Genomic DNA, 52,034 nt, shown 5'->3' on the forward strand with positions numbered 1-52,034 from the left:
ATTTAAAGTTGAGTTGATTTGCAATACATAAAGGAATAATGTTGATTGAACAATTATTATGATCCAATTATTACAATTCAATTAACGATGACAACTTATTATGATTCAATATTGAATCTTCAAGTCCTCGTATGATATTAGTTAGAGATTGTCATATTATTTTAAAAGAATATATTAGTGACTCATGTAGTTAAAAGATGATCCAATATGATAGTTGTTAGACAAAATTGTAATATAAAGGTGGGTGCATTTTGGTTGTTTGAAGAAATTATGAATATCCTTCAAAAAAGGAAATTAGGAATAAAAAAATGAAATAAATTCCTCCACTACTACAAAATATAGATTTAACATCGCACGATTAACATCGCTTTTTAAAAAAACCAATGTTAAGAAAAGTACGGTGGTATTTTTGTAAATAAGTCGAGTTAGTTAACATCGGTTTTGACAAAACCGATGTTAACATAATATAGTTAACATCGGTTTTTTAAAAACCGATGTTAACCAATTGATGTTAGTATCGGTTTTCTTTATAAAAGCGATGTTGGGTTAAAGATAAATCAAAACCCATCCAGAAGGTTCTCCCCCCGCGCGCGCTAGCTCAGTCTCATAAACACAAAAGCTTATTTCTCCCTCATCGCGAAGACACAAAAGGTCACTCTGGTCTCCTCCACACCATCGTTGTTGTTGGGGTTCGTGACCGCTGGGGTCCGTTGGAGTCTGACTTCAACATTCAACACTAACAGGAACAATCCATAGTTTCTCAGTCAGGTAATTAGTTTCTTGAAATGAGCTTTGTTAAGTTAAACCCTATATTATATGGTTGTTTTTCACCACCCTCATACTCCATAGTTAACCCCCATGCTTCAGACTACCTTACTGTAGTTAGGGTTTGTGTTTGTGGCAAGTAAACTTCAAATGGTTGTAACTTTTGATAGAAATGTCCGTTTGAGACCTATAATATGTCAAAACGCTCGAAATCGAAGGAGGAATCCCTAGGCAAATACCCAAAAGGTATTTGGTCAACTTATTTTTCCAAAAAATGCCTCTAAGTAGCTCAAAAATAGGATTTAAGATTCAACCACCCATTTTCCCAAAAGTTTCAAGTTTCAACTTATTTTCTCTTCTTTGCCTTTTGGTTGCTTCTTTGTGGCAGATTTAGTTGCAAGGCGTAGGGAATACCTCTAACTCTACCTTGGTGGTTTGCTTTCTTCTAGGCTATCTATTCATCAATTGCACTCTTCAAGTTTGAGGTAACCAGCAATTTTGTTCTATTCTTTTAGTGTGACTGATAAGCTATCAATGTTGTGTTGTTCTATTCTTTTAGTGTGACTGATAAGCTATATTATTAATAGAAACATCATGTATTAGATATATTCTATTCTGGATGATAAGCAAATCCTAATGTTGAATGATCTTGGTCCAAATGACTACATAAATCAATATGAATTAGAGCAATATACTACTGACATAGTACATAAACAAGTCATATAATCATTAGGCAAAATTAATCAGCCTTCATTCGAAGAAAGAAAAAAAATAGAAATCAACATAGAGACTTGGAACCATAATACCTTCTTTTCCAGGTTATAAACTGATGAGGACATGACCAAGAGCAAGGGCAAGGATCCACTTGAAGGACTTGGAGGACCTATGACAAGGGCTAGAGCAAGGAAAGCCAAGGAAGCTCTTCAACAAGTGTTGTCCATACTATTTGAATACAAGCCCAAGTTTCAAGGAGAAAAGTCCAAGGTTGTGAGTTGTATCATGGCCCAAATGGAGGAGGACTAAATGACACCACTTTGTCTCAATTTTTAGAGTGTTTAGTTTGTCTAAATAATGGCCCAATCCTTGTAAAGTTGGCTGACCAAAAATATGTTTTGGGTTAATCAATTAAAAGGGCTTTAGTTAGGTTTAGTTCAAGTTGTAATAAGGGCCCAATTGGCAACCTAGGCATCAGCCTTTTGGGAGATCAAATGGTGGCTGACTTGTTGGCTGTTGGGGGTGACTTTTGGTTGCCACAATTTCAGTTACACTCAGCCATTAAGTTTTTTTTAATTCCCTAGGTTAATGGCATTAAGTTATTTTAATTCTAGGTTAGTGGGTCATTACTAAAATCTGCTGTAAAGCTTCTATATAAGCTGAACCATCTTATCAATAAACACAAGTTGAGTTTTATTCAGAAAATTAGAGTTTATCTCTTTTATCTTAGTGAGAGTGATTCTCCTAAATTCTTGAGTGATTCAAGAACACCCTGGCTGTATCAAAGGACTTTCACAACCTTTGTGTGTTGCCCTCACTGGAAAGAGTGATTTTTTCCTTCCTTTCATCTTCACCCTTGTTCTTTCAAACCACAATTCCAGAAAATCCACCTCTGCCCAGAATTATCTCGTGGCCATAACTCCCATTTTACGCACTCAAATTAAGTGATTCTTGAGCCTAAATTGACTTTCAAAATGAGACCTTTCACCTCGTTTTGGAATCACCTCATTTGGAGCCCTGTAGCTTCAGTTATTGCCATTTCTATATTTCTGTCCAGCCACCACTTAACCTACATTTTACCATCCCATTCATCCATTTTATGCCAAGAACCACCTTATTAAGACCCACGAAATTAACCACCTTATTTTCCATCCTTTCCTTAATCAATTTCCGCATTTTCCATCAAGGTTTAATCCTAGACGATCCTAAGTCAGCCCTTGTGCCATGAGGGTTCATATCATAAACACCTTGTTTGTCTTAGCTGCCTAACACACTCCTTAAGTGCATTGTCTAGATGGGTGACTCTATCTTCAAGTGTTGAATTTCTGAGAGTCGGTGCCTGGACTTGCTTCTTTAAACTTGTCCCTTCATTTTCGGCATTCTCCCAGCCTGTAAGTTTATTGAAATTTTGCAGTTAAGAGACAATCTAAACTTGTCACTTACATTCACAACTGCTGCAGATAGATTTTCTGACATATTCCTCAATCCATCAATTACATCTCCATCCTTAATTATACTATCCTTTGCTCTGCTCCATTTTCATCTTCCTCCAATAAACCATCACGTCCAAGGTCTGTTGTATGTGAGGTGACTTCAGCTGATTGTGCACTGATAAATGACATGTCATTAATATCTTCAGTGATGGCCACAACTTCTGAGGTAACTTTAGGGGACTAGTTATGTCCAATAGGAGATTCATTCAATGCCTGATACTGCAGAGACAAGAAAAACTAGACTTATCATAAACTAGAAGAATAAACCAACAAAATAACAAAGAGATCAACTTATCGCCTACTGAATGTTTTCATTTATATTATCTAGAAAATCCTCATAATTTTCTTCACTATCCAAAGAACCAAAACAAATTGTTTTCAATGTTTCTAAAACCAAAATTCTCAAGCCTTTGTATCTAATGGCAAGGTAACTTACCCACTTGATATGTAAGAACATCATGGTAGTTTATGGCAAGGTAACTTACCCATTTGAGTGTATAAGAAATCTTTTCGCTTAGACCAAATCTGTGAGCAATTTATGAGCATGAGTTTGTTTATACTCGTTTGTATTTAACAACAATGCAGCTAGGAATAAAAGCAACCACAATGTATATTGCTTCTTTTGACATTGTAGAGTACGACATTAAAACTGTTAAAACTAGGTGGAACTGGTTAAACCAAAGTTGTGTACACGTGCATGCAGTGGTCTTGACACTGAAATAAATGTAATGTACCAGCTGCCATAAACATGGTTTCTGCTTATGTAAAAACTGCAAATTAAACATGACCTTCCTGTTCAATGTCTGTGCTTCTGATTCACACACTCAAGTATCTAAACCTACCTTTTATTTAGAGGTTACATTTTAGGGAGAAACTCTTTTTTTTATTAGTATTTATAGTACCATATGAACAATAAAATTCCTTGTTTTATAGCTATTGATTATTACTTGTTGAGATCCATTGAAATTTTTACAAAAACAACTTCAATCGATAATTGCGTCTTATCGATTTGTGTTGTTGTTGTTGATATTTTTGTCATTAAAGACAACTGATATATGATATACAAACTATGTTCATTATGAGTGAACCTTAGATTCCCATTTGAGACTGAATGTAATGATTCTTGCGGACAATTTGCATTAATCATTGTATTCAATCTTGAATTGTCCATTTGGACAGTTTGGGGAGACTAATATTTTTATGGTAGATTTATGCATTAAGGTTAACATTATTTTGTTTAATTTGATGAAATTTCGGTACAATGCATTTCAAGTTGTTCTCTAAGTGCATACTTGATTATCGGGAGATTAATTTCACCGATTTCATGTCGTGTACTTGGAGACCAATGCGAAATACTGCCAAAATTTTGTCAAATTTAACAAAATAGAATTAACCCTGACATACGAAACTACCATAAAAGACGGTCTTCCTGAATGGGATAGGGTCACACCTGCAACAAAAAAGTGAGATTTTCATGCATCGGACAACTCACCAAGTATGACAGAGTTATAACTTAGATGGATCGAAGTTGGATGAATGAAAGTCGCATCAGCCCAAAATATGAGGAAGGCGTTGAGTAGTTCTTACAATTTGCTTCAGAAAAAGGTCGACCAGATGAAGATGGAAAATATTATTGCCCTTGCATCAATTGTTTGAACAGTATAAGACAAATACTAGATGACATACGAGAACATCTATTGTGTGATGGAATTAAGAGGAATTATACGACATGGATATGGCATGGTGAAATGACAGACATGCAGGGTAAGCCCCAATCCGAACCGTTTGTAGAAATGGGATATCGCTTGGAGGACATGATTCGTGACCTTGGACAAGAGTCTTTTCAGTAAGCACATGCCCCTGTGTATGAAGGATTGCAAAGTGACTCAAAGAAGCCTTTGTATTCGGGGTGCAAGAACTCCCTAACACTATTGTCGGCTGTCTTAAGTCTGGTTAATGTCAAGGCCAGATTTGGGTGGAGCGACAAAAGCTTCACTTCACTGCTTCAAGTAGTGCACGATCTGCTTCCAGAGGAAAATACGTTGCCTAAAAGCTACTATTCGGCCAAGAAGATACTGTGTCTGATGGGTATGGAGTATCAGAAGATTCATGCTTGCCCAAATGACTGCATACTGTACAAGCATGAATTCGAAGAAATGTCCAAATGCCCTAGGTGTGGGGCATCATGGTACAAAGTGAAGGATGATGAGGACGACAGTTCAGATGAAAACTCAAAGAAGGGCCCTCCAGCGAAGGTGTTGTGGTATCTTCCAATCATTCCAAGATTTAAGCGTCTCTTTGCTAATGAAGACGATGCTTAAGACCTTACCTAGCATGCAAATAGGAGAAACTCTGATGGAATGGTCCGTCATCCAGCTGACTGCTCGCAATGGAAGAAGATTGATGGTTTGTATCTGGATTTTGGGAAAGAGGCAAGAAATCTTAGGCTTGGACTAAGATTTGCCTCCTTGGTTATGCATGAAGCGAAAATACATGATGTTGTCTATGATGATATCTGGCCCAAGACAGCCAGGAAATGACATTGATGTTTACCTAAGTTCGTTGAATGAAGACCTGAGAAATTTGTGGGATGAGGGGGTTTTAGTGTTTGATAGGTTTCACAAGGAGACTTTTGAAATGCGTGCAATGCTTTTTTGTACCATTAATGACTTTCCAGCATTTGGGAATCTCAGCGGTTACAATGTTAAGGGTCATCATGCAAGCCCCATTTGTGAAAAAGACACAAGCTACATACAACTGAGACATGGTAGAAAAACATTGTACACTAGCCATCGCTGTTTTCTACAACCTCATCACCCTTACAGGCAACTGAAAAAAGCATTTAATGGAAGTCAGGAGCACGAAACTGCGCCAATACCGTTGACTGGTGAGCAGGTCTTCCAGTGGGTAGAACACCTGAATACTATTTTTGGAAAGACTCAAAAGATGGATAAAAGTAAGACTTGCATATGGAAGAAGAGGTCTATTTTCTTTGATCTTCTTTACTGGTCTGACCTTGACATTAGACATTGTATTGATGTTATGCATGTGGAGAAAAATGTATGTGACAGTGTCATTGGGACGTTCCTTAACATTCAATGCGAGATGAAAGATGGTCTAAATACCCGTCAAGATCTAGCTGGCATGGGTATATATTGCAGTTGCATCCAAGGTCTGATGGTAAAAAAATATACTTGCCTCTAGCTTGTCATACTTTGTCCAGAAAGCAAAAGATCAGTTTTTGCCAATGTCTGCACTGGGTTAAAGTCCCACAAGGATACTCTTCAAATATTAAGAGTCTTGTGCAGTTGAAGGAGCTTAAGCTGGCAGGGTTAAAGTCTCATGATTATCACGTGTTGATGCAACAATTATTAGTCGTGACCATACAAGACATTTTGCCTAACAAAGTCAGGTTAGCCATGACTCACCTGTGCTTTTTCTTCAATGTCATATGTAGCAAAGTCCTTGATCCTGTCAAGTTTGATGACCTGGAAAACGAGGCTACAATTATACTATGCCACTTCGAGATGTATTTTACTCCTGCTTTCTTTGACATCATGGTCCACTTAATTGTTCACTTGGTCAGAGAAATCAAATGTTGTGGTCTTGTTTATCTGCGCTGGATGTACCTAGTTGAGCGCTATATGAAGATCTTAAAAGGGTATACTAAGAATCTACATCGTCAGGAAGCATCTATTGTTTAAACGTACATCCCAGAAAAAGCCATTGAATTTTGTTCAGAGTACATTGAAAAGGCTAAACCTGTTGGGCTTCCTGAGTCTCGCCATGACGATAGAGTGGGTGGTAAGGGTTCAAAAGGACTGCATGTTATCACTCCAAGTCTAAAAGATTTGTTACAAGCTCACTTGTATGTGTTGAACAACAGTAATGAAGTTTTGCCATACATACTTCAGCATAAAGGTTTAGTCAAACAAAGTCAACCAAAAATGTCAAAGAACTGGGTCTTGAAAATGCATAACAAGACTTTCTCTGATTAGTTTAAAGATACAATCTTTGCTGATGAAAATGCTTCTGAAACATTAAGAAAGCTAGCTGATGGGCCTAAAAGAAATGCTATAACTAAGCAAGGATACGACATAAACAAGTATTGCTTTTACACAAAAGCACAAGACGACAAAAGTACAATGCAAAACAGCGGGGTCACCCTAAGGGCTGAATTTCAACACTTTGCAAGTGTACATGATGACAATCCCTGTGTAGCTTCCATCCCTTACTTTGGGTTCATTGATGAAATATGGGAGCTTAAATATGGCTACGATCATTGGCCACTAGACCACCTGGGGCAGATAGACCAGTGGTCAACGTCGATCCTGCTACCGGCAAGGCCAACGGTCCCTACAAGAAGAAATTAAGAACATATTTGGGGATTGTCGCTTATGATAAGGTCGACGTGACATACGAGACCTGGAAGGAAGTCCCTGCAGCTCAGAAGGATTTGATATGGGAGGATATTCAGGTATTTTAGTTTTCTTCTTTGATTTTCTTTAGTAGCCAAAATTTATAATTTACTTACAATAAAACCTAATTTATTATTTGTCAGACGGAATTTGAAATCCCTGAAGCTTCTGACAGTAGGCTAAAAAAGAAAATTCTTCATACTGTCGGCGAGCGGTGGAGGCAGTTTAAATCTGACTTGACCAGGAAATGGGCACTTGCAACCGACAAGGACGGTGTGGACAACACTGTCTGTGAAAAATACGGAAATAGCAAGGAGAAATGGGCCCAGTTTTGTCAGACCCGCAGAGACCCCTCGTGGGAGGTATGTAGTTTGTCATTTTAGTTGTTTTCCAGAAAAAATCACTTCTTATAATTCATTGTAGTAATCATTTTCATTAATATTCGATTTTTGCATGATGTGTGGAAAAAAGTACAGGCCATTCAGAAGCAAAACACTGTCCCCCACGTGTTGTCTCGTGGGGGTTATGAATATTTAGAAGAAAAGTTCATGGTTGAGAAGACAAAGAAAAGACTGGAGGAAGCTGCCCAGTCTGGAAGCACTGAGGGGGTCATTGACCCTCTATCTCCCATCAGATGCCACGTGAAGTGGAAGATGACCCGCACAAAGAAAACTGGGCAGATGACGTCTGAGGCAACAAAGGAAATAGATGAGAAGATTGTAATTCATTTCCAATTAAGAATTATAATTATCTTTGTGTATTCTATGGATGCCTTGGACAAATATATATGTTATGTACATGATTCTTTGGAGGAGCAGACGTCACAGGGATCGTTCATCCCACAAGGACGTCAGGATGTCCTGACTGCTACCATTGGGTGACCAGAGCATCCTGACCGTGTTCGTGCTGCTGGAGTCGATGTCACCATAAAGCAATATTTCGGACCGGCTCCACGAACATCACGCAATTCTTCCTCCATGCCTCCTGAAGACATACAGCAGCTAACCCAACAAATCAGGGACCAACTGGAGGAGTCGATCACAGAAAAAGTGACTCGGCAGGTAATGGCATCTTTCAGCCTGATGCAGTCCCAGTTTCAGTCTCAGATGCAATTACAAGGACTTACACTACCTCCGGAGCGAGAAGTTGGTCCCTCAGGTGCTCGTGTCAGCACAAAGGAGAGTTGTGTTGATCCCTCAGGGAACGATCCAGAGACGGGTGACTCAAAAAAATGCGGGTTGTACATTGAAGAAAATCCTTCCCGCCTGGTTGCCCAAGGAAGACTTTATGAGGGATCCACAACGGTTCACAACATCCCTTTGTTGCATGGCCAAGTGAAGGTTGGTGTTGAAGAGGTTAAAGATGCAAATGCTCTCATTCCTATACCCACTAACGAGGTTATTTTAGTGGGGTAGACACTTAACACCTTCCTTGCTTGGCCGACACATCTTGTGAAGCATTTATCAGAACATGTATTTTACTCTAATTATATGTTTCTTTTTTTCAATTGATTTGTTCACTGTAATCAAAACTTGTTAATTAACTATGTTTGATCAACAGGCAGCTGTGTCTCCAGCAAAACCTCCAAAAAGCCTGGATCATGAGGTCGATGATCCCCTGTATCTGATGACATTGACCATCCCACAACTGTTTTTGAAGCCTCTCCAGGTTATGTGGGATGCTTCCCTGTTCGGGATGTTTAATTCAGACTTCCCCTAGAACATAAAGCATGAAGATCTATCTGAAATAGCACACGGTGGTCAATGTCTCAGCATATCTGTTATACAGTTGTGGATTCTGTAAGTCAATTTAGATTACTGTTAATTACCAAAGTAATTATTTTAAATTCATACATAATTAACTTTGTCTTAACAACACAAGCATCTGACTGAGACAAGTATGCGAGCGGGGAATTTCGATGTGTATGGATTCCTCGAGCCATAGTCCATTCAGAGATCTGGGCAATCACAATTTGAATCAGAAAGTTACATCAAGAGTTGGATGTAGAGTTCAAAACGTGATGTCTACCTTGGAGCCTACCTGAATGGGTAAGTCAAACACAACAACTGAATTTAAATAATCTATACCACTACAATAACCCATATTTGTCTCCACTGCAGCGAACACTGACAAATGGTTGTCATTTTGCCTAAGGAAAACCTAGTTGTCTGGTTTTGTTCTTTACATAACAGGCCAGACAACTACCTTAAGGGAATAATTAACAGGTCAGTGTTGTTTTCAATACATTTGCATTAGCATAACTCAACAACATTAATATTTTAATGTTTCTCGTATTCAACAGTGCTTTGAAAGGACTTGATGATACTCCACAACCTAAATCCAAGGCTGCTGCTAGGTGGATTGTTGTTAAGGTACGTGATTTAAATAAAACTTCTACTTATATATACTGCTTATGTGTGTGTACACTAATTGTAGTTAACGTTTAATTAATATCCAAATTTCATTATGTATTTAGTGTAATAGACAAAAAGGAAGCACTGAGTGCGGCTATTACGTCATGCACTGGATGTCCACGATAATCTCAGGAACTTTCAGGAATAATTAGGAAACGGTAATTGTTTATTTCAAACAAAGTTGATTTTCTTATCATTGTTATTACATTATTAATTTATCTTTTATTTGATCATGCAATATTTTAATGATGTTAAACCATTGGAAACAGAGAGATTCAAGGCGTTTCGCATCCAGTGGAAACAGTATTATCTAAAAGTTAGAAATCAAACATAGAATGTTAGGGAACTATGTAACTTTAGGTTACTTCATTAGTTTACCGTACTTTGCATTACATTTTTTACAATTGTTGTTTCATTTTAATAGTTTACTGGCTAGTTTTTTGCTAAAACCTATTTGCAAGCAGAATGCAAATCATATATGTTGTGTGGTCTGATTTTAAATTTACAGGTTAAATTTTGGCTTTTTTGTAAAAACAAAAACAGTATTTAAAAAAAATCCTGAAAACAACATCGGTTATTTGGAAAAACCGATGTTAACGTATGTTAACATCAATTTTTTTGGAAAAAACCGATGTTAATCATTAAAATCGATTTTCTGTAAAAAAAAACCCGATGTTAACGTACGTTAACATCGATTTTTCCAAATAACCGATGTTAACTATCAACATTAGCACATACGTTAACATCGATTTTTCACAAAAACCGATGTTAACTGTCAACATTAACACATACGTGAATATCGGTTTTTCCAAATAACCGATGTTAACTGTCAACATTAACACATACGTTAACATCGATTTTCTGTAAAAAAAAAAAACCGATGTTAAATTATGTTAACATCGGTTTTTCCAAAATATCGATGTTAACTGTCAACATTAATACATTTTTTTGGGTGTAATTCTTATTATCAACATCGGTTATTTAAATAACCGATGTTGTAAATTTAACATTAATATTGATTTTTTGGAACCAATGTTAACGACAATACATTCAACATCAGTTAAAAACCGATGTAGAAAGTCATAAATAATCGATGTAGAAAGCATATTTTCTTATAGTGCTCCCATCTCCTTCTAAAATGGTAATCTAGAGTATTGTCATATTTTACTTTAGACAATTTATATAAAGAATAGGATAATAATATTTATACATCTTATTATCTTACAACTAACTTTTGTCCTATTTTTATTTCTCTTTTTCTCTACTTTTTTCATCAAATTACATATTATATTTATCATTCTCTCTTTCTATTTTTTTTTTCCATTTTCTCTCTATCTATTTCCTTCATTTGTGCCAATCCACCTCAAAATAAGGAGGAGGTTTATAATTTTCCTAAACAATATGTGAAAGAATATGAAAAGACGCTCAAATGCTTCTTGTTGACTCAGTAGTGTTTCTTATATAACCATCAAAGAAACCAAAAAGAAGACAGAATGGAGAAGAGCATAGTGACGGATCCAAGACCTTAAATTAGTGGGTGCAAATTATAAAAAATAAAATTAGTGAGTTTAATTATATAAATAAAATAAAATATAAAAATATAAGATTTTATTTACAAATTTGATAAATTTTAAAAAAATGAGGGGGTGCAAATGCACACCCTCACATGACTGTAGGTCCGCCAATGGAAGAGCACATTAAAGAAATTATGAAAGAATAAAAAGAATAAAAAAGAAGTGTGTGTTTATTTTGATTAAAGTTTGCATATTTTAAGTTTGAATGAATTTTATTTTTAAAACCATTTTGCAAACATTTTAAATTGATTTTCACGATAAGAAAACTTAATTTACATTCAGATCCAATTGAAAATTAAATAAGATTTTTATTTTGCTTTTAAATTCTACTTTTAAACATACTTTAGAGGACTAACCCATAGAGTTAACACTAATGTAAGATTTTATTATATTTATATACGAAAAAGTGATTTATTTAACATAAAAGTTCATGATTAATCTTATCGTATACAAAATATCTTTAAATTAACGACAGTCTAATACCGCGAAGGGAATGAATTTTTGATCTAGTGATTTAGGAGAAAACATGTCATAATCGATTCAAGGAAAAAAAAGGCATACTTTAGAGGGCTTTTAAGTGAAAATCAAACATGCCCTTAATAACCTAAATATCGAAATGCTGACATCATAAAAAATATGGAAATGCTAAAGTCAAATATGGAAATGCTAAAGTCCAAAATCATACGACATGCCATCAAAGAAAGAAAATCGTATGACAGATAGATGAATTGATTGATTGATGTGCATGAGAAGTCTAAGCTATGATAATTTTATTGATAGATCATAGAAGTGAAGGCAATGAAAGTACGGTAGTAGAAGTTGAATGATTTTAGTGTCTCTTAAGTACGGAGTAGATGGCGAACTTGACATGACACGCTATGCTTACCAAATTATGCTATGAGATCTTATGTCTCGTAAAAAGTTTAAGGAGCAATTTTCAGATAATATTTTTTTTGGAAAACAATAAACTTGGAAAAGAAATACAAAATAGATACAAAGAAATAAATAAAAATAATAATAAATGCAATAAATAATTTTATAGGGAATTAAGAGAGATTAAAAATAAGGTGAAAGAAAAATTAAATATATATTTATAATAAAAAATATACTTACAACTTTTGTAATTAATAAAAATATAATAATAAAATATAAAATGAATGGTGAGTAAAGAAAAATAACGAATTGTGCTTTTTTTAATAAAAGCATATTTTGAAAACAATATAATTAAAAAAAAAACAGGTTTAAATGATGAGGTCCTTGTGGGCTCTTGGCATCTTTTTTAAGACAAGTAGCCACTGAAGCCGTAAAATTTGTCTTTTGGTACGTAATAGTTGATAGAGCTGTACGTGACATTAAACTTGCCAAATTATATATTCAGAAAAATCAAAACATCTTTGGCAAAAGATAAAGTTAGGATAGAGTAATATAAAAGTAGGGATAATCTTTATTATGTGAGTTAGTTTTGAGAGTAGGGTTAAATTTAAACTAAAATGATATCAAACTCTAGGTGTTCGACACTTAATATTGATTTGAGATTAAGTGTGATTGGGTGATTGGTCTGTATTTAGCGGTTGGCTAACTTTGGCTAGGTGCCTAGTGGTGCTTTTTTTTACTCATGACTAAGTTTGACTATATTAAAAAAGATGATATACTATGTTATTTACGTATCAATTTCAAAAGTATTAGATAAGAAAGAGTGTATTGAAAAAATCTATGTCTTGATAATATTATAAAATGTATTTTCTGTTGTCATTCTAAGATGAAAAACCATCTTAGAAGACTTTTCATTGTTTTTAATTAATATTTAATTTGTGACTCCTCCTCTTCCACTCCTCAATCATTTTCGCTCTCTGAGTCTCAGTCTCCCCCTCTCCCTCTTCAACTCCTCTCTAGGGTTTCCAAAATGGAGCAGTCGCGCCAGCCACTACCACTTCCACCCGATGACGGCAGCGACGGACGGTACCAACCGGCAAAACCATGATGCAGTCTCGACATTTCTATTGGGCCAGAGAGGGTTCAGGTCGCGGCCTGAGTCCGCGAACTCGAGGAAGGCCCAGTGGAAGGAGTGCAGGGCGGGGTCCTCACAGCGTGTGTTGAGCCGCGTCACCGAGTTGGCCACGACTCAGAGGGACTCGGTGCAATCGAGTCTAAGGAGGAACGACTCGTCGTTGGAGATGATCTTCCACACGCCCTTGAGGTTCACCGTGTCGTTTTGGACGCGCACGATGGTGGCGTCGGAGAGTGAGTAACAGAGGTGGAGGAGCTTTGACATCACACCGTCGATCTCAAATGCCAGAACGTTGACATTCTGCTTCGCTTTGAAAGAAGGTTTCTTCTTCAGGAGCTTCGGCGGAATCAAGTCGATGCTATTTGATATGGCGGTTTTGACCTTCACGAGGAGTGTCTTGAGGTCCATGGTTGAGGTTTGAAGAGAAACTTGTTGGGTTATTTAAGCTATAGAGCGAAGTGATGAAGGAGTGAGGGCACCATGTGTTTGAGAAAATGTGTATGTTTACAACACAAAACAGCCTAAGCAGATCCACGAGATTAAGGATTTCCTTTTGATGGCGCAGAGGAAGGATGCGAGGTCGGTGAAAATCAAGAGGGATTTTCTGTCTCTTTCCCGGGAAAATTTAAATGCTAACTAGCTCACGTCCTTTCTCGTTCAACTTGATTTTCGATTCTATTTTTGTCCAATTTGTTGAGAATTTTCCGAAAATTTGATTAATGTTCTTCCCTCGATGAACATTTTTCGTTCCTTTCTCGTTTAACTTCATTGATTTCAGATCACATCTTTGCGTTCAATTACTTAACGTTACTAGCATTTGCAACATTTCTCTTCAATTAGGTAAAAAGATGAATATGAAGAACATGAAGGTTCTGAATGTTCTAGGTGGCGCGGGGATCTCTGTGCTGCTGAAGCTTGGGATTGTTGGTGGGATTGGTTTGTATGCAGCTGCTAACAGTCTCTACAATGTTGACGGAGGTCACTGAGTCATTGTTTTCAACCGTCTAGTTGGTGTCAAAGACAAGGTTATTATATGAAGAAAAAAAATTGAAAATGTTTTGCTATTTACTACACTGCAGTGCTTTGGTTATGATTGTGGTGTTATGCTTGATGTTTTTCATAAGAGCTATTTACCTTCTCAGTCAATTTGTTATCACTTATAAGTGTCTAGACATTGTTTAAGTTCTGTTCTGGTATTGGGAGTAAAATTGATATGTTGGTTAACGTGCAGGTCTATCCTGAAGGAACTCACTTCATAATTTTGTGGTTTGAGAGGCTGGTTATCTATGATGTCTGTGCACGACCCCATATAGTTGAAAGTACATTTGGGAGTCGTGATCTACAGATGGTAAATAATACATGTTGCTAGGATTTGCATGTAGTCACAGAGAAATGGTTTTGGTATCAAATTCGTAGAACCCTAAAAAAGAATTCTGACCTTAATCATATTGTATTCTTGGAAATGAAATTGATTTGAGCATCTTTGTGTCTTTCCTCTTGATTTGCAGGACTTTTTGCATTAGTTTCTCTACTTTGTCCCTTAATTCCTTTTTTGATGGTCTGCTTGTGTGGACATTATCTTGTCCTTCTGTTACATACATCATTGTTACTGGGCCAAACTTTAGCTAACTAAGTAATATTCTCAACTGAGATTTGTCCCTAATATGAAATGATGTAAATAGATTTACATCTATCTCAATTTTAATATCAGCTTAGTAGCTTTAGAACCTGATAGATGCCCCTAATCTGAAATGATGTAAGCAGATTTACATCACCTCTCATTTGGTGTTTTAAATTAATTTATTTCTGAATTTTGAAGCTGTTAGACATCTAATATTTGGCTTTGAAGTATAAATATCTTATGCAAATGCTTCATTAGTATCAAATACATGTGATTTTTTATATTTGCTTAGTGATTTCTCAAGTGACAAGTGCTCATTCTTTATGCTGCTATAATTGCTGCAGTGTTGTCTCAAGGAAGCAATAATATATCAAGTCAATCTTTATCATAGTGGCCTACTTCTAACCATGACACCTAAACTAACTGTTAAAAGCAAGAATCTAAAACTGCACCATAACAAGAGCAACCTTCATCTGAGGTGGAACTGAAGCAATGCAGATCTCTTGCGGAACAACTACAACATGTTGCTTCTCAGGACATAAAAAATCCTAATTTATCATAGAAACAATCTCAAGATGAATGTCACCAAGCACCAATTGTACAAGTTTCCCTCCACAATTCTCGAGCTATCGGAATTCAGATTTCTAGAAAAGATCCAGTCCTTAATAACCTATATGGTATTTCTAATAAAACTTAATCCACTTGGTGCTACGTTCTGCAGAAGGGATTAAAAAAGAGTATGCCACTGCCAGGAGGAAGGTAAGTCATTTCACCTTTTGTTTTCTTTTATCATTTTACATGCCATTTATTTCAATATGATTTATTAAATTTATTCTGATTGCTATTTTTGGATACAGGTTGTTGATAGATGTGATCCAGAGAAAAAAAGCTTATTCTAGAATGTTCAAATAGAGTTTTTGCAATAATGGTACATGTGGCTGAAAAATCAGATATTTGTGTGTGTGTGTGTGGGGGGGGGGGGGGGCATGTCAATTACATAGTGAACAATTTCTGATTTTTCTGTCAGTAGTTATGAAAACATCAGATATAGTGTATGTTTTTGAATTTATGCTTTCTAGATTGTGAAGTTTTGATAGTTTCATATCATCATACTTCTTTTCTTTTGTCAAACTCTTTGATCATCAACGGTTAACTGGTGATTTTTTTGTAAAAGAGCAGGCAGATTGAGACTTCCCAACTCACTTTCCCTAATTTTCTTTGCCTTTATCGTCCATAATTAGAAGTGTTTATTACAACAAGTTAATCTCAAGACAGAACAAATAAGTAAAATTCAACTTTTGTTGATTTGAATTTAAGTGATATTAGCTTTATTAAAAATTTAAAGATTGCATTTTGGTGTTTGCAACTTAATTGTTGCTTTAAATATGTGGAGTCATCCACCTGATTCCCTTAATTTCCATAAAGACATTTTCTCATGTTATACAAAATGGATGACTTTTTCTTTATAGTTTTCATATTATTACTTCCTGATTTTTTGGACTGTTGTAGTTTTCCCCCTTTGGACTTGGGTAATGATTCTTCAACAGAGGATTCGGGTGAAGCACTTGTTATTTTAGTTGTCACTTCCTCTTCAACAATTATGTCTTGGCCTTTTGCGTTCCTTGCTGTGTACAGTTGCCCCATTGTGTTTCTTTTGTTCATGCTCCATGATCTATTGGAGTAAATCTTCTTCAATCTTGATAACACTAACTCATGGGTAGCCTCAGCTGCAAGTTTTTGCTCCATGGAAACAGAAACACAGGAAGAGTGGTTCTTCCATAGATTGAAAGCTGGACGCCCAATTCCTATCCCCAGCTCAGGACTACAGATAACCCAACTTGGTCATGTTAAGGTATGAAACTTCCAATGTTACTCTTCTTTAGCTGGATCATATTCATTTTTCTACCAGAGTAATGTATCATATTCATGCCTACTATGCTCCATCTTGTAATTTGAGTATTTAGAGGCAAAAATATTTTGATTCAAAGCTATCTTTCTTCTTTTCTTGCTGTTACTTCTTAATCAGCAGGAAGTTTTAATTGCTTGCCTTCTTGGAAGCTTTTGAAGATTAATAAATGATTTCCTATGAATGGAATAGTAAGTACATTTGTTGAATATTGTGATTTTGGCTAAAATATTCTTCAATTATGACAGGATTTGGCAAAAGCTTTTATCCAAGTTCTTGGTAATGAGAAGGCTAGCAAGGAAGTATTCAACATCTCCGGAGAGAAGTATGTCACGTTTGACGGATTAGCAAGAGCATGTGCTAAGGTAAGTCACTCTTGCCTTGTCATATTTAAGGTGACCAATAGAGAGCAGTGGGAAAATGCCTTAATAAGTGAACTTAATGATGTGATTATTCATTTACTATTTTCATTGCTGAATTTTGACCAGGATTTATAAAGTAAGTCTCATACGAGTTTGCATATTTTTTTTTTTGAATCAAAAAAGAGGAATATACTAATTCAAAAAATCAGATAAGTACATGGCGATCTCATGAGATCCAGCCAGCATCCTTCGACAAAAAAAACCCAAGCCCTATAGCATCAAAGTTATTATGTGCTTTCTAAGCTTATTGTTATACCATCCCCTGTATACTATGTTATCTATGATATTATCAACTATATTTCTATTCACATTATTCTTGAAAACTTCATCATTTCTATATAACCACACCTCGTAAAGAGTTTCAGTGAGTGCTAGTTTCAGGAGTTTAGCTTTCCACCCTTTCTTTCCAGTTTCTCGAATAGCCCACTTGAGTTCTACATCCCAAGTTTTAGGTTCATGAGTAACTTCAATCCATTTAAGAATCTGCTCCCATATGGATTTTGTAATTTTGCAGTCAAAAAACAGATGGGCAATAGATTCCTCAGACTCCTTACATAAACTACATTGATTTTCTTTGATCATTCCAAATCTTTTCAGCCTATCTTTTGTGGCCATTCTACCATGACACGTCAACCATAAATTCACTATAGCTCGAGGCCTTGCAATGTTATGGTTCAGCAGAAATCTCCACGGTACCCGATCAGATTTATCCATCAGCAGGTTATACATGGTTTTCATCGAGAATTTATCCCTCTGCATCTGATTATTTCATTCCTGGTTCAGCCTGACTTTCTCTCTTTGATCCAAAATATTGTTGAACATCCAAGACCAATGACTCCGGCTATCAACCTGCATAATACTCTTTTTTTTAATACATATGTATCCACTTAACCCAAAGATTATCCGATTTTCTGCACAGATTCCACAAACATTTCATCATGGTTACCTGATTCCAAACAGTCAAGTTTATAATATCCAGTCCTCCTTGACATTTCGGTCTGCACACAGTCTCCCAGGCCACCGGACTTTTCTTCTTCGCCTCACTACAGCCAGTCCAAATGAAAGATCTGCAGATTGCTTCAATTTTCTTCAACACGAATTTTGGAATTGGAAAACACAACATCCAATATTGTGTTATAGAGAAAGAAATACTTTTTACTAATTGTATTCTCCCTGCATGACTGAGTAATCTCGCTGTCCAGTGCCTGGTTCTACACACAATCTTCTCAACAAGAGGCAAATAATGGGTGATGGTGAGCTTTTTACTTGTTAAGGGAACCCCCAGGTACCTAATAGGAAATTGCCCCTCTTTAAAATTTGTAGTCCTCTTAATAACTCCTTTGGTTTCATCATCAATACCACCAACAAAAATCTTACATTTCGTCGGATTAATTACCAAACCTGTAGCATCTGAAAAGTTTTGAACAGTGTCAAGCATCATGTCCACAGATTTAGAATCTCCCCTACAAAATAAGAGAACATCATCAGCAAATGTCAAGTGTGTTATGCCCATTTTTTCACATTTCGCATGATGGTTAAAATTGGGGTTCTGCTGCATTTTGTCAAACATCCTATTAAAGTATTCCATCATGATCACAAATAGCAAAGGAGATATAGGATCCCCTTGCTTGATACCTCGACACGCCTGCATATCTTCTGTCATCTGCCCATTAATATTGAAGCTATAGGAAACTGTTTTCACTGTAGTCATAATCCAGTTTGTGAAAGTCCTAGGCAAGCCTATCTCTTGCATAACATCCTCCAGGGCCCTCCAATCCACCATATTGTATGCTTTTTGCAGATCCAATTGCATCATGCATCTCGGTGTACCATTTTTCCTAGTGTAACCCCTGATTAACTCATACGCAAGCATAATATGGTTGTGGATGTTCTGTCCCGGCACAAACACGGACTGATTACGACTAATAACATCTTGTAGAACTCCCCCCAACCTAGCTGTTAGGATTTTGGAAATAATTTTGTAGAAAGTGGTGCAACCCGCGATAGGTCTATAATCCTTCACACATTTAGCATCATCATTCTTGGGTATCAAAGTAACTATAGTTTTGTTGAACGGTTTGTATAGTCTATTATGATAAAAAAAACTCCAACAAACTTTGAAAAATTTTGCGCCATATCCATCTTCACCGGGGGCTTTCAAGTCCCCTATACCATGAAGAGCATCTTCAATTTCTTTAACAGACACTTTGCTCACTAAATGTTTTCTCTGCTCCATGTTTACTTGTCTACCCTTCCTCATTACTCCAATATCAATATGGTTCAAGCTGTGGTTGGCTTTTCCCATGAGATTGCCATAGAACTCAAGAACCTCCTGTTCAATTTATGCCTGAGTTGATAAAATTGTACCATCACTTGTTTGTACCATTCTCATACTTTTGGTTTTACTTTTAGTCTTCACATACGCATGAAAAAAAGCACTGTTATCATCACCCATTTTCAGCCAGTCAAGTTTCGCTTTCTGCATCATATAATTATCTTCCATGGAGTTCCATCTAATAACATCCTCTGTTAGCTATTTAACCACCTCCATCTTTTGACTGTCAAACCTGCAATTGATTAACTCATTCTGTGCGTTGTGAAGCTTTTGTCTAGCCTTCACGATTTTCTGCTTGATATCATTGGCATGTTTATTAAAATCTTTCAACACTTGTTTCAATCTTTTCAGTTTGTGCCATAAAACACCCATTGGACTACCTTTTGCAGGTTGCTTCCAGCTTTCCTGAACTACTTCCTTAAATCCTGCAATATCAACCATATAATTATTGAATTTGAAAGAACCGTGCGTCCTCCTAGCATGATCAGCATTCAGATACAACAAGGAATGATCCGAAACATTGGGGGGAAGGACATTCAACACCTTATCCGTATTTTCTTGAAACCAAAGGACATTAGCTAGGACTCTGTCAATGCGGGAATATATTGGATCAGCACTGCGCTTATTCGACCAGGTGAAGAAATCACCAATACTATCCATCTCACTTAGACCGGTAACATCCATCATATTTTGCAGATCAACAAATTCCGCTTTGGTAACCATCTTTCCACCAATTCTGTCTTGGGCCTTGGCCACGTTGTTATAGTCACCCACCACACACCAAGCCCCTTGATGAGTCTCATGAATTTTCTCAATATCTTTCCATAAAATTTTCCTTCTATCCAATGCATTACTTGCATAAATAGCAGTTAGCCAAAACTTGAAATTTCCAGTTACATCATAAACACCACAGTGTATAAGTTGGCTAGCCCTACTAGCACATTTCACATCCACCCTATTTAAGTCCCAATGGATCCAAAGCCTACCATTTTCATGACAAGTATAGTTATCAAGATAATTCCCATTTAGGCGAAGTTTCTCTCTAACTTTAGTAGCTTTATTTTCTTTAACTCTTGTTTCGATCAAAATTGCAATTTCTGGCTGAAGCTCTAGGAGACGGGAGCTTATCTCCCTTAGCTTTCCAGCCTTGTTAAGCCCCCTTACATTCCATGAAGCAATCATGGTCCCCGATCGAAGGCTTGGGGGCCATTCAAAACCTCTAACACCATAAATCCATTGGTACAATGCACTGTATTTGAGGACTCAGCATATGTAATAGATTTACCTCTATCCTTTGAAGCTTTGCTCACTTTAGTCCACGTCTCTTCATCATCTTCAGTAGTTCTAATCCATGTCTTTCCTTCATCTCCATTAGCTTTACTCGTTGTTGTTTCTTTCCTTGGTGTAGAGACCTCAACAGGGATTTCGTGTTTTCTCTCCTGTTGAGGCTTAGGCTGCCATTTTTTCTTCTTGACCCCATTTCCACATTGATGCCCTATCTTCTGACATTTATCACAGAACTTGGGCCTCCATTCATACTCAATGGGTTGCATCATTTTCCGACCATCTTTATCTTTGATAGCAATTTCTTCCACCAATTTTCTAGTAATGTCGACCTCCACTAACATCCTGGCATAGGAAACTCTGAGTTTGTGGGTAGTGAATTCATCAGTAACCATGGGTGTACCAATGGCACTGCCAATTTTGTTAAGGCTTCGTTCGCCCTAAAGATACAACGGGAGCTTGGGAAGTTTTATCCATATCCGTATGGTTCGTAGCATGTCCTGCTTCAGACTAAAATCAGGTCTCCACTCTTTGAGTACCACCGGCATGCTTCTTATTGTATAGGGACCCTTCATCACCACCACTTCCATATTGTCATGTGATTTGAATCTTAGCAGGAAGTACCCATCATCGTGATAATACAAGTCTGGCAGCTGCACAAAATTCCAGTTTCTCTCCATGAAATTCTTAATCGTATTCATACTGAGGTCACCCCCTAGCACAAATAGGATTAGGGCATTTTCCCAATATCTAATTTTAGATTCGATGTCCTCATCCTCAATCTCGATTTCAATTTGTCCCTCTACCATTTTCGGTGCCACATAAGACATCATCCTTCCTTTTGCTGGATTTCGATTCTCACTTATCACGTCAACCCATAATCTTTTTGCCTCTTGATTTCCTTTCGGATCATCTTTAGGGGCTTCCACCTCTTTGGATCTCTCCTCAATCAGCTTTTCCCCATCCAGTTTGTTCTCATCTTCAGTCTCATCATGCTTCCCTGTTTCCATCTCCGATTGTGGTTCAGGCGAATTCTGATTCTTCATTGACGAAGGCACCGTGGATTTCGGACGCCCTCGCCCCCGCTACGAGTTTGCATATTATTATTGTCATTCATGAACAAAAAGCAAAAAAATAAAAAAAAATTAATAATTCTACATCGGTTATTAGGACAATCGATGTAGGATTGCTAGATATTCTACATCGGTTATTAGGAAAACCGATGTAGAATGCTTTACCATGGGGTAGCATTCTACGACGTTTCATGGTCATAATCGATGTAGAATGTTGGACATTCTACATCGGTTATTAAGACAACCGATGTAGAAATCTGACATTCTAAGACGGGTTTAGAGAACAACCCGTCTTAGAATGGACAAAATTCTACATCGGTTCGACGCCACAACTGGTGTAGAATGGTCAGAATTCTAAGACGATCGATCAACCGATGTAAAAAGATGTAGGTGTTTCAACGACACCGGTTACAATGACGCGTGATAACTGATGTAGAAAGGCTATTTTGTAGTAGTGTGACTTTATTAGAAATAAAGTCAGGATAGAATAATATACAAGTGAGAAGAATCCTCGTCCTATAAATTAAGTTTTGAGGTTGAATTAAATCTAAACACACTTTAAGAATATATATGAAAATTGTTAAATATTTTTCCATTTTAAGATGGATAGGCATAGGAAAGATAGTCCTAAAAGGAAAAAGAAAATAGAGAGAAAATAAAAAAATATATATAATAGTAAAAGAGAACAAGACCCATGGGCCTTGGCAAATTTCATTATTTCCTAAGCCAAGTAGCCATTGAAAGCCATAAAGGAATCTCATAGGAAAAAAGTTTTTAATTTTCAAGCAACCTAAAATTAGAAATATCAGTTTTCTGGGAGTTCTTGCTATATTAGAGCTTGATTTATCTGCTTTGTAGTTCTTTTTCTTGTTGTCTTTTTTTCCTATTCTACCAAAAAAATAGAAATATCAGTTTCTTATATTTAGTATGTAACTAGTTAAGTATTGTGTGTCTAAGACGAGTATTAAATTCACATTTTTAATTTATAGGAATAATTTTTTATATTATTTTTAATTTTTAATATATTATTAATTATTTAGTTTAAACAAAAAAAGTTAATTACCAAATTTCTTTTTAATAAATGTATGGTAGTATATATATATATATATATATATATATATATATATACCAATAAATATTTAAATATATTTTTATATACGTACTTGTTCTAAAAAATTATTATCATTGAGATGTTATCTTAGGTAGAATTTCCTTCATTTTGACAATGTCTTGTATGTTTTCTTTTAATTTTTGTTTAAAAAAAGTTGATATAGTTCATTTTTTATTTTATTTTGTATCAATGTTATTAGTGTAGAGTATCTAATGACTTTATCATCGACTAATCTTTATAAAAAAATTGCATTTGCCCACATGACAAAAGAACAATTTATTAGAAATAGTAATAAAAATTAATAGAATGATTTGGACATATTATAAATATGATGTAGTTTAATGTACTTTTTATTCGATCAAGTATTAATAATATAGATAATAATTTATAAATTGATACATATAGGGTTTATTTAATTTTTAAAATAAATTATACTAATTAGAATACTTAAATTAAATTTTTAAAATTTCAAATAAATTTATTGACTAATATGTGTAATACTTGTCATGTATACGATTTTTTAAATAATAATATAAACTTTTTAATAAATGTTTTCTTACTAATAATAATTGATTGATTATATTTTATTCAAAAAGTATTATAAACCTAAATCAATAATAATAAAAGAATTTATTCAAAAGAATAATTATAAATATAAAAGAAATACCCAAAAGAATAATATATATATATATATATATATATATAAAAGAAATATAATAATTTATTGTGAACATAAATATTGTAAAATAATTTATATTTAACATAATAGTATTATTTAATAATTCGTACTAGAGATTATGTGCAAAAATCAAGGTAGTAATATTAATTGACAATTTATCCTTATCCATTACTATTTGTCATATTAATAATTAATAACTAATAATAGTATCTAATATAATTTTAATAATTGATTATCATGAATATCATTATAATAAATAAATACTGTAATTATTAAATAGTAAAATATCAAGTAAGATAATAAATATAAATCATGAACATAAATTCTATTATTATTATTATTTTGAAATGTTCACATCAAAATTTTACGGATCATAATTTTGTTAATTATGTATTAAAATATACATTATTATTATTATTATTATTATTATTATTATTATTATTATTATTATTATTATTATTATTATTATTATTCATTAGTAAGAATCAGAATATATACTTGTAGTTTCAATTTTGAATGTTTTAATCTTAAAGAAGTGATTGGTAAACATTACTACTATAATTTAGTTTGAATCAAAATATATTCTTGTATTATTAGGTTGAATATTCAAATCCTAAAGATCATGCAAATTATAAATTTTTTAATTCATTAATCTTTTTAGACTGTTCAGTAATTATTATGCATGATTTTGATTTTAATAGAGAAGAATAGAATAATTAAAATGAATGTTTAAATTGATTCATTTAATAAAAAAATAAAAATAATAAAAATAAAATTGATTGCATTTAACTAGGAAGAATGACTTATATATATATATTAGATTTGAAAAAATATTTTTGGGATTCTATGAGTAACTAGAAGTCAAAATTAATTTTCTTGAGTTGTGTATGTGAAAAAAAAATTCAAATCCTCATTAATTCACTCAATATATTTATCTAAAGTTTTAAATCTTTTCTTATTATTTATGAAAAATAATTAAATTTAAGCATAAGAAATACTAATATTCTTATATAATACTTATTATATTTTATAATAAAAATATTTCATAAAATATATAATACGTAAATAACATATTTTTTAATCATGTAAAAACAATCAAGGCAACAAAATTCAAGAAATTATAGTTGCAAATTCAATAAATATTTTAGTAGAGACCAAAAAAGAGTCCAAAATAGAGCGAATAAATTTTTTTGTGATGTCAAAATAAAATATAAATATTAATAATCACATTAATATATTTTAAATTTTTTAATTAATTAAATAATTTTACGACAAAATGTTAGACAAGTGGCCTTAGATATCTTAAGATGGGGGATTGAATTAAGATATCACAAATTATTTCCCCAATTAAAATTTTATTCGTCTTTAATGATAATATCAATGTTCCCTTATTATGAATTATTATAATTCAATTCAAACTAAACTTCCTTAATACAAAAAATAAATAACAATAAATAAAGGAGTTTAAGGAAAAAGAAAGTGCAAACTCAGTTTTATACTGGTTCGGCCAGACCCTTGTGCCTACGTCCAGTCTTCAAGCAACTCGCTTGAGTGTTTCACTATCTTGTAAGAACCCTTTACAAGTTCTAAACCACACAAGGATAACCCTTCCTTTGTATTCAGATCGCTTTACAACAAGAGACTCTCGGTCCCTTAATCACTTTCCTTGAGTAAGAAGAAGAAAAGAAGAAATCTCTCTTGAAAGAGATAGATTGTACAATGGAGCACTCAAGTAATTCCTTATTGAATCGCAATTGTTTTGGCCAAGGAATTTTAGAAGATAAGACACTTTGAATCTTTTGAAAGGATAAGACTTTTTGGACAAGTAAAACTCTGAGAAAATTTTAGTGTCCAAGTCACATATATATAGGTCTTTGATGGTCATTCAAAAGTTAAATGAGAAGATGTGACTTTTGGGGAATATTGTCAGAAATACTTACCGGTAATCGATTACCATAGTGGTGTAATTGATTACACAGTTATTTAACTGAAGAGTTGTGACTCTTCACTTTGAAATTTGAATTTTTAAGAGTGGTAATCGATTACCAACTCATTGAAATCAATTACATAACTTGAAATTTAAATTCAAATTTCTTAAGGCTATTTTAAAATGTTCCAAATCTCTGGTAATCGATTACAAACCTTGTGTAATTGATTACATGCTTTCTAAAACATTTTAAAACATTTAAAAGTTTTTCAGAAGACACATTGACCACTGGTAATCGATTACATCTTTTGGTAATCGATTACTAGAGAGTAAAACTCTTTAAAAAAACATTTTAAGTTAAATCCTTTGGCCAAACCTTTTGTTGTTTCAACTTAGAATTTTTTTTACTAAGAATCTAGAAATTATCTTGATCATATTTCTTGAATTTTTTGGATATCTTGGATTCTTGTCTTGAATAAAACTTGAGAAGCGCGTTCCTTTGGCATCATCAAAACATCAAAATATCTTTGCTTCTACAATCTCCCCCTTTTTGATGATGATAATTATTATCAAGCAAATTCTTTTTTACATCATTAAAACTTGCATGATTAAGTTATGCAAACCTTTAATTTGATATATTAAGTTATTTATAATGTTATTTTTGGTTGCAAAAATATTTATATAAAAATTTACATAATGAAAAATTAAATTATTTATATAAACCATTTAGATTGAACTAGTAACAATAAAATTTACATAAGGAAAAATTTAAGCATTTTACATAAGGAAAATTGAGTAGAAATTAGATAAGAATTCTTTTCCGTGTGTATGCATGCGAAGAGTAAACTAGATAATTCAAATGGATTATTAAAATTAAAATTAATTAATATGATTTTAACGATTCAATTTTATGTTTAAGATTAACTGATCTCACTCCTTTTCTGTTTAGTGGCAAGGTTGACAGGCCACTAAACACACACACACACACACATATATATATATATATATATATATATATATATATATATATATATATATATAATTTTATTTGCAAGTTAGCTTAAAATGGTCTTTTAAGGAGCTTAGAATATTTTTCTTAAAACTTTAAAAAGACTAAATAATTTGGTCCAAATACGTGGAACAAGCGATATTTGCATAATGCCATGTTTTGAAGAAGTGAGGAAGCTATCATCTGGGGGTGTTCAATTTGGAGGAGACAATTTGAATGGACATGAGTATTGGATGCATATCTCACTTTGGTTGTGTTCATCCTGAAGATATTGGTATCCTAAATTTGCATGCTACAAATGAGTCTATTTATGGGTCACTTTCCTCCATAGGTGAATCTTAAGTTCCTATATAGGATTTTCAAGTTGCCGGTATACATGTATTGTTGGGTCTACTTTAAGGTAAAATGACGTAAGCGGGTTCCTTTTACAAACAATTTATCATAGGGGTCTATTTTGAAAGAAATTTCGGGGAGGGTCTATTTTATATAGGTGTTCCGCCACTTGGACTGGCGGAACCCTTGTTTACGTAATTTTCCATGCATCCATGGTTCCGTCAGTGGTGCTGGCGTAAAGCAACCCAAAGGGTTCCGCCAATCCCACTAGCGAGATACCCCATGCCATCCAGCCCATCATCCATCCATCCTAGCTAGCCATGCATCCATGCTTGGTTTCGCCAGTCAGACTGGTGAGATGACCTTACGCTGGTTCTGCCAGTCACATTTGCGGGATCCTTGGTCCATTGGTTTCGCCATTCGAGGTTGTGGGATGGCCTTCGTCCATTGGATCGCGAGATACAACCGATGCAGTGCAACATGCATGAGGGTAGGTTCAGTATAGGGGTTCATGCATGACTTTGTACTTTTTGCTAGGGTTCAGGTATAGGGTTTGCAGAAATACAACAACAACAACAACGTCTTATCCCACTAGGTGGGGTCGGCTACATGGATCAACTTCCGCCATAATGTTCTATCAAGTACCATACTTCTATCCAAACCATTAATTTCGAGATCCTTTTTGATAACCTCTCTTATAGTCTTTTTGGGTCTTCCTCTGCCTCGAATTGTTTGTCTTCTCTCCATCTGGTCTACTCTCCTCACTACAGAGTCTACCGGTCTTCTCTCTACATGCCCAAACCACCTAAGTCTATTTTCCACCATCTTCTCTACAATAGGCGCTACTCCAACCCTCTCTCTAATAGCTTCGTTTCTAATTTTATTCTGTCGAGTCTTACCACACATCCACCGCAACATCCTCATCTCCGCTACACCTACTTTATTCTCATGTTGGCTCTTGACCGCCCAACATTCTGTTCCGTACAAAATCGCCGGTCTTACCGCAGTCCGATAAAACTTTCCCTTTAGCTTGATCGGTACCTTTGCATCACATAACACCCCCGATGCTTTTCTCCATTTCATCCATCCTGCTTGAATGCGATGATTCACATCCCCTTCAATTTCCCCATCATCCTGTATTACAGACCCAAGATATTTAAACCGTGTGACTTGAGGGATAATATGGTCTCCTATTTTCACCTCTGAGTTAGAAACCCTCCTTCTTTTGTTGAACTTACATTCCATATACTCCGATTTGCTTCTGCTTAGGCGAAAGCCATGTGTTTCTAGAGCTCGTCTCCAAGTTTCCAACCTCTCATTCAACTCCTCCCTCGACTCTCCAAGGAGGACTATGTCATCTGCAAAAAGCATGCATCTCGGCGCTATCTCTTGGATTTGTTCCGTGAGGACATCCAGAATTAAGGTAAAAAGGTAGGGGCTAAGGATTGACCCTTGATGTAAACCAATTGTGATGGGAAAATCGTCTGACTCTCCACCCTGTGTCCTAACACTAGTCGATACCCTATCATACATATCTTGGATAGCTCGAATATATGCAACCCTAACCCCTTTCTTCTCTAGAGCTTTCCACAAAATCTCTCTAGGCACTCTATCATACGCTTTCTCCAAGTCAATAAAAATCAAGTGCAAGTCTTGTTGGGCCATGCGATATTGCTCCATCACCCGCCGTAATAAATAAATCGCTTCCATGGTCGACCTTCCCGGCATGAAACCAAATTGATTCTCAGTAACTTGAGTCTCCTTTCTTAATCTCCGTTCGATCACTCTTTCCCATAATTTCATGGTATGACTCATGAGCTTGATTCCCCTATAATTTGCACAATTTTGTATATCCCCCTTGTTCTTATAGATTGGCACTAACGTGCTTCTCCTCCATTCCTCCTCCAATTTTGTATATCCCCCTTGTTCTTATAGGGTTTGCAGAAATAATGAAGAAAAAATTGAACATGTTTCAGGGTTTTAGAAAGAATAGGCTTTAATTTTTTTTAACGTAGTAGGGGAAGTCATGCCTTTGCCTTTAAATAGGACTATTTGCACCTACAATATCCACCAAACACGCATTCTCTTCTTCTCTTCTGTTTGAGTTTTTTGAGTTTGAGTTAGAGTTTGTGGTGCTTGAAAAAAATTGCTAGTGGTGTTATTGAAAGCTTCAATCAGGTATGACTTAAATTTTCATATTATTATTATTGAATTTTAGTTAGTAATTGTTTTAGTTAGTAATTGTTTTAGTTAGTAATGATTTTAGTTAGTAATTATATTACTTAAATTTTCAATCAGGTAATATAATTAGAATTTATATTTAATTTTTTGTAATTATTTTAGTTAGTAATTATATTTAAAATAAAATATAAGTGAATTCAACAAAATATTAGATAGTATTAGGTAGATGTATTTAATTTTTCGAAGTATTTTATAGTGTAAAAATAATCTAATGTTATTTGTTATAGACAGTAGTAGGTAGATATGTTTTAAAAAAAGTAGATAATATTAGGTAAGTATGTTTAATTTGTCGTAGTTATGACTAGTGTAAAAATAAATTAATTTTATTTGTTATAAAAAAATTGTAGATAATATTAGGTAAGTGCGTTTATAAAATACTATGTGTTTAATTTTTGATACATATATCTAGTGTTAAAAAAAATATTTTTGTTTAAATTTTCGTAATGTTATTTGTTATAAAAGAAATTATAGATAGTATTAGATAGGTGCGTGAAATAAATATTTGTGTTTAAATTTTCGTAATTATTTCTAGTGTAAAAATAAATTAATGTAATTTGTTATAAAAAATTATAGATAATATTAGGTTACGTTCGTTTAAAAAATACTATTTGTTTTTAATTTTTTGTACTTATTTCTAGTGTAAAAATAAATTAATGTCATTTGTTATATAAAAAAGTGTAGATAATATTAGGTTATGTCCGTTTAAAAAATACTATCTGTTTTTAATTTTTTGTACTTATTTCTAGTGTAAAAATAAATTAATGTCATTTGTTATAAAAAAAATTATAGATAGTATTAGATAGGTGCGTTTAAAAAATATATGTGTATAATTTTTTGTAGTTATTTCTAATATAAAAATAATTCAATCTTATTTGTCATAAAAAAATTATAGATAGTATTAGGTTATGTGCATTTAAAAAATACTTTGTTTTTAATTTTTTGTACTTATTTGTAGTCTAAAAGTAAATTAATGTTATTTGTTATAAAAAAAATTATCGATAGTATTAGGTAGGTGTGTTTAAAAAATATTATCTATGTTTAATCTTTCGTAATTATTTTAGTGTAAAATTTGAATGAAATTTTTTGTCATGTTATAATTTTATAGATTTTTTAATATTAATACTAATTTTAATTGAGATGTTGAAATTGCAATCCTGAGTGTATTTTGACCAGCCTTAGGACTAGGAAGACATTTTTCTTTAGAGGACAAGATTAGTTTTTTGAACTAAACACATAATTTTTGTGGTGCAGTATTAATGGCTTCTTCATCATGTTTGTCAAATATTTCAATTAATTCTGGTCCCGTTGATGGTGACGTGTTATGGATGCAAGATAAGCATATTTCACAGCATATTTGGAATGGGGAAGAAGATAGAAAACTACATATTAGAAGAGTTGTCCCCATATATCAAGGTAAAAAAGAAATACTAGAAGAGATTATTCCTCTACTTCGTCAATCTGGTTTTTACTGAATTATAAAGATGTGATATTTAAAAATAAATGCGACATTAATCACTGTCTTGATAGAAAGATGAAGGCCGGAAACACATACTTTTCACATGAGATGCGGAGGGTGTACTATTACTCTTTAAGATATCTCTGTTTTATTAGGTCTCCGTGTGGATGGGTCACCGTTAATTGGTCCAACAAACCTTAGTTGGGCTGATTTATGTGAAGAATTGTCAGGAGTCAGACCAGAAGAAGGTGAACTGCAAGGCAGTATGATTAAATTAAGTTGGTTGGCTCACCATTTTCTAGATTTAAATAACCATGGTGGTAATTTAGAACAGGTAGAAAGGTTTACCCGTGCATGGATCTTTTGATTCATTGGAGGTGTCTTATTTGTTGACAAAAACAGTAATAAAGTTTCGGTAAGATACCTGTAATTTTTACGTGACTTTAGAGAGTGCAGCACACATTCATGAGGATCTGTTGTACTTGGTTATTTATATAGAGATGTGCAGCGCCACCAATTATAAAACTAAATCAATTGGAGATATGTGCATCTTAATACAAATGTGGGCATGGGAACAATGTACAACTCTAACTCCAAGAAGGACTCCTCCCATAATAGAAAACAAACCACTTGGACACAGGTTAGTTGTTTAAAAAAATTAGATTTGATTTTAAAATAATTAATAATGTAAGTTATGTTAATTTATGATTTTTTTAAGGTGGCTACGACGGGGAAATCAACATATTGGTAATGATGATTTGATACTTTTTCGTCGTAAACTAGATATTATGAAACGACATGAGGTAAAAACATTTAAATTTATTGGTTAAATAACAATTTGACATTTCATATTTCATTGAAATTAATCAAAATTGGAATTATCTGCAGTTTGTCTGGGAGCCTTACTCAGCAAATGTTATGTCAGTGTTGCCTCCAATTTGTTTAGTTGGAAGTGTTGCATGGTGCGCGATGGTGCCACTAATTTGTTTCCAAGTCATTGAGTAGCATCAACCCGATAGAGTTTTGAGACAATTTGGCATGCAACAATCAATTCCAAATTCTCCTTCGCAACCATTTAATATTCATGGCATATCTTTGAGAGGAAAACATGAGGAAAATTGGGGGCAACTGTTAGGCCCAATGATCAATCAATGGAACAATCGGGCTAATTTTAGGGTCGACGCTTATCCTCGACAAGAAGGTCTACTGAACTTTAACTCCAACTATATGGTGTGGTATAGGCATAAAACAAAGATGTTTGTTGACCCTAAAAATGCAAACATGGGGACACTGGTATTTTTTATTTTTTCTGTCATATTTAACTTCAAATAATTTATAAAATTTGAGTTCATGAATTTGAACACGTAATAATTGCAAGCTGAAGTTGCAGAGATGTTACAGTACATGGTGTCACCACAAGGGAGAAATACATGGACAGTGGACGATCTAGTGCCATATGTAGAGAACATAACAATTTTATCTGAAGAGCAAAAGAGAATAACTGAACCTCTGTCACATGGTCTAGCAACAGAACATGAATTTCCAGCCCAACCGTTAAATATTCTCCAATCAAGTGTTGAAACAAAAGGCATAGCCAGACGAAGGGAGACTGTTGAAGCTGAATCATATTTGTATCCACAAATGACAGAGCGTGGCCATGGAATGTATTACACATCACCAGCATTTTCTCAGTATCCGGCACAGATGTATCAGTATCCATTCGAAGCTCATCAAAGTGATACTTCTACAAGTGAACATTCATTAGGTAGTGTTGTGGAGACATATGCGAATTTTTCATGGCCTACTATGACCCCTTCACAGCAACATGATGTTCCAATTGAAACACCTAATGCCCCATTAGGTACTCAATGGAATATACCCAGAGCAATACCTAATATGGATGAATTATTAGGTGTTGATTTGCGTCATCAATTTTCTCTTGAGGCTGACCAGCATGAAGAGAGGGGTCATCGTGGCAGAAGAAATCCTGATAGACAGGCACGAAGATGGGATCGTCCATGCGGCACATCCTCACATCATCACCGACATCAAGACGATTGATTTTCTTTTTAGTATTTAAATTTTTTTGTATGTTTTTAATTTAAATTTTAGACTTGTATTATCATTTATGTTATGAATATTAACCAATTGATCAAGTTTATGGCACGCACATAAATATAATAATAACTAATTTAAAAAACAAATTGATCATCGATAGGTTCCATTTCATTCAAGTAGACAAACAAAATACATAAATCAATTAATTTAACAACTTCCACATTCAGATTGCATTGGACATCGACGTCTGTTGTGTCCTTCTCTTCCACATCTACTACATTTTTGTCGGTGCTCAGATGGTTCCAGCCAATCCATCTCATTCCTTATCCTTGTTGATTTTGGCCGACCTTTCGCACGAATTGTACTTGGATCAGGGATAAGTTTCCATGGCTCATCAGAAGGAGGAATAACCGCTTCATTCCCAAGAGGCCAGCATTGCGCGGAATAAGCTTTTAGGATGTGCTCATTTGTGTAAACAACATCTACATATTGGAAGTAATTCATGTTCACGTAACCACAAGCAGCAATAATGTGTGAACATGGATAGTGAAGAACATAATACTTTCCGCATTGAAAATAATGGTCATTCAAGTTAACTGCCCACTTTTGTCTGCCACGTTGCGTTCTAGGATTGAAGGTCTCCTCTACTTCAAACCTTGTCGAGTGGATATCATAGACGAGGACGATGTGCGAACAAGCTTGTTCTTGATTTTTTTGAAGTTCTTTAACAACCTTAGAATAATATACTTGTCCTTCATTTAATTGTCTTTAGGCTTGGCGACCACGATCAACAAAGTACTTTCGACACCTACTATATGTTGATTTCACCAAAGCTGTTATTGGTAGGTTGCGACAATACTTCAATACATTATTTACACATTCTGAGAGGTTGGTCGTCATGTGATCATATCTACGTCCTTCTTTATCATAAGTCATGCTCCATTTTTTCTTTGAAATGCGATCAATCCATGTAGATATGGCTGGACTCAACTGACGAAACTTTTCTAAATTATGATCAAATGTATGTTTGCAAGGAGTGTAGGCTGCATCAGAAGGTTTTGTTAACAACAAAAATTTGAAGTATATATGATACATCAATTAACATCATATTATAAATTAAATCTTACCCAATTTCTTCAACATTTCTTTCTGTTTGGCATTGTTGAATTTGCGATTGAAATTACTTGCTATGTGTCGGATGCAGTAAACATGATAAGCGTGGGGAGGTTGCCAACCAAGATTTTCGTTAGCAACAACAGACTGTATACTCGCGTGACGATCAGATCTGAGACAAATACCATTTTTATTTGTCACGTGTTCACGTAAGTGTGCCAAAAACCATGACCACATTGTTAACGTTTCACCTTCGACTATGGCGAATGCTAGAGGAAGAACACCACCATTTCCATCTTGTGATGTGGCCATCAACAGGGTCCCATATTATTTCCCATATAAATGTGTACCGTCAACTTGTATGATTGACTTACAGTACTTAAAAGCCTTTTTACATTGACCGAAAGTCCAAAATACTTTATCAAATTGACGGTGTTCACGACTCACCATGTTGCTAACAATAAAATCGTCATGCGGTATTTGAAAATAGGATCCAGGAGAGTGATTTTGCATGTGTTTTAGCCACGACAAAAGTTTCGCATATGACTCTTCCCAATCGCCATATTCAATTGCAATCGCTTTTTGTTTCGCCATCCATGCTTTTTTGTACGAAACCTTACAGGAAAATGCATTGTTTATCCTTTCTTGAATCAAAGAAACTTTTATTAATGAATCTTCTCTAATCACGCACGTTAATAAAATAAGAAAATTTAAATAACCAAAAAATGCAAAAGTAGGATAATATGAACATAAAACACGTACCTACTACACAAGTGGCAATGAAATCTGAATCAAGCTTCTCATGATCTTATGTCATACTCATATTCAGACATGTGTGTGGTCCACCCCATTGTGTTACTTTCCATGAATAAGTTTTTTTTAGATAAAATTGCCCTCATAAAATGGGCAAGGACACTTTGCGCTTTTATTTGGGCAACAAACGATATATTTGTGCGATTTGGTTTCAAGAACTTTAAAACTTTGATGCACCTTCATAACATATTGTTTGAGTGCATTTTTTAAAGCATCTTTACTATCAAAATCCATACCAACATATAATTCTTTCCCAACATTAAAAGTAGATGGCATGTCTAAATCAAAAATGTCCTCCTCATTAGGATGACTCCAATTGATATTGTTATAATGGAAAGCATCACTCCAAAATGGATTTTGAATTCCATCTACACCAAATATGTAACAAAATAAAATTCATGTCAATTTCAGCAAAATTTTTATTTATCATTAAATACAAATGTTATAAAATGATTAATGTATTCAACTCTTTTTAAAATTTAATTAAATATACCTTCTCTTGGTTGAACAATTGTAACTGGTTGAACCATGTCGGCGACTTCATCATCTGTATCAGATATACCATCAACACTATCATCTTCATCTAAAGAGTCTTCAACGTATGAATTAGACACAAGATAATCATCATTATCTTCATCTTCATCCTCATGTAAATTGCTTACATTTTTTGGCGGTTCCGACTCATTATTAGATAAATTATTTTCACATGATCTAACAGAATTTGCAGAATGAAACGCAGAACCACCAACAACATCTTTTTCTATGTATAATTCTAAAACTGACATTTGTTCTTGTTGCCGAAAACTTTCGATCATAGTTTCAACATCTTCGTCATCACAAATTTGTAATGCAATATATTTTCCTAAAACTAAAAATCTGTAGCTTATACAAGAAATAATTTCATTATTTGCTAACCTTACCTTTTCTCCTATTTTTTTTCAAAGCATTATAACTCATTCCACGATTAATTTGAGTTGTTTTTTTACTGCCTTCAAATATTATACCGTCATTCTCTTCATATACCCTTCCATTGAAATATAAGACTGCTATAACAGAATTCATCTTATACCAAAATATACCTACAAAACAAATTTATAAATAATTAATCATACTAACAAAAATTCAACTCCGAAACAATTTTAATAACTTCAAAATTAAATAATCTAAATCTAAAAAATAACACACTACAGATTATAAGTTAATTATATATATATATATATATATATATATATATATATATATATATATATATATATATATATATATATAAATGATGTGAGGATTTTAAAAAAAATTACCACCTATATTAAAATGGGAGACATACAAAAAAATAACAAATCTTCAATTAAATAATCTAAATCTAATAAATACTACAAATTAAAAGTTCATTCTAAAAAAAATTATAAATGATGTCATCATTTTAAAATGAAAGATACCACCAATATTAAAATAAGAGACATATCAAAAAAATAATAAAACTTCATCTCGGAGCAATTTTAATAACTTAAAAATTAAGTATTCTAAATCTACAAAATACTACAATAGAAAACCTAATTCTAAAAAATAATTTTTAAATCATATGAGGATTTAAAACTAACATATACAACAAATATTAAAATGTGAGACATACCGAAAATTAACAAAACATTAGCTGGTATCAATTTTAATCCCTTAAAAATTAAATAATCTAAATCTAAAAAATACTTAATATTAAATCTTAATTCTATAAAAAAATATAAATGATCTCAGAAATTTACAAATAAAGATAGCACGTATATTAAAATGACAAAATGTGAGAAATTTAAAAATAAAGATAACACAAAACATAACTAAAAATAACAAAAGTTAAGGTAGAACAGTCTCAAGAAAAAATTTTATCCACTCAGATATAGAAACACACAAAGCTATTTGTGTTTTCCTCTCTAACTTTCTCATTCATATATATATATATATATATATATATATATATATATATATATATATATATATATATATATAAGGGGTATTTCGCCAAAGGGATTGGCGGAAGCACATGGATCATGAGTGTTCCGCTAGAGGGACTGGCGTAACAACATGCATGGGTATTTCGCCAACCATATTGGCGTAACCCATGCTGTGGCATGCATGCTGGTGGTGGCCATGTATGCATGGGGTGGATGCATGCATGCATGGGTATTTCTCGCCAGTGCTGTTGGCGTAACCCTTTCGGGTGTCTCGCCAGTGGTGATGGCAGAATAAGGGTTCTGCCAACAGGAATGACGGAACCCTAAAAAAAACCCTCCTCGGAAATTCTTTGAAAACAGACCCTCTAAAGTAAATAGTTTGTAAAAGAAACCCGCTTACGTCATTTTTCCTCTACTTTAAAGCATAGTTATACTTATCGATCATTTGAAATTAGTAAAAATTACGTCAGACATGAAATTAATTTGAATCAAGTTTGTCAAATTATTTTGGGTAACAAAAAAGAGATAGTAATGAATAGTTGCTTAAGTGATAGTACTACCTTCCGATTGAAATATAAACATAAAAAAATTAATATATTAGACTAAAATATAGGCAAATTTTAATTAACTCTCATTATATTTAATGATAGTATATCCAAAATACTTTTTATTTAATTAGAGCTTTATTTTTTTAATAATATTTACTTTTTTTTCTATGCAACTAATGTAAATGGTCCTTAATTTAGGAAATGAATTAACTTCTTTTAGTGAGATTATTAAAATTAAATAATGTTAACTAATTTTTTTGATGAATATAAGTTAATTTTTTTCCATATATTTCAGTTTGAGAGATTACATAAACAAGTATATATATAATTGGTTTCAGAACATTGTAAATACTTATTTATTTATATATATATATATATATATATATATATATATATATATATATATATTGTTGATGCACATATTATTTATTTTAAATATTTCTCATTGAAACAATTTTTTTTTTTGAAAAATAGGTGTATGGCTTAACTAAAAAAATTAGGATAAATGACCATTTTAATCTTTGAATGTGTAAAGTGTAATAAATGATAATTTAGTCCTTTAATAAATAAAATTTTTAATTTAGTCCCATAATTTGTAAGAAGTGTGGGAGTTAAATATTGTGTATAACTTAATGACAAATAGTATATGAATTTTACAATTTAATGTCAAGTTGATACTCACAAAATAGGATTGATTGTCAAATTGATTCTCGAATATTGTAACTTAATGATAAATTTATCTTACAGACTTAAAGACTAAGTCAGGATGGAATTATTACATATTTTATATATTCAAGAATTAAATCAAAATTTTTATTTTTCAATGACTAAATTATTACCGATTTATATATTTAGGGACTAAAATAGTCATTAAAAAAAACAATGTCTGAACACAGAAACCTTGTTTTTTTGTTTTTTGTTTTTGGTGAGTAGAAAAAAATATTTTCTTTTCTACAAGGTTGAAAGTGATCTTTTGTTTATTTGTAGGATGGAAACTTAATATTATCAAGTTTAAAATAAGTTAATCACCCTACTCAACTAAGTAAATTACGTCTTGATAAGCTGAAAGTGAACTGCAGTTAAAGAACTTGATATATGTCCAAGTTTGTTTTTAAAAATATTCATTTATTGCACATTGTAAATCTCCACCGTGTCAATATAATGTTTCTCTCTCCCTTTCTCCATCGACCAAATGAATCTCGGTTAAATATAGAAGCATTTTCAATTCAAAATCGTACTATATGATAGAAAAGAGTCAAGTTGTCTCTTTCTCTCTCTTCCAATTTCATTCCTATCTCAAAGCATCTGAAAATCATTTTCTTTTGACACTAGATATCTGTCCATGTGCTTTGCAACATGGGAATATAAATGATAGTCTCAAACATGTTTCTCTTTCTCAATATCAACATTTATTGGGCCTATGTTGGTGGACAAAAAAGCCCATAAACTTGCCCTCTGAATGAGTTTGACTTCAAAAAGAAATCGGATTATAAGGGAGAGAGAAAGAGAGCTTTGACCTCATTAATAAACCATAAATAAATCTTGTAATACAATATTCATTACGGTATGAATCAATATTCCTTACAACTAACTAAAGAACAAAAAGCAATTACAATGAAAAAAAGAAGCAAATAAGCCTTATCATCCTTTGTACAAATTTATAGCCAAATTATTTTCAAACATGGGTTTCCTTAAGGAGAGGGCTAATTTTTTTTCTTTCTAAAGATAGATTTATATTTAGACCTTAAGAGGTATGAAATAGAAAAGGGACAAAGCTTACTGTGGGAGATTGCACACTTACAATTCATTTCTCCACAACTTAACCAACTAGAGAGACTCAAGGGTTCTATTTTGTATTAGGGACTTCTACTACTATTTTGTAACCTAACATCACCATCTCTTGTTTTGGACTGATCAGCAATAAACAAAAAAAATCCCAAAATGTTTGTCATTATCGAAGTGATGAGTCTCTTAATTAGAAGTGTGATATGCATCTCCTGTGGCGTGCAGCCACTGTTTTCCTCTTCTGTTTGGTTTCCTCTTTCCAACTCTTGACAATGTCATGAGCCACATTAATTGCATCCAAAGATGCACCGGAGAGGCCTCTCCTTGTGAACCCAACAGCATAAAGACCACCTTTGCCTCTCCACCCATTTGGAAATGGGTTTCTTGGAGTTCCATCATTGGTAAAAAAATCATCCTCCTGATGCAAAACATAACATTGCATTTTAGTTCTGTGCATTGAGCCAATAATTTAACTTGAACAAAGTCAAAAAACTCTTTCCACTAATTGCACATTATTATCTACATTAAAATTATTGTCCCCAGGAGAGAAACATTATAATATCTAAAAATGTACCAAGCAACCAAGCACATATTATAGATGCCTATAAATTTGAAGCATTTTCAAAATAAAATGATTTTTTTTCCCTCGACACGCAGACACACACACACCTTCCCTGGTCATTAAAGAGGGCCAGTAAGAGTACAGAAAAACTTGGAGGAAAAACAAAGCACAAGTGGATAGTAGAAGAAACACCTGTTGAATACTTATATTAGGACTATTAAAAATAAAGAAAAAAACCACCAGCCAAAACTAATAATCTGACATGGTTTTGATTTTATTGAGAGAGAGAGAGAGAAAGAGAACAACTGCAGGGTTAAACCCTATCCACTTCCATAACTGTCAGCAAGAATCCAATGCAAAAGAAACAATATAAAAAAAGTGTCAATTAATGAATATAATTAAACTATGAAGAAGGACTAACCTTCAACCATGATGGTACATTGCTGTGATACCCAGTGGCAAGAACTACAGAATCAATCTGAAGAACTTGGCCATCAACAAGTTCAACTTTCCCTGGCAAGAACCTTCTGATTCCAGGAACCACTTTGATTTTGCCAGATCTAATTTTCTCAAGGGCCCCAATGTCCAACACAGGGGTCTTCCCTGCAGTGTGCTTGAGTTCCAAAGGACCCACTGAGGGCCTTTTGAGACCATACTTTTCAACATTCCCCAAAATCAAACGTGCCAGAATCAGCAATATCTTATCAACTATCCAAAGAGGAAACCGTTTCATCAACGTCACAGCAAGCTCAAAGGTAGATTTCCCAAAAACTTCTCTTGGCAACACATGAACCTGATCATAAACACAAAAAATGTTAGATAAAAAAAAATTTACATATAAAAAAGGACAAAACTTATATGCATGCTTTTGGTGTTACTTTCTAATCAGAATTAGAGTTTCAGATCAGTAATTCCTACAATAAAAGTTTTCATTAAATGTCAACATAGATTACCAAAATAAAACTCTAATTCTGATTGAAGAACAGTAGCACCAGAAACCGCTATAGAACTGCATCTAAGTTTTGTTTATATAAGAATGCTAATTAAGTAAGATTTTTCAGTACTCACTGAGCTTCTAACAACCATTGATGGGTTAGCATTGTGGTTACAAAGATCAAGTGAGACCTCCATGCCTGAATTTCCACACCCAACAACAAGCACTTTTTGTCCACCATAACCTTCCCCAGATTTATAATCACAGGCATGCATAACATGGCCACCAAACTCTCCCAACCCTTCAAACTCAGGCACCACTTTCTCCGAGTTTTCCCCGGTGGCGACCACAAGCGACCTGCAAATGTACTCAACCTCACACTCAGCACAACCACCTGAAGAGAGTCCTCCTAATTTCTTGATCTTCCTGATGGTCTTGATCCTCCACAGGCCAAAGGTCTCATCGTACTTTGCAGACTGCACTGTTTCATTGAACTGTGGGGCTATGCTGAAGTGCTTGGCATAGCTTTCAAGGTAGCTTATGAACTGAAACTTTGTGGGGTATTCAGGGAAGTCCTCAGGGAAAGGGACGTTTGGTAGCTGGCAAAACTGTTTTGGGAGATGAAGCTTGAGGCGATCGTAGGTGCGGTTTTGCCAGAGAGAGGCAATGCAGTTTGCTCTCTCGAGGATTATGAAGGGAACACCTTGGTCTTTGAGGCATGCTGCCACTGCAAGACCTGAAGGGCCAGCACCTACTATCACGGGTCCGTTCACCCATATGCAGCGCCTTGTGAAGAGGTCCTCTGGGTCGAAGGTTTGAACCATTGGTGGCATGTTCAGACATATGTCATGCATTTTCTTTTCTTTTTTCTTGGTTTGTGATGATGACAAAGTTTGATGTATTAGAGGGCTGTGTTGTGGCTAATATGAACCAATGTTATGTTAAGTGATTTGAACTTTGAAGGTGAAAGAGGGTGAGGGATTGACTTTTGTTGAAGATGGAGAGAGAGAGAGAGAGGAATGAGGTGAGATATGGTTGAATTGAGTAGTGGAGAGGGAGAGGGAACTATGAGGGGGTATAAATAGTGTGAGGGGGTAGGCGAGTTTAGAGGAGCATGTGATGTCATTTGAAAATAGCACTTTTTAGGAGATGTGTGTAGATCTAATCATTGAGGAAGTGAGATTAGACGGAATACGATAAGAAATTAATTGTATAATACTATATAGTTGTATAAATATTAAGAAAGTTTAGGAATACTCTATTTCTAATACTCTTTCTAATAATTTTTGTTATTATGATAATTTATTAAATCATCTATTTTTGACGAATATGATTTGTTATTTGATGATTATTTCTCTTAATTTAAAAGTAATATTTATTAAAATTGATCATTTTTAATAAATTTTAATTAATCATATATCAAATGTTACAAAAAGATAGTATAGTTAATATTTCTTTTTTTTAGTATAGAATAAAAATATGGATTTTTTTAGTGCCAACCGATAAGATGCTACATTAATTTTGTATGAGAAATAAAAAAAATATTTTCAAATATTTCATAAAGCTGCATGTTGAAAGTTTAAATTTGAAATTACTAATTGTAAAAGAATTCATGTCATATGTTAGAAACACGAAGGAATGTGAAAGAAATTTGCAAATAACAATTTGGTTTAAGTTTTTCATTTTAAATCAAGAATAAAAAGATATTAGATGAATGAAAAGACTTAAATATAATTTTTTAGCGTAATATTTGCGGGAAAATGTAATAAAATATCTTAATCTTTTAAGAAAAATAAATAAATTTTATTACATTTCATTATGTTTTAAATAATTTAAACAATAATAATTAATGCTACTTTATGTCAATTCAATTCATTCTCTGTTATGATCAAGATAGACGTACGCTTAGATGAGGATTCTCAAATGATATGCTTGTGGGCCGCATTTTTTTGGTTTTTTTTTAATGAGTACCGCATTCTCGGTTTATTACAACTAATATTGTATTTTTAAAGTTATTAATCCAATTCAAAAAAAAAAATCAGTTGTGTGATTTGATTCTTTTAAGCACTTATAATCTATATTAAGTCTTATAAATGAGAAGGCATTGGAAATGACTATTGTGCCCATGCTCCATGTGCTGACATGTGTCCAATTTGTTGGTTTTTTGGGCATTTCCACTTGGCTTCAAGTGTCACCTGTTGGATGCATTGCCGGTCAATTCTTTAACAACTCCAAACCTGCTTCCTTTCATCTGGGTTAATGCTTCTTTTGTGTGGATGTATTCATGCGTTAATTCTATCTGCTTCCTCTGTTTTCCTTATTTTGCTTCCTTGGTTTGTTTGGTTTTTTCTTCATTTTTTCTGCTTTCACTTCCAGTTTAGTTTGCCAGCTGCTATGGTCTTCCATTTTGTGCTTGCTTTTCTGCATGTTTGGTTGCATTTGGATTTTTTAGGGTGTTGTTTTCATATCGCGTTGATTTTGTGCATGTTGGTATGCCTTATGAGGTTTTTCTTTTGTTTCATGCATGTTGGCTTTGTTTCACAATGAATGTTTTTTCTTTTTCGAAACCTGGAATATTGTTTGATTTTCTGTATGCTTGGTTGCTTATGGATTTTTTTTTTGTGGTGTTGATTTCTTCAGCCGCAGAGGAGTTTTTCTTTCATGCATGCTTACTTTGTTTCACAACGAATGTTGTTTCATTTTGGAAACATGGAATGTTGTTTGATTTCCTGCATCTTTGGTTAGTTATGGTTGTTTTTGGGTGGTGTTGGTCATTTGGTGCTTATGGATGCTTGCTTGCTTTTTTGATTTCCTGCATGCTTGGTTGCTTATGGTTTTTTTGTGGTGGTGTTGGTCATTTGTTGGTTTTTTGTGCATTTTCACTTGGCTCCAACTGTCACCTGCTGGATGCATTCTCGATCAATTCTTCAACAACTCCAAACCTGCTTCCTCTCATTTGCGTTAATGCTTCCACTGTCTGGATGCATTCATGCATTAATTCTTCAACAACTCCTAATCTGCTTCCTCTGTTTTCCTTATTTTGTTTCGTCGATTTGTTTGCTTTTTTCTTCATTTTGTCTGTTTTCACTTCCAGTTGAGTTAGCTAGCTGCTATGGTCTTTCATTTTGTGCTTGCTTTTCTGCATGTTTGGTTGCATCTGGATTTTTTGGGGTGTTGTTGGTCTACCTTATGAGGTTTTTCTTTTGTTTCATGCATGTTGGCTTTGTTTCATAATGAATGTTTTTTCTTTTTTCAAACCTGGAATATTGTTTGATTTTCTGTATGCTTGGTTGCTTATGGATGTTTTATGTGGTGTTCATTTCTTCAGCCGTAATGGAGTTTTTGTTTCATGCATGTTTACTTTGTTTCACATCGAATGTTGTTTATGTTGTCTTCATTTTCTGCATGTTGATTTCTTCAGCCGCAGAGGAGTTTTAATTTCATGCATGCTTACTTTGTTTCACAGTGAATGTTGTTTCATTTTGGAAACCTGGAATGTTGTTTGATTTCCTGTATGTTTGGTTAGTTATGGTTGTCTTTGGGTGGTGTTGGTCATTTGTTGCTTATGGATGTTTGCTTGCTTTTTTGATTTCCTGCATGTTTGGTTGCTTATGGTTGTTTTTGGGTGGTGTTGGTCATTTGTTGCTTATAGATGTTTGCTTGCTTTCTTCTTCAAACCTGCTTCCTCTGTTTGTGTTATTTCCTTACTACTTTGCTCCCTTGGTTTGCTTGCTTTGTTCTTCATTTTTGTATGTTCACTTCCACTTGAGTTTGCAAGCTATTCATTTTGAAAACCTGTAATATTGTTTGGTTTTCTCTATGTTTGGTTGGTTATGGATGTTTTTTCGTGGTGTTGTCATGTTGTCTTTGTTTTCTGCATGTTAATTTCTTTGGGCACAGACGAATTTTTGCTTCATGCATGTTGATTTGTTTGGGCATCGGTTTTTGCATGTCTGTCTTGCCTAATGTTATTTGGTGTATTCGTTGGTTGTCATTTATGCATGGTTAAGACAATGGTCAGATTGGTAAGATGTTGTCCCCGTGGTTCAATTATATTTAATATTTATGCATTTAAGGTTATTTTGTTTAGTCAGGATAAAAAAAAGTTAGAATCAGCAATGAAATACTATTTTTGTGCCCTTGTGATCTTATTTGTGAACTTTGGTTGTTGTTTAGGTTGGCATTTGAACAGGCTCAAGAAAATCGAAAGATAGGTAACATGTGGCCATGCTTGGTATGTTTTCTAATATCTGTCCATGTCTAGTATTTGTTGGTTATCATTTAAGCAGGTCAGGACAATCGCAAAATAGGTAAGGTGTTATTTCATTGCTTAAATGTTACTTCACATTTATGTATGTTTGGTTATTGACTGTTCTTTTGTAATTCTGCTCCGTCTGATGTTATTCATCATGGCTGAAATATGTTTTTCCTGATACATGCCGTATATTGTTGTTCCTTTTCGGTGTTGATGGTGGTTGTCGTTTAGGCAGGATCAAGGAAAGTTAGTACCAGGCCAGCTAAACTGTTTTCTGTGCCTCAATCATCTAATTTCTGATGTTTGCCTTGCTTTCTTCTTAATTTGTGTAACTTCACTTTTGCTTGAGTTTCCCAGCTACTGAGGTCTTCCATTTTGTGTTTCATTTCCTGCATGTTTGGGTTTCTTTTCATTTCTTCAGACACAGAGGAGTTTTTGTTTCATGCATGGCTACTTTGTTTTGGCTCGAATGTTGTTTCATTTTGGAAACCTGGAACATTGTTTAATTTCTGTATGTTTTGGTGCTTATCTATGTTTTTGTGTGGTGGTCACATGTTGTCTTAATTTTCTGCATATTCAAATGGTTATGCTTTACTCCGATATATGCTCTCAATTTGTCTTTTTTTTTCATTTATCAATCTTTCAACCTGTTAGTTACATATTTGGTCCATGGTCAGGGTCGTTAAATTCATGTTGTCTCTATGCAACACCAGCTAATCACTTGGATTTTACTTATGTGATCCACATTTTTGGGTTAATGAAAAATGATGGCCAACACATGGCTTGTGATCATGCTTATAAATTGGCATTTACTAGAGATAACGTTGTTACATGAGGTTGTCTTTCGCCATGCTTAAGGGTTGTTCTTAAGCTTAACAACTTTAGGTGGATGTTGTATCTGTTCTGTTTGTTATTCAGGGTTGTCCTAGTTTGATTTGGTTGCTTTGTTAAGTAATTTGCATGATTATGGTATTCTTAACTCATACTGACATGGTTTTTTGTTTCCAAAAGTTATCAATTGGGCTGTTGCACTGGAATGGATCATTATTAGCTTCAATTTTTGTACTTCTTAGATGATCATCTCAGTCAATACCACATTATTGTGTTGTTGGCCAATACGGAGATTAAGCAAGGTCGATGTATACTGTCATATAGAGTTTGTTGTTTTCCCTGTTTATCCCATGGAGCTGATGCTTTTCTTTCTAATTGGTACAGGATCCTACCCATACTTAAGTAGCAATTCCTTCAAGTCAATTATGAGATTAACTACCTTTTTGGGGTAAACCTATTATCTATGTTTCCTATTTGTTAGGTTCAATGCAAAGTCTAATCAAAAGAACTGCCATCTAAAGTCTATTTAATCCTTAAGTTTAAACTAATTGGCCAATTTTTTAATCAGATATGTTATATCAGATATGCATTTCCTTTTATATTTTCCCAGGTTTTGTTGCATGCATCTGCCAAATTTGCTTCTATTTTACTGTTGCATTTTATTGCCAATCCTATTTTTTTATGCTTCTTTGTTTTCCTCTTTATCACATTAACATGATGCTTCTGTTTCAGATTGGTACAGGATCCTAGCCATCATTAGCCAGTAATTCTTTTGAGTCAATTATGTCAAAGGATGCATTTCTTTCAGGATCTCAGTCCAAGACTGTTATTTATGTTTCATATTTCTTTTGTTCAATGAAAAATCTAACCAAAAGTACTGGCAACTAAACTCTATTAGCTAAAATCATAGTGCTACTATTTATTGGCTTCCTCCAATAATAGTTTGTGTAACTATCAGCACCATTAATACAATTGTTATGGATTACAGTTGAACCTGTTTTTAACCCGTACTACTGCAATATTTCATCCTTTTGAATGGTGCTTGATTCTTAAACTCAGATAAACTTTAGTTGTCTTGAACACTACTGATACTTTTAATTGTTAAGCTTTAACTAATGTGACGATTTTAAAATCATATATTAATTTACTCTGACCCAAAAATATCATATATGGTATATCTGATATGCATTTCCTTTGATATGTTATTAGATTTTGTGCCATGCTTTACACAAAATTGCTTTTATTTAACATATTGGGTTCTAGAAACAATTGCCATAATCCTCTTTGGTGTAATATCTGATCTAATCTATCTATATAAATGCTCTGCATTCATCTCAGCCAAAACTTCAAATTTGTTTATAAAAAAATTACTTCCCATATCATATGATTTTGATCCAATGATCATGCATGAGGTCAACTTCCACTTACATTTATGCATGTGCAAAATTTAGAATGTTGTTATCCTTTACTCTGCATTTTTTTAACACAAATTCTCAATATCAGCCCAAGTTCATTAAATTAGAAAGCAAGTGACAAACCTCAGTCTGCATTGTTTGATCATGTTGCTGGCCCAATTGTCAAATCCAGTTGACACACAAAATGTGTAGCATTAAAACCATTTATGATATAATTATTTACTATGCACAAATAACCCTTTAGCCGCTTGCACACCTGTGTACCTTGCCAATGATTCTAACACCCATGCAACCTTGACTTTTCAGAAACAGCAATTGAGACTGCATACTTGCCAACCAAACCAATCTGCCATTAATTACAACTTTGGGAAAATGCAATAATTTAATGCATGCAATTTGCTACTTCAGCTACCTGTAACACACTGAAGGACAGGTTATATAGCAAAGGATGCAGAAGCTTCTCAACATTCTTGCAATCTCCTGTTTGAGTGTTTTTCTTGAAGAACCATTAGCTTCTGACCATCCCAAAGATGAGCATAACATCATCAACAACGTCAAGCAGGGTAAGCCGCCTAAAAAACTTTCATTTACTTAGCTTTTGTTTTCAATTAACTGCTTCTCTCCAACCCAAATGGTTTCTGTAACTGTAATTATTATGCCTGCGTTATTGCAGATGAGGAATTCGAGTATGAGGCAGCCTTGCATGTTACAATTTATTGCTGCATTCCACAACGACAAGGTGATATTTGACTACTCTTTTATTCATATTGTTTTTTTGCTTGATTCTTTTTAGCTGATAAATAACACTTACCCGAACTTTGACCACTTTGACTATGAAGGAGCCTCATACCAGATACGACTCAGGCAACATCGAGGAAAATTGTTCTTTGGCGATGGCCTTAAACACTTGAGAAAACACTTAGACATCTACGAGTCAGTAACCATCAATTTTATGGCTTGTGAACACAAATGGATTTTCAACCTCCATTTCAGTCCTCCACTAGAACAACAAGCATGCAGCCGACCCCTACTAGCATCTAGAATGCATGTCTGGACTCTTGAACTCACACAAGCGCTGCTTGGTGATCCTGAACCACTGGTAATCTATATTAACTACTTTTACATTATTATCAAATTTTTACACAAAAATTTAACATAGTTTAATTGTTATGTTCAGAAGCTTCCACCTCTTGCAGCAATACATCTTCCTTCTTGCGGTTTTCATATGACGATTTTAAGAAGGTTCGACCCTCCATTGCAATGGCCTGTCGTCTTGGTTTGCCCTGGCTTTCATGGCAAGTATGTTGCCCAACCATGGTACCGGTTTCTTGCTGAAGGTGATTTTGTTCATGGAGACGAGCTTTCATTCTACTACAGGCCTCGTGACAATATTTGGGAAATAGTTATTAGAAAATAGAAAAATTAGGGTGACAATGATGGTTATTGAATTTTAATTTCTATTTTGTTAGTTTACAAAACATGTTTACTTAATTTTGATCCTGAATGATATCTGAATTTAAAAAATTCAGCTTCTTAGTTTTATTGATGTAGTTGTTCTGAACAATATTTATATATTAATATTATGTTTTTATGCTTCAATACTTAATCCCATTACACAAACTACATAATTGGAAAAGTAACATATTAATATTTACCTTCTTAAATATCTAATTAGGCAGCCAAGATCAATGTGACAACCGAAAAAATCACTATTAGCTAGACTGCAAACATGCATTACAGCTAACAAAATTAAAATCTTACAAACACAAAAAAATTGACGCTCCTGTTGATCTCATTCATGTTATTTATTATTAACAATAAAACATGCATAGAAAAAAAATAGAATTCCAAACTTGCTAACAAAAACAAATAGTGCCGAAACAAATCAATGACACACGATTTTTTTGGAGCACAACCTTTATTTTTTTCTTGGAGGGATTTTGATTTCAGTAAGATTAACCATTTGAAAGTTTTTCTATCCCTCTATCATTCTGAATGCTTGCTTTAGCTTTGTATGTTATATATATATATATATATATATATATATATATATGAAAATTCACATCACATGGTCCTTTGCAATATCACTAGGCAAATGTCATTAGGATTTAATTGAGAAGGACTAATTTGTCTATGCCTAAAGGGTTATATTTTTGTAATGCTAGATTAAGATTGTTGGTTTTCATTGTAGATATATCAAACATCATCCAAAAAAATTCAAATAAAGAGTACATGGGGTTTGAAAACCTTTCTAACAACTTAGCCTAGATATTAGAATTCGGATTACAAATTCAATTTCAAGCACTATATAATTGACATCTTTTAATTATTTTTCAATTCAAATTGTTTTTTATTTAATCCCTAAAATACCCATGCCTGAGAGTTTGACACGTGACACATTTGCTTTTTTTTTTTTGGGCATTTCAGCTTGAGTCTTTAACTTCTATTGGTGGATGGACGTGGCTTTTTCTCCAGCCTTCGCTCATTTCCCCACCAACTTCAAACCTGCTTCCTTCGTTTGTGTCATTTCCCCACCAATTTGCTTCCTCCGTTTCCTTTCTTTCTTCTTCATCTTTGTCTCCTCTTCACTTCCACTTTGCTTCCTCCATTTCCTTTCTATCAATGTTTTTCGCTTTGTTTGTGGTTTTCCCTCTTATGAGCTGATCGACGAAGAAGCATCCACGAGGCAAGCTTTATTTTTTTTGTTCTATTTTTTGCATGCTTCGTCGCTATTTTTTTCTGAACCTGATATTTCTGGTGTTGTTAAGTGTTTTACAGAACAATATGATACATTTGGTGGCTTTTTTGACATTTCCGCATAATACTTCCACCTCTGTTGGTACATTTGGTGGTTTTTTTGGCATTTCCACGAGATGATGCTCTGCATAGTACACAAAATAATAAAAAAATTATAATGATAATAATAATTATAATACTAATAATGCTATTGATAATTATAATAATAATAATAATAATAATAATAATAATAATTATCATAATAATAATAATAATAATAATAATAATAATAATAATAATAAAACCCACCGGCGTCATGTCCTTATTAACTCCGGCTACCTTTGTTTGGGTGATGTCCTCGCCAACTTTGTTTGGTTTCTTTGTTCTTAATTGTTGTTGTCTGTCTCTTTCATTGCTTGTTCTTGCTTTTGTTTCCTTTTGAGTTTTCAAGTTGCTAATTGGTTTTGTTCCTATGGATTTTCCCTTCGCCAAACAATGCTCTACTTTTTTCGCTCTGTGGATTAGTATATGATGCTATATGTTTCTAGCTTTAATTAATTATTTTAATTTTCTTAAAAAAAGTTATCATTTAGTACAATTTCATTGTATCATGGACTAAAATAAATAATTTGCAAAATTTAGGAATTGAAATGATTTTGAACATTTCCGATTTTAGTAATTGAAATGATTTTGAACATTTCTGATTTTTTTAAAAACACCCCAAAATCACTAAAAATGCTTATTTAACATAATATAGTCTATTCCAAAAATCAAGCCACAAAAAAAATAAAACAGCTGGATCAATTCAGAAATCTAATGCTTTTAATACTAAGGATCAAATAAAAAATAAAGTTTATCAAATACATTAACAAATTAGTCATGAATTGCATCTATTTTAATTTATTTTAAATGTACACTTTCGTCATTATCATATAATTAATGCAATTACAAATTAACTGATAAATAAACAATACTACTATTCCATTAACAAATTTGCAGCCAAGGCTCCTACTATTTATAGAATATAACTTGATATGGACACAATAATAACTATAATAATACTAATAACATGCATAAAATATAATACATTATTTTCTATTTTTATCCATTTATTCACCCCAAAAGTACTTCCTTTTTTAAATAAAAAAATTACAACTCATGTGAGATTACTATTATTATTATTATTATTATTATTATTATTATTATTATTATTATTGATAGTTTTCATTTTTTTTGTGGTATTGTTTGTTATTAGATTATTCATAAACCCAAGGTGGCCAAAGTTATGATGTTGCAGCTTCTATTTGTGATAACATATTCAATAGAATCTTGCCCATTGCTAGTAACATCAATGTAAGTCAATAATAATAATAACAACAACCTATTATGCTCATAACTAGGAGTTTGACACATGGCACATTTATTGGTCTTTTGGTCATTTTGCCCTTACTTCTTTTGTTGACACATGCATTTTGCCCTTGCTTCATTTGTTGATGTGTGCCACAGAGAGATCGAGATTTTTCCTCTACTTCATCTCTTCTTTACATTATCGACACAGCGTGGGAGGGTTTCAGAAGTAGTGCGCATTCTGTTGTGCGTGTTGCATTTTCACCTTCAGCACCGCCATTATAACTGTAGCCTGCGTAAACGAAGAAACAAAAAGAATAAAAGAAAAAGATGAGAATATTGAGTGAAAAAAATTCAAAATAACACCTTTATTCTTCAATATTGTCCTGTGAATCCTATTATTGCAATCCTTGCATCGCCAAAGCACCATGACCTTCAGCACTACCATTGTTGTTGTAGCCCTTTTTAATGTTGTCATGGCAGGAATTAATACTAATATTTCTATCTTTTAATTTTTTCTTTGATGTCATGCATATTTACTTCATCATCATTATTATTATTATTATAATTGTACCACATGCACTAATATTTCCTATCTCTTAATTTTTTTCCCCTGTTATGCATGTTTATTATTATAAATTATGCAGGCTGTAATTAAAGGCACGTTCTTAATTTAATAATGGCCATTGAATTTTTAAAACTATACAAACTATTTTGCATTCTAACATGTCAACCTTTGTGTGACATTCACCAATAAAAAAAATCCACAGTTGCAAAACTTGTTGAGTTGCCGCAAGTTATATCCCTGTAAAAGCCACCGATTAATCTTCTACATCCACTACTTCACACCACCAAAACACATTACTTTAACCTGCACCCTCCGCTTCAGGTTTACCGAAACCAGTCCTTTG

General features: G+C 33.7%; 1 protein-coding gene and 1 long non-coding RNA gene across 4 annotated transcripts; one reads left to right on the top strand and one right to left on the bottom strand.

The window, feature by feature from the left end:
- The first annotated feature begins 13,175 nt into the window (after window positions 1–13,175).
- On the top strand, window positions 13,176–32,086 carry LOC114403848. Of its 3 annotated transcripts, XR_003664702.1 has the most exons (12): window positions 13,176–13,965; window positions 14,227–14,411; window positions 14,618–14,734; window positions 15,352–15,766; window positions 15,865–15,935; window positions 16,517–16,859; window positions 17,162–17,278; window positions 30,579–30,740; window positions 30,939–31,031; window positions 31,118–31,423; window positions 31,502–31,586; window positions 31,672–32,086. It is a non-coding gene; the product is annotated as an uncharacterized LOC114403848 (long non-coding RNA). The 3 variants fall into 3 exon arrangements; XR_003664701.1 differs by having other exon boundaries at window positions 30,939–31,423; XR_003664703.1 differs by having other exon boundaries at window positions 14,272–14,411; window positions 30,939–31,423.
- Window positions 32,087–38,783: 6,697 nt separating this feature from the next.
- Window positions 38,784–41,574, bottom strand: LOC114402789 (probable indole-3-pyruvate monooxygenase YUCCA7). The gene is made up of 3 exons (XM_028365466.1): window positions 40,674–41,574; window positions 40,027–40,398; window positions 38,784–39,461 (listed from the first exon to the last, which is right to left on the bottom strand). Exons 1-3 carry the CDS (start codon window positions 41,391–41,393, stop codon window positions 39,234–39,236), a joined length of 1,320 nt encoding a protein of 439 aa, XP_028221267.1. The 5' UTR covers window positions 41,394–41,574; the 3' UTR covers window positions 38,784–39,233.
- Between the last annotated feature and the right edge of the window lie 10,460 nt (window positions 41,575–52,034).

Source organism: Glycine soja, chromosome 20 (genome assembly GCF_004193775.1).
Source record: "Glycine soja cultivar W05 chromosome 20, ASM419377v2, whole genome shotgun sequence".
NCBI classification, from domain to species: domain Eukaryota; kingdom Viridiplantae; phylum Streptophyta; class Magnoliopsida; order Fabales; family Fabaceae; genus Glycine; species Glycine soja.

What these genes read in the sequence shown, in the direction of transcription:
- LOC114402789 (XM_028365466.1), bottom strand. Translation starts at nt 41,393, where the DNA reads ATGCATGACATATGTCTGAACATGCCACCAATGGTTCAAACCTTCGAC. An exon ending in CAATGGTTGTTAGAAGCTCA is followed by an intron (nt 40,399 to 40,673) that starts GTGAGTACTGAA and finishes GTTTATGATCAG; the next exon opens with GTTCATGTGTTGCCAAGAGA. An exon ending in ATGTACCATCATGGTTGAAG is followed by an intron (nt 39,462 to 40,026) that starts GTTAGTCCTTCT and finishes GTTTTGCATCAG; the next exon opens with GAGGATGATTTTTTTACCAA.